This window comes from Punica granatum, unplaced genomic scaffold (assembly GCF_007655135.1).
Source record: "Punica granatum isolate Tunisia-2019 unplaced genomic scaffold, ASM765513v2 Contig00061, whole genome shotgun sequence".
In the NCBI taxonomy this organism is placed as follows: domain Eukaryota; kingdom Viridiplantae; phylum Streptophyta; class Magnoliopsida; order Myrtales; family Lythraceae; genus Punica; species Punica granatum.
In genome coordinates this window covers 50,312-112,641 of record NW_022204065.1, presented here as the reverse complement: position 1 = coordinate 112,641, position 62,330 = coordinate 50,312, and the positions used below count along the sequence as shown (strand labels likewise).

Genomic DNA, 62,330 nt, shown 5'->3' with positions numbered 1-62,330 from the left:
ACCTCTGCCCCGATCTTGAGGGACTTACCCAATTGTTGCACAATCAAAATCTTTATTGCTTCTCAAATGAAGATCAACGGCAAATCTGATTGGAACGGCGTACTGGGTGTACATCCAAAAGAAGATGATATGACACGAGTTAAGTTACAGCATGCTTTCTTATTTGCTTCATCCCAAGTTAGAAATGAAGCAGCTATTTGGAGGGGGGCTACAACATCCCGTGTGATGCCGGGAGCAATGTGTCGACCCCGGCCTTGAGAATCCGCTACGACCAGAGGCGGAGCAGAAAATACTCAAATAAGGATCTCATGAGCAATGATCCTATTACTTCCGATGAGCTCAACCCTAACACCAACACATCCAGTCAAGATCCCGCTCCATCAAGTTTTGCTGGAGTTTCCAATTCTGGTGAAGCAACGCCTCCTACTCCACTACCGCCAACGCGCCGCCACCTCCACCTCCACCTCCACTATTATCACCCCCGCCGGAACCACGAATCGAGGACACATTTTTGGTACGAACTAGTAAATTAATGCATTATGTATATATGTACGAACTAGTAAATTAATACATTATGCGTATCTATGTGCACCTTTATACTTATATATATATATATATATGTTATATATTGAATTAAATAGTAAATTAATTAAATTTATAGATGAAGATAATTTGATACATTTCTATTGGCAAATAGGAGGTTTTCAAGTCCAAGGCCAGCACAAGTCATTGCCCGAAACCATGAAGTCTTGGATTCGATCCTCGTCAGTGGGATTTACGTGCTCCTTTATTTAGCTTTGTTATATCTTTCTTGTACTAGACCATATGCCTCTATTTTAATCCCAAAAAAAAAATCAATTAAATTTGTATATACAAATCACGATATATGACCATACAATGAATCTATTTTAGTCACATTATTTAATTTTTTTCATTTACGAGGGAAGTATATATATTTTTTAATTTTTTTATCAATCTATTAATATTTAGTCGAAAACTTTACCACTCCCTGGCCTAGATCTTGAGTCCCTCCCTAATCCGAACTCTTCTTAACCAGGGGAAATAAAGGGTATGCATCTTAGATTTTTAAGACAAAAGGCTCTTTATTATATATAGATCGTCAATCAATTAATTCTAAACCTATTTTATTGTTGTAATATTACAATCCTATTTTTTATTTATCTTTCTTTGATTTAATGATAAGAACATATTGTAATTGAACATACTGCATCGCACAAAATTGAATTTCTTGGACCAACTTGTTACATCACAAACTAGGCTTATTGTCAACTATGCACTCAAAATTAGACACGCATCAAGCATAAGATCTCGCGTAGCACAATTAATTGGCCAATACCGATAGTCAACTCAACTTATTGGTGATGACACCTTCAAAGACTACAACAATCAATTCTCAAACTTAACTAATTAAATGACTCCCCTCGAGTGGATAATGACATTTTGATTGCAATCACCATACCTTGAGGCCGTTGAATTAATCAATCACTATTGCTAATAGGAACAATTGAACACCAAAAAAAATTATTAGTTTTTGTTGGCCTTCTCCTGATTCATATGTCCAATCATCCTTGCACGAAAAAATAATTGAACGGTCTCCATAGATAAAAGTTTGATGATCAAAAACACCAATTTCATGGTCATCCTAATCAAAATCCAATTTAAACATTCAATCTATGATGAGTATGCGATTCTCCAAAACATGAACAACGTATTTTCTTCACAAGAGGATAGAAACTGGAGTCAGTATTATCAAACTACTCTTAGTCCATCTTCTGTCGAGTGACATCAACAAGATACCGGTCCAAATGCTGACCGAATATCTTCGTAGAGAACGATCCAGTTACATGCTCTTGGGCTTCTAGGCCCATTCTCTCTGCCATTCCAGGATTATCAATGAGTTGGGCCATAGCCCTTGAGAACTCTAATGGAGTCGGGTCGCAGAGAAATCCCGTCACCCCATTCTTGATCGTCTCGACAGGCCCACCACTATTGCAGGCAATGACGGGTTTATATGCAGCCATTGCTTCCAAAGGAACAATGCCGAAATGTTCATCCTGCATTTGTTGGTCACCCCAGGTGATCAGCGTTATGACAAATTCCAAGAAATAAACAGGTAAAAATAAGATCAAAGAAAGATTTATGGCACCGTCGGTGTATATATGACACAGAGGCACTGAGAAAGGAGAGTGTTTCTTTCGGCTGTTGAGCAGGATGTGATGAAGGTGACCCTTCGAGAAACTCCTTCCTTCTCGGCTAAATACTTAAGTTCATCTAAGTACTCAACATTCTCCCGCAATCGGCTATCATATCCACCTGAAACGGTTCAATTCACTCATTCGGGGATGAAAATAGAATATATGCACTCAAGTATTTGGATTGATCTGTGTTCCATGAAAACTCGATAGCTAGAAGACATAATTAATCTACTAATAAAGACTTACCCACAATGGTCAAGGAGGCACTTTCCAAATTACCACCCCGAAGGTCCTCTTTGAGGGTGTAGAGCTTCGCAAAGGCTGAAATTGCTAGCCCTATATTCTTTTTCCTTTCGTACCGATTAATTGAGAGGAAATTCAGCCTGCAATAGTTACACATAACCTGAGTATTGCACGCATTTGTGAGTTTTCAATGAAGAAGTACACGAACATGTAGATTACTTAGATGGGTGTGGCTTATTAAACTGTTCGACATTGACTGCTGGATAGAGAACAGCAGGCCGAATTCTTCGGGCATTGAGATTTTTGAATGTCTTTGCAAATGTTGATGCCGTAAATTTACTGTTAACAAGGATCAGATCCGCCATCCCTACATATATAAGAACCACTCAACATTACACTTCTTTTGGAACTGAGAAGGTATGTATCAGAAAACACAGAAAGGGAATTCATCAAGAACACGAACCAGTGGTCAGTTCTTCCACGAAGTCTATTGGCTTCCTGTACGTTTTCCTAAGAAAGGTTGTGTGTTGAGCAAGCAATAAATCGGGAAAATGGCAATAAAAGACAACCTGTGATCAGAAAACAAAATTTCAAAAGACGAGCAGAGCAGCTCAAAAAAGATCAGAGAAAGCTATCTTGTTAGGAATAGTCAATATACCTTGGTTGACTTCTTACATTTTAGTATTGGAATGACTGCAGAGACCTGATCTGCTAATATAACGTCAAACAAGGGCCACATGAGGAGTACACCAAGAGCAACAAAAATGCACCTCAAGTAGGCACAGACCGCATGAAGATGGTAGAATATGTGCCTCGGAAGGAACGAACCGTAGACGGTGACCGAGAAGGAGCCTGAAAAACAATAAAGTACAGATTTTCGTTATAAAACTCAAATCAATTTGGTTGGAGATATGACCAGAACAGACTTATATCACCTACAAATGGAGAATGAACTCCGAAACTTTACTCAATCATAATCAATTAAGCAAGATAAAGTCTGAATCAAGCAGGCAATAGTTGATGAAGGGAAAAGTAGAGCCTTATCTTGGTCAAATAATGGAAAAATAAAAAGAGAGGAAAAAATTTTTAACACAAGTTGCAAGAGTGCCGAAGGTGTACTAAGGAGTGGAGAAATAGACTTGGTGAACTACCTGAAAGGGTCTCCTCGAAACATCGATTTTTATCGAGGTGTGATGTGAAGACATGAACATGGTGCCCGTGCTTCACCAGTTCCACCGCCGCATCGACTATCAATCTTTCAGCTCCACCTGTAGACCACATGGTTCCCACATCAGTTCTGCAGTTAAGAAAGTATCTGCAACCCAAGAAGATCCCGCTTCCATGCTACACAGGGAGAATCCATTAAGGAAGATGGCAAACACATAAACAAGAGTTCTTTGAACTCAACTCATTCAGTACTGGAAAATTTTCAGGTTTTGCTTCTATCCTTCGCCGCGAAACACAAGCAATTGCAAAACTGCATCAAGATCAGCACTTGAAAACAGTCTTCTTCGACAAGAACATGACAACCGGTTTTATCTTAAATTCGATACAAGACTAAAGGCTGTCCTCAGCAAAAAATTGTGGAGTCCAACATGAATTTCCCATCGCCCAAGGATAGACGAACTATAGCATGTAAAGATAATGAACCCTTCATCCCCATACCATGGTTTATACATCGACCAACAGCCCAAGGAAGCAATAAACCATTGCCGTACTTTCCAGCCCATCATCACAGAGACCCCGACAAAATCGAGCCGACTTGGAGCTCAATCAATGAAAATTCAAGAACACATGCTTGCAGTGGATCTTAAAAAACAGCACCTCTCTTCAGCTAGGAAAGAACTTAGCAGAAATTGCGAGACTTTAATGGCGATTTTGATCGAAAACCGATGAAGAACACAATCGACAGCTCACCTATGCCGAGATCAGGATGAATGATGGCTACTCTGAGTTTCGAGCTCCCATTTGACTCCATTCCCTTCAATCCTTCAGCACCTATGCCGAGATCAGGATGAACTGCCACCCCGAACTCTCGCTCACTGCCTGCCTCTCTTGCTGTACTCTCAAGCTGTCATGCCCCTACCGTCCTCTCGATCCTTCTTCCTTCCACTTCTACGGCAGCCCCAGCCCGAGCTCGCTCTCTAAGTTGATTTTCGCCCAAGCCGAGAATCGCGCACACACAAAGTCCCTGTTCTTCCCCAGATCCCTCCCTCCGTCGCTCCAGCATTCTCTCTCTCGAACGAGACTCTTTGTGAACGGGTTCGGGCTGGACTCGTTTTCGTCGAGTTGGGCTCGCTCTTAGGGCTCAAGGATTTTCAGAGTTCGAGCTCAGTTCGGGCTTGAGATCGTTAGATAAACGAGGCGAGTCGAGCTAAATAGCATTCGGAACTCGTCAGCCTAAATGAAATATTATTATTATTATTATTATTATTATTGATTTAATTTAAGCTATTGATTTTAATCCTTTTATTAACTATTGATTTAAGATATTAATTTTAATCCTTTCATCAATAAAACTCTAATTGTTTTTTCATATTGTCAAATATGTAGTATTTTAATTGAACTCGATGTGATTTAGATTTGAGTATTATTAAGTCGTAATTGATATTTTTTAATTATATTTTGCATGATCTTGTTGTTTAATAATTTAGTTTCTAGTCCTTTTTCTTCGAACCTAAACGAGACCAAACTCAAGCTTAAGTTCGAGCCCAAGTCCGATTTTTCTACTGAACTTGGCCCATTGGCCAAGGCTCACACGAGCCAAGTCCAAGCCTTTGATTTTTCTGACGAGCCGAGCTCAAGCTCGGGCTTTCAGGCTCGATCGAGTTCAAGCCCAAGCTTGAGCCGAGAAAATGTTTGATGAGTCCAAGCTTAGACTTTGTATATTCGAACTCAGCTCCGCTTGTTTATACCCCTAGTCTCAACCCCATCGTAAGCACAAATCTTCTCTTTTATTTTTTATATAAATATATACACACACTATATTCGTGTGTATAAAATTGTTGGGTTGTATAGGTAACTTTACTCTGCTCGATTATACGAGTAAATAGGCAAATTGGTCCGTGACTTTTTATAACTGCATCAATTCCTGATTTATTTTTTGCATCAATTCGTTCTTTGAATTTATCAATTTGCATCAATTTGGTCCTCGTAACATCATTTAGGTCCCTCATTTAGACCCAAAATGATGCAAGTTTTGCAAAGTGAGGGATATATTGATATGAAAAGGACTAAATTGATGTAATCATAAAAATTCAGGGACCAAATTGATATAAAAAATAAGTCAGGTACCAAATTGATGCAATCATGAAATATCAGGGACCGAATTGCCTATTTACTCTTTCCGGCTCGCGATTTGGTGTCTATGCCGCAATAGTGCTTCCGATGATTAACCGATCCAATCAATCTTTGCTGACAATATTGAACAAGACTAGAGATAAATGAAATCGGCATAATAAATTAAAATTGTGGATCCGGATTTTGTACGATAAATAGCCAATTGTACTCGAGATAAATAAAATCCGTCCGAATCAATTACAAAGTCCATGAATATAACTCCCCTCAACTGGAATAAGTGATGGGCTCAACAATGTTTCCAGATTACGCGATGAATCTTCCTTGTAAAATTCCCTCTTGTTTTTTCCGATCCACTATATGACGGGGATAAAACATATATTCAGGATGAAAGATCAATCAATCCAGAATCTTATGATGTTACGAATATAAGAATAAAAATGTCATATATCTCGAGTCATACAATATCCCATGTAAATAATGCACCTTCCAGGTGATTGAGTACCTCGGCTTCAACATGATAACAGCATATTTGCGACCCCTTCTCTGATATTTGCAAGACCTTGTACTATAGCTGCTGATGCCACCAAATATTGCGTGACATCATAACCCGATATGCCGTTATCGTCTTATTTTTCCTCTTTCCTAGTGTTCTCTAACCTTCCCCGTCTAATGCTCCACCGAAAGGAGGATCGAGGGACTTGATGCCTCAGAAAATCTAAAGAAAAAATTCTTGAACCACGAGGTCCATTTATGATATTGATAAATTGATGGTTCTCTCCTCAATGATAGCTTCTATCGTGATGATTCATCTTCCAAGTAAGGCAGTATATACTTCTTCATGTCGCTTATAGAAATCTGCAGATGGTGGCCTGATAGGTTTATGAACTTTACTTTTCCAGCCTCGTTCAAGGTTTTCAGACCGATCCAGTCTTCCTTGTAGAGAGTGGTCTGCAAGAGATGACATACAACTATATCTTAGATATACACACACTGAAGTGAACTATTGTAGTAGCAATACAAGATTTACCTCTTCTGCAGGCAGAATTACGTTGAACAAACCATCAGGATAATATCCAAACAACGAAGTCTCTCTTGGTACCAGCACATTGTCTTGTTCGAACTTATAGCCAATGAAAAGAACCATCAGCATGACCGAATAACATAAATCAATGACATAGATTTCAGTTCCGTAATTGAGAACCTTACCATGATTAGAACTAAATTCTGCAGGCTAGCAAACCGCTCCTTGTATGTGGCATTTCTTTTGCTACTGTTTTCATTGTTTAGCTTCGGGAGAAACTTGCAACCTTCCAAGTAGGCTTTGATGTCCTGGTGATACCAAAAGCACATGAGACCAAGCTCTGAGCATTAAAAGCACAATCGACAATTTTTTTTTTTCCTTTTATTTCTTTTGGATAATATAGATTTATTCAAGCACAAGCAATTTCTGAGCAAGAGATATAATCGAGTAATATACAGGGACTAAATTCTGAAAACCCTAATGAGATTTTAAGTCATTTTATTGAGTTCATTTTCTCTTCATGAAGCAATTTCCAGTAGAATTATTGGTCCTATTGACAACTTAAGCTTGATTGGGGTGAATGTAACACTTTGAAGATATCGCAACTGACTTTAATTAGAAGCACAAGGTATTCGGGATGATTAGCATTAGAAGTGAAAGCTCGTGATCAACCACGAACTGCTTGCTTGCATCTTCATTGCTTTTACCAGAATGTTCATAAAATTCCAAGATGACAAAGATAAAGCAAGAAAATCAATTATTATGCTCAATTTAGAGCTCAACTTACCGTCGGGATCTTTATGTATCCACTTGGCGCCAAGTGCTCCTGTAACCGCATTAAATAGAAAATCAAGCATGACATGATGAACACAATGATAAGCTTCACTGACCCCAAAATAATTGAGATTGAAAGTCATACAGAGTGGAACTCATTTCATATGTTAGGGCTAGAAGCTTCTTGTTATACACAGCTAGACCAGCATAAAGTGCGAGCATCAATGACCTTGTAATAATAAGCTTAAAGGGTGGAAAAATAAGATATGGTCGTAACGAGAAATCGAACCTGTATATAAGTGCTGTAAACCTCTCCCTTTATCATATCGTCCAAGAGAATGCAAAGAATGCCACTCTACAGATAATCATAAAATGATGAGGCGATTATAAACATAGAATCCCATATTTCACAAAAGGGTAATTGAAGTTTACAAGCTGAAGAGCAATATTTCAATGCGTCAAGAAGCCCAAGGGCTTTGTCATTTTAGTTGATTCAGAAAAATTGAACAATTCTCAGTTCCCTAGAGCCCTTCTCCCGATGACATATGTTTGTAGTCGATTCAGGAAAGACGAACAATTCTCATTTCCTTAGAGCTCTTCTCTCCATAACATATGATCCCAGTTTTTTTTTTTTTTTTGGTGTGTAGGGAGCTCAAATAACACCTATGGTACTATAAGATTGCCTTTTCTATATGCTTGACCTTTCTCGATGCTTTTTTCGGGGTGAGGGCCTTCTCTTCAGTTGCAGGGTTTGGTGGCCCAAAATTGATTTGGCTTCGCCTAAAGGCCTCATCTTTCACCCAATTAAAATTCCTTTTATTCGATCTTGTCTAGTAAAAGTGAGCCCTCTATTATAAAAAACCATCCAGTTAAATCCCCCCGATAGTTTGAGCAACCAAGCCAACAGTACCATCATCTGTGATCTAGACTGAAAGTCTTGTACCACTTAACCGAGGCCATGCTTGATCAAGACCACGATGTCGCCTTCAGTGGACACGATTAAGGGACAATGCTACTCGACCTTTTAGAAAATCAGGAAAAGGAAAAGCTTGCACAGAAGGCATACCCCGCAGAATGGTATAGAGGCAATTCCTGCATGTGGACCAGCTAATGAAATAAAATTTTTCACCTACACATACAGAAACAAGGGTTCACTTGATTTACTTTGCTACTATGTAAAGGAAACATTGCACCTTAATAGATTTACAATCAGACATGAAGACTAGAGAGAATCAAGCCGACCATAGAACGGCGGATAATTGAGCTATTCTGTAAACTAGTTACGTGTCCGCATCTTCTATGGTTACCTTCTCACCGACCTAAAAATCATTACACTGGCCTGCGATCTTAAGAGCTTCAAATAATAAACACCACATCACATTTTCATTGACTGTCTGAGAGAAAATAATATGCAATGTTATCAACGAGGTAGATAGCTAAAACCAGGGATCCTTACTAGTAAAGCTAAATATGAAAAGAATAAGCCCCTCCATGTCAGAAGGGCTATTAATTTGGAATATCCATGAAGTTTCTCACTCTAATTCCCTGTTCTAAAGGAAAACATTCTACATTAGGCTTGTTTTAACAATAAAACCTTATTAACATATTATGTAGATTCGGTGCTCACCTGAGGTGCCCCGTCGCAAAATTCAATAACCCCTTGAGCAATCATACTACCCTACACAACAGATGACAGTATGACAGATGATGGCAAACAAGTTATACATATGAAGCTTATCAAATATGTGGAAGAGAAACGTTTCAAAAGATGAAAACGTGTTGGTAGATTGCAGAATTAACATAAACAGCTAAAAGCTCATGAATCAGCAAATACTTATGTTGGGAACACAAAGCAAATTTAAAAACGACAGAACACTTGACTTCATCATGGGCTGGAAATCAGAAATATACAATCTTTCAAAGACTAAATTGCTGTAACGAAACCCAAAAGCATGAAAGAGATGATAACAATACCAAGTAACACAAACCCAAGTCACCAACAAAATAATAATAATAATAATAATAATAATAATAATAATAAAGAAAAATAACTGACTGAACTTTTGGGATTCATAGGTATGATACAATTAAACATTTCTGAACTGAGTTTCAACAACGATAGTTTCTGCTGCTCTGATTAAGCATTTAAGAGAAATGTTCACAAGCCAATGGGTTCACATGTTGAGAAGATTTTCCCATTCAACCACTCAAAAAGCTTAAATATGCGAGTCCTGACAGATCACCCAGTAGGATACTCCATCACTAAAATTTGCTGACCATCAGCTTATATTTATGAGCTTTACCTTGAGGAAAATGTACTGGAAGTATCATATATCTTAAAGAAATCACACAAAACTTGCACCTATCCTTCCCCATGACTTGAATATATTTATAATTGATGTTACATGCGAAGGTAAGTAGTTGTTCCAGCTTAGCTCATCCTTTTATGGGATATAACTTCATGTAATTGGTACAATGCAAATTAACATACAGTTTCACCGACATGGAACCGCTTTAAACTGTTGTCTCCATATATTCCCCAATGATGCTTGACTTCCAAAAACCGATATATAATGTTTCATACTTTTGCATCAAGAAATGCAAAATTTAATGGAACTCATATGAAAGAAATATTAAACATAACTGTCTCATTCATTTTTTCTCCAATGAAGAAGCAGCAGTACCTTCTCTATGCACAGATATATTAATTGGTCAAGTAATACAAGGTGGTTATATAGAGTAGTATATAGAGGGATAAAGCAATCAATATCATGTGTGGAAAACTTGGTAGGAGGCAGTACTTAGGTCAATACCTGAGAGAGCCCGATAAGGTTGTAGCCATTGCTAAGTTCACTCATGCTCTTCACCTGTAAGTTCTAGCTGACTCTGTCAGAGTCAAGTATGTGGACTAGAAGAAAACACACAGAACAAGTACACAAAACCAGATCAAGTCTTCACCTTTGCACAGGCAATTGCAGTCTGCAAAAGGATAATTTTAATCAGTTTTAACCAGTAATTTTCCATATAGCCTGCAAAATTGAGAATCAGCATCACAACCTCACCTGTTCTGTAAGAGGCATGGTCCATGAGTCCCATGCGCCATCCCCAATTTCTCTGCAGATGAGACAAGATATATACTTAAAAAAAGATCAGGATTCTGCTGAAGGACATTCCTAGTCAAAAAACAATGTTTGTATTTTGAAGCAGTTTTTAAGAGGAAAAGTAGGGTCTTGTTCAAACAAAAACCAGAAATGCGGTTTCTAGTCTTTGTTTCTGAAGACACATTTTCTAAAATCAATTTTCCATTGGGAACTTTCCTGAGCAACTTAACAAATTGTCTTTGTTTTGTATAAATTAGAGCTGTTTTTCAACCATTCCTGAATTCCAAACAATTATGCAGTATATTAAGAATCATTTTCTGACGGTCAAACACTCAAAGGTCCTAGAAAGAACATAGTGAAAAATAAATTGACAGGAAAGTCAATAAGCTGTGGAACCATTTACAGAAATATAAGTTTTCAGATAAGGGCAAAATTAAAAATTTAAATGCAATTTATTCCAGGAATATATTTCGAATGACATGAATCATACATGCAATGTCCTTCAGCACTGGACCAGTTGCTTAACAGCTCAGTAAAGCGGGTGACCCCTTTGCTGCTGCATGCATCACTAATGCCTGACATAAGAATGTCATTCAATTAGAGAAAACAGACATTGGGGCTAACTTATTGTGTCAAAATCTTGATTCATTAACACTGCGATTGGATAAATGGAAATAAAGGAAAAGAGAGCACTCCTCTTGTTTGGAATTTATCAAGGGAGAGGGAAGGATATGGAAGGTGACTATTTTCGCTCCATTCTGAATAAACTCCTACCATCCAAGTTGAGGAATCTTAAGTATTAGTTAGTTTCACCTCTCTTTTCTACTCAATTCCCTAAAAAAATTTTTACTGATCTCCTTTCCCTAGCTTACAACTCCTAAAGAAGAAAGATCATTTTTTTATCATTTCCCTCCCTTTCCTTCCCCTCTCTTTCCTCTGCTAAACTCCCAAACATAGTGGAAGTAATTAAAGGATCAGAGTAGATTTGTTCTGTGCAGAAAATATCTGTAACTAAGAAACTGATATTGAATATAGATTAGTACTATGCAGAACATCTCATGAGTGCAAAACCTTATGGAAGAAGCTGATATTGATGAGATATTACACATGAGAAACCAAGAAAAAGGGAAATGATAAGAATACTAATATCTGAAGCCTTTGTCACTTCATTGCTGGTGAAAACGTTTCTTTTTTTTTTTTTTTTTTGCACCCACAGGCACATACCCCCCCACCCCCCCCCCCCCCCCCCCCCCCCCCCCCCTCCCCCCCTTTTTTCTTTCTATTTTTTTGCCCCTCTTTGTGGGCATGGACCTGGAATTGGAGAAATCGAAAATTGTGTAATTGAAGAAAAAGAAAAATTGTGAAACTTCTTTGCAGTAGAACATATCCGAGGCATGGAATGCTCCCCCTATATGGTCGGCATTTCCATGTTATTCTAACAAAGAGTATAATATTCATTAAAGTCTTCCAGGTTACGGGAAAAGATTTAGAATGACATAGAGAAAGAGTAAAATGCTCTCTTCTCTCAAACTAATGGTTAACGCGGAGTAACTCTTTTTAGCATATATGAAATAGAAGAAGATCCAATTTCAGCAAATGAGATATTGACATCGCATATTTAAAACTTTTTAAGGACTATAAGTTGCAGTAAGAGTAAATCCAAAATCTACTATCGGTACATTCCATGAGAGAAAAGTCACTTTCCTTAACACAACTAAGGGAAGCTCTCTTCGTGTCAAATAAGAGGGCTATAATAGTAGCCTTGTCAGGATTCATATTAATGGACAGCACTGGCCCCTTAGAGAGTCTGCCAAAGGGCAATAATTAGTGGAGTATGTATTGTGTGAAAGGGCTTTAGAAAGTTTTTCCAGGTAAAAGCTAAAACATGTGGCAGATGTTCATATATTTAACCAATGCACTCATTGTCAATTAGTTAAAAACCCAAGTTTGAGAGATACTGTCATTGGCGATCAGACAGTCAAGAAACAAATCTTTTACTTAGAAAAAGTGTCTTCTCGAAGTCAAGATTGTTTGAGGACGGGATCCCCACGAAGAGGGGGTTATCAACCACACAGTATTTGCAACAGTCTTTTAAGTGTTACAGAGCTAGACTGATCAAGGATTGGAGCTTTTTTGAAGAGGAGTTACTGACAAAGCTAGTTTCTGAAGCAAGTCGGGCAGCTGTCATATATCTCATCAAGAGGACGTGCAGTCAACACAACCTGGCAATGTAAAGCCGATGACCTGGGAACAGCTTGCTCACACTTAAGAAGATATATAACAATATACCATATGATTGTGGTTCTCAGCGGTATAATGTGCTTTTACTTTAGCAATCACATAAGGATGAATGTTCCATATGACATACAACTGGGAAGGTTGTTTTCAGTAGCTTAACTGATTAGCATTTCCTTAATTCCAGCTAGCAAGCCCATTAATTCTTGTATAGAAGTGCTGCTGATTTCTTCAACTTAATGTCAAGCCCGTTTGCAGAAATTGCTACCGCATAAAGATGAGAAAATGGAATCTCTTCCCATCTCTTGGCTGCCTGACTTTATTCCTTCAATTTCCTCCTTCCATCTTTGCTGCTCCTCACTTTGCCAACTTCCCCCAAACCCTTCATCTTCCTCTTCCACATCCCTTGACCTGGCAAGCCATAATAAGTTGAAGAGCCTTAAGCTGACCAGCCTTGCAGTAAATCTCCTCAGTTTAGATTATCAGGTCTTTGAAGACCTGAGCCCAACCACTGTGAAGCAACTTCTCTGAATAAAGGGTTGTATGATTCTTTGGGTCATGCAAGCCCTTGATTTGAACACGACTTAAAGTAGCATATATGGATCAGCCAAGCTTCTGGGGATCGTTCTACACTGTGAAGCCCATCTTTGAACCACACACAACTCACCATAGCACATGCTGTTGGACTCCAGCAGTTAACTCTAAGATATCTTAGAAATAAATAATCCAGCAGAAGAAATCTTCAGCAGATATTCAGAGTGTCTTAAATATTCTTAACTAAGAGGGAGTTGCCTATCAAATGGGAAAAGACGGGGAATTGCTGAAAAACAAACCCTCATGGGGTTAGAGGGGGAGATTGTTGACCTATTTGACCTCTAAGGGACATTCTCTTAAGGCATCATGATTTGCCAATATAGAGGACACAGATTGTGAGGGTCACCTCCAGCCCATTAGATTATTACAAAGAATAGCCATTTGAACCATCAATAATTGTTGGCATCGATCATTGGCACCAAGCTGTTGGAAAATGCCGTTAACTTACACTAATTGCTTCTCCCATGACTCTATTTAGAGAGGCATGAGAACAATTATTGGCATTGCTACCTTTTGATCTCCAATGGGCTAGAATGCCCCAAACCATGTAACACTCTCTAGTACTCATGTGACATTAGATAAAGGTCAACAATCGCCCCCTCCATCCCCATCAGGAAGAATGTGTTCACAGAATTCTCCCTTTAGTTCTGGTTGTTGAGTTTATTCATCCTGCCAATTGTAACCCTCTGAAATCATGTCAGCAGCATATTCTCTTGGAGAAGACTTCAGTCCCTAACTACAACAGCTACGGTTCTGTAGCTGTCCTGCTGGGTTATTACTATTCCTCCTAACAAAATCTCTAATCCCTGAGCAACTCTGCTTTTACACCATTCCAGGAGTTTCAATGGTGTGGTGAGCTTATGTATGATGCACACTTACACAGATCTATCAGAAGTTCATACAATAGTGGAAGTTAGACATCACAAAACCTTATCACAAGACACACATGCACACCGTGTACTCGACAACGTTTAAACTTTCTTCTCACGTCACTTGAGAGACAAACACTGATCAGACATTGACCTCTTGATGGAGGAATGTTCTCTCACGAAGATGTTCATCAACTGAATCTCTCTTGCCTCCACTGATACAGGCATAAGCAGCTGAAAACTACTCCATTTTCAAGCTCTGAACAGGGGATCGAATTGGAAAGGGTACCTACGTGGCCCTCAAGTAAGCTCTATAGGTAAGCAGGATACCTACCCTAATTTCCATCTATTTACAGTCTAAAAGAAGAACCAAGGAACATCTTCAACATCATTCTACTACCTCACCCAAGAAAAGTAACAGCTCCTCCAATGAAAATCCGCTTGAAAATCCTCCCAGGAGCTACTACTTACAGGACAAATGCCCTTTCAAGCTGTTGAAATCATACCCGTGTCACTACTCACAAGAACTGAAAGTAGATCGACACCACTATGAACACGCCAAGCATTAGTAGGCATACTCTTAGAAGAATATAAAAATGCCCTTCGCCACAATACTAAATCTTGTAGAACAGTTAAATGGCGGTTGCCCATTGAATTAGCTGTAACCATAAGCGGCGAAAATCAAGCTGAAACTAAAACCAAGAAAAAGAGAGCCTTTTTTTTTTTTCTGGAAATGGGATCATTTTATAATGAGAAAACTTCATCCCTCTACTTGTACCTTGCCACCACTTAAGTCCCTCATCAATTTTTGCCATCAATTTCACTTAAACGTTGGGGTTCCGTCAATCAATTTAGTCCCAGCCGTCAATGTCACTAACGGATGTCTGACGTGGTTGCCTAGTTGGACAAAACGGTGTCAAAAAAATAATTTTCTAATCTGACTTTCTAAAACTGTCACAATGATCCTTTTACTTTTCTCAAGCCACCACTTTAGTCCCTCCTCAATTTTTGCCACCAATTTGGCCTAAATGTTGGAGTTTCGTCTATTAATTTCGTTATCCTTGTCAATGTCGCTAACGAATGTCTAATTGTTAGAAAAATGAGGTCAAAAAATTATTTTTAATCAGAGTTTCCAAAACGAGGAGGGACTAAATTGGTGGCTCAAGGAAAGTAAAAGGATGACAGTGATAGGGACTAAATTGGTGGCTCAAGAAAAGTAAAAGGATGACAGTGATAGTTTTGAAAAATCAGATTAAAAAATTATTTTTTTGACACCGTTTTGTCCAACGAGGCAGCCAAGTCAAACATCCGTTAATGACATTGACGGCTGGGACTAAATTGATTAACGAAACCGCAACGTTTAAGCGAAATTGATGGCAAAAATTGATGAGGGACTTAAGTGGTGGCAAGGTACAAGTAGAGGGATGACAGTGATAGTTTTCTCTTTTATAATTTAGCAAACTAACTGCTTATCTTCTCTGCCACATTTTACCGAGCAGAAAGCATTCACTTGCTAACGTTAACAGACTTAATCCTATAATTCCTGCTGCCACGTAAGATAAAAGCGAACAACAACCCAATGGAATCCGAGAAATCGATCAAAATGTAGCTGTAGCAGCAGCAAGTAGAAGAACGCAAGGAAATGGAAATTACCATGGAAGACCACAAAGGGGACCGAACGGGCCGCCGGGGCTGAGAGAGCAAGCGCGAGCACGCAGACGAGGAAGGAGGTGGCAGAAGGGAGCCGCGGAGAGGCCATGGTTTGCTGCCGTGGAATTTTAATGGAAGACTACTGGGAGTGACATCGGAATAAAACAGTGGAAAGAATGTGCCTTTTCCATGCTATTTAAGTGCCAAACATACCGTTAGGGGCAAGACGGGTTGGTAGCGAGTTTTGTCTGTGACGACAGAAGCAGAAAAAGAAGACGACATGGACATGGGACATGGACATGGGACATGGGACATGGATATGGACATGGACAGGGACAAGGAAAGAAAGAGAGAGAGAGAGGAAATTGGAATTGAATGCGCCATTGGCCCATTGCCAACTGCCATTCTCGCTGTCCAAAGTGGACTCTCTGTCTTGATCCTCTTCGTATCCTTTTCGTTGAGACCTAACGGTCAAAGCCAATAGTCATAAAATCTATTGGTTTCCTCTTCTTCTTTTTTTCTTTGTACAAGGGATATGTAATGGATAAGGCTTAAACAGGTGCTAATTTTTTGTCAGAACCTTTTATTTTCATGTGAATGAGGTCAATAGGTTTGAATAAGTCCTTTTGAATCTCGAATTCGAGTATTGTGAATTGAAAAAAAATTCACGCTGAAAGAATTTTATTCCTTAATAGACCACTCCGATTCGAACTAGATTAGTCGAGTCTATTGGATTTTCGGATATCATGGTATACATTGAAACGTGATAAACTTCTTTAATAGTTCGTTTACTATTGTTTTTCAGCAATGATACATTGATAAGTTCTTTAAAATTTTAGTTGAGTAAAATAGAAAAATAAAGTTTTACCTAAAAGAAACAGAAAGCAGTATTGCACATCAATTTTGACTATTCAAATAATAAAGTTATTCATGGGAAAAATAAGGGGTTATTACGTGTATCTCATAATATTACCCATTTCTCAAATATATTCAATAATTTAAAAATTAAATAGAAAGATCGATGGTTTACATTTATAGACGGTACATCTTTTTTGCCACTAGACTCAATGCATTCTTTATTTTTTTCGGTAAAGTTTTTTCCTTTGGGGTAAGGAAACATTCATTATTTTAAGTCTCAGTTTTTATCACGAAGTTAGTAAAGAAAGTACTAGAAAAAGGAAATGGGGGAAGTCCAGGAAAAATAAGACAAAAAGATCAGAAAAATGTAACAACACTTTAATGGCTAGGGAGACGGTTTTTCTACGGAGATTTGGAGGGGGAATGAAAATGGAAATTCATGGAGACAGTGGTACCGGTGGATTTAGCTACTTTCCGGGGTCAACCTAGTATCCGAAAAGTCAATAGGTCTATACTAATTCAATCGAACTGGATCGACCCACTAAAAAATAAAACTTTCACTGCATGAATTTTCTTCATTTATAAAACTCAAACTCGAGAGCTTGTTTAAGAGAAATAAGCGTTGAATCATTTTAACCAACCACGTTGATTGAATTTAGGTACTTTTGAAATTTTACATTTTTAACATTAATTCAGAGTCCATTATTATCTCTTCGCAACGGAAAAATAAATCGTTGTTATCAATGTAATTATTATTTTATATTTTTCATACAGATTTTTTGTGTGACCACGGATTTTTCATACTATTTGTTCAGATTAAACTGGCTTATATATGTGTTATTATTTATTAGTTACATTATTGGTTAGCTTGTATAATGCACATGTATTTGATGGCATGGACACATCCAAAAATTTGTTGGTCTATATGCCAAATTTATTCATTTAAAACTTCAACTCAAATTTTAGCATGATACTGGAATAGCTTATTCCTATTACAAGAAAACTTAAAGTTTATTTCCTTGTTCATCCTTTGATTAATTGGAAATAATATTATGAGTACATATATTAATTATACAAATCCAATTTTCTAGTTAAGATAATATTTGTAAAAATCATAAATTCTCAATTTACAATATGTTTTTAGATTTCATATAAAAATATTATAAGATTATATCCAAGTCAATATTTCTTCCTATGCGTATTTTTTTAATTTACAATTATTTACACTATAAATTCAATTATAAATTATATAGTATCTTCTTACTCAAACGCCTTTCATCATTCCTTTTTTTTTCCAAATAAACAAACAAATAAATAAATAAATTTTGACATGCTTATAATTATAATTATTTAGTTATGTCTATATTTATGTATAATTTTGTTGTCCTCTATTACACTTCATATCATTTTAAAAAATCAAGTTATTTAAGATCATAACACCATATATTTGAATGCATGAGAGAATTTGTCTTGTTATTTTAATATGAAATTGAAATTGTTACGATGTTAGATGTATTTATTAATTGAAAGTTTTGGAAAATTTAGAAAAAATTTACATTTAATTTGTGTAGTTAATTTAAGTATTTTTGTAGAAACCACAACAAATAGAAAAATGAATAAGAAAAATAAAGAAAATAAAGGGGTGACATGTGGCTTCATAATGTGCAAGAATGGAACAATTTTAATTGTTATATTTAAATCCTATGGTATCTTCTTATTCAACTGCCCTTTATCATTCCTATTCTGATACAACTCTGGGTCAAACTGACGAGCATAGGTCGGAAGGACTTCGTGATAAGGATCGTGGGCACGATGATGAGGCTGAAGCACACGAGCTCGGAAGTTGGATTCGTGAAGAGGGAGCTGATGCATAAGATCTTGGAGGCTTGCATGTTCCGAGTGGACCAATCACACGAGCGAAGGCAAGACAAATCCAGCAAGCTGTAGAGAGCTTGTTTGCTGGTTTTTTGGGCCAAGAGGTGACTAATTCGATTGGGTCTCTAAAGGGCCTTACCCAATTAACTTGTCTTGAGATGGTCAATAGCCCATCTAAGATTAGAGTAGACGCATAAGGAAAGCCAAGAGATACTGAAGAATGAATAAAAAGACTGTCAAATATTCTAGGGGGGCTTTTATTTAGTTTCCTCTATTAATTCCGGTTTTAGGAAACTAAAGATATTCCAGTTGCCAAGTTTATTAGTTTTCAGATTCTCCTAGGCTTATATAAAGGAGGCTGAATAGTTGATTAGGAGCACTTTTCAAACTACGCCGGTGAGAATTTTCCTCTAAGTTGTTCTTCGGCAATCTTCCGAAATTGTAAGCTTGGATACTTGTAATTCTTGGCTACTTATAATATTGGTTCTTGATTTTCTATAACCATCGGGTCAATATTCTATTTCTTTATAATATTGGTTCTTGGTTTTCTATAACTATCGGGTCAGTATTCCATCCCTCTTAATCTCTATTGGCGATCCGGGTTCGATTTCCAGTCTTTGTTGTCGGGTCTTGCGACAGGTCTTGTGGGGTTCGCATCATTTGGTATCAGAGCTTTGGCTCCAATCCAGGTTTCACCTATCCTATTTCGTTCTTGTCCTAGGGTTCGACAAATTGTGGAAAGACTTATTGTTGTTCCGAAAAGGTCTGAAAAACATAAAAAACAAAAAAAAAACAAGAAAATTCGTCCAAAAAAATACATAGAAAAAAAGGAGAAAGAAAAAAAAAGGAAAGGGCAACTGTTTGGGAAATCTTTACTTTTGGGGTGATACAAGCTTTCTTAGATATACCTCTGCTAATCAAGTAAAGTAGGGATTTTCAAAAATTTACTGTTATTTTCTTCCATATCTGCCACTATCCCTAAATTACCTTCCTTTATATATTTTTATTTACTTTGATGGACCACTGTCATATAAAGTGCAGTTGAGAAATCTAATATTGTTTTCTTTAAATTGAATATTTTCCTATCATATTTCTTTTTTTTGTCTCTTAGAATCATTCATTCCTTCCATTTCGATACTTTTCATAAATATCTTATTTCCTTATTCCCACAAATCTTCCTTGTACATCTCAGTTATTTTGTTAACTTCATCTATCATATTATTTCTTTTCTCATTTAGGTTTGGATCCTAAATTTGATTCAATTTTTGAAATCAATGATTATAAGTGCTTTGGGCTAATCAATTGATCTTACTCTTGTAATTGAATTGCTTAGTTTCTTATGAACTTTGAGGAGAAAATCTAAAGAGAAAAAAAAGGTAAGAGTGGTGAGTATAACTGAGGGTAAAAGTCTAAAATTAAGTGAAACACGAGTGTTGAGTGACATTAATTTGAGTGCAAACATGTGAGCGAGTGGTTGTGAGGTCCATCTCTATCTTTTAAAGTTTCACTTGCAGATTTCGTAATGCCACAAGAAAGCAGTGGAAATGATCACAATAACAGAGGAACTAATTACAACATGATTATCCGAGATATGCAGCAACAATTTGAGCGCATGAATGTGATGGTTGATTTGATTTACGATCGGTTGGAAAGGCGAGACAAGCGGATTGAACAGTTGCTAGATGGCTATGACGAAACTTTTGGTTCATCCTCTTACAAATTGAAATGGGGTTCTTCAACGAAAAAGGAAGAGAAAATAGCCTTGAAGCTAATAAAAGAGAAACTCACAAACAAGTTTCAACCCAACGGCAAAGAGAATGTTCATATTGCTTCTCAATTCCTGGACAGCGATGGTCGGAGCGCAACGCTATTGCCACTTCCACCTAACCAAATGGAGGAAGAGCAACTTCAAATCAAGCGGCCCATTGGCGAGAAAAGTGAGGAATTCAAGAACGTCTTTCTCGAGCAAATGCCCCCAGAAAAGTCACCAATCAAGTCAGTTGTCATAGATTCGAGTACGAATCTTTTTGAAGAGAGGGGGAATGATATAATCCAGCTAGAGAACCCTTTGCACGAGCTTGAGGAAGAATCCCAGGATGACAGGGTCAGGCATGAAGGCGAGCTTTGGGATAAGCATGTGCCAGCTAGAGCAAGTACAAGAGCACGAGCCAAGCGAATCCAACAAGCCATGCAAAGGCTGTTCTTGCATGTCCATGGAGGAGAAGTCGAGCTCTTAGGCGGGCTGCATGTGGAACAAGAAGCTACGACCGTTCATATCCTAGAAATATATTTAGAAGATGATCCCAGTTCAAAGGGCTGAATTCAGTTGCTTTTCAATTACTTTGGCCTATTTCATTTTGGATTCATTACACTTAGGATTTATTTTAGTCAAGCCCATTAGCTCATTTAGGTTATCAACTAGTATCTCTCTATAAATAGACATGTGGCCTCCCTAGAAAAGACATATAAGTTTTCATTCAATTTTGTGAGAGAGATTTTCTCCGAGCTGTTGCTCAGCAACTTTGCAGATATTGCAAGTGTGATAACTTGTGATGCCCGACATTTATAATATTGGTTTCTAGCTCTTTATAGCTAGCGGGTCAATATTCCGTTTATAATATTGGTTTGTGGCTCTTTATAGTTATCGAGTCAATATTCCCTATCCTTGAAACCTTCATTGGACAATCCCAGGTTTGATCTCATTCTATTGTTGTTAGGTCTCGCGGCAGATTCGTCGAGGTTCGCATCATATTCCCCTTATAATCTTAAATAAATAATCAAACAAATAAATTAATAAATTTTGGTATGCTTATAATCAGTGTTATCAGAACCGGACCGAATGATAAACCGGAAGGGGTACGGGTTCATGGGTTTATGGGTCCGGCTGTTCAAAGCTGCAATTTCGGTTTTCAAGCGAACCGGACCGGACATAGTGTCGGTTTTCGGTCCGACCGGTCGAACCGGCCGGTCCGGTCCGGTTCTGATAACAATGCTTATAATTATAATTAATTAGTTATGTCTATATTTATATATAATTTTGTTGTACTATATTACACTTCATATCATTTTTAAAAAAATCAAGTTATTTAAGATCATAACACCATACATTTGAATGCATGAGAGAATTTGTCTTGTTATTTTAATAAGAAATCGAAATTGTTACAACGTTAGGTGTATTTATTAATAAATTGGAAGTTTTGGAAAATTTTAATAGGTTTAATTCGCGTAGTTAATTTAAGTTTTTTTAAAAACCACAACGAATAGAACAATGAATAAGAAAAATAAAGAAAATAAAGAGGTGACATGTGGCTTCATAATGTGCATGAACGGGACCTACTTTAATTGTTATAAAACCAGTGAGAACACCCGCGCGACCCCGCGGGATGATATATTATTATTGCGAATATTATAACATTTTAAGTTTATTAAATTAGCTACTACGTAAAAAAATGTTATTACATATCATGAAATATATATAATCTTTTTGATATGATACCATTTTTATATTTGATATATATATATATATATATGAAACATTCCATTTGTCACATATATCATACACTATCACTATATCAAGAGAATATAAAAGAGTGTATTGAAACATTATACGTTCTTGAGTTAATTCATCATTTTGCCCCTACTATTTGAGATTCTTCTTTTTTTCTTTTTTAGATATGAAAAGATATTGAGAAGACGGAGTGAATGAAAATAATCGTCAACAACATCAAATTGAAAATAAAAATTGCACATTGTAAATATGGAAATAGAAAATTATATGAGCATCCATCTATTCATTAGAAAGAAAACATAGGAACTCGAATATGTTAGTAAAGTAAATCATATATATCTTTCAATTATCTAAATGCCTAAATTCACATCTGTATCGCGAAATAAATGTTTCATTCTCTAACAGATATCATATGAAAAGATGAGGCAAATAAAATTGGACAATAGTGTTGACCCGGTTTGAATTGGATTAGTGAGAGCCCAATAAACTTTTGGATACTGGGATGGATACACACCGAAAATTGGACAATAGTTACCTGCCCAAAAAAATTGGGCACTAGTTTGAGAATTTCTTGTAAAATTGGCTAAATCGAACAGCCCCAACTAAAGTATTTTACCATCTTAATTTTTTAATTGTTAAAAATTAAATAAAAATAAAAAGTAAATTAAAAAGAAAAAGGGGACAATAACGTGAACGAATGGACTCGAGCATAGCATTATAAGGTAAATAAAAAGGGGTTAATTACATTTAAAAAAATACGATTTTTCTACTTTTTTTTAATATAGTATGACCTTTTGAAAATAGCACACAAAGGCATGACATTCGCATTTTTCTTTTAAATATAGCATGACTTTTACCTAGCATATAAATGCACAATTTTTACACTTTTTCTCAAATATATCACGACCTTTAAAAAATAGCATAGGAGTGCACGACTTTCAGGTTGAGTTGTGATTCTAGTACGACGTCAACTATTCCGTCAAATGTTAAGATAACAGTTGTGGCACAACATAATTAGCTCCATGTTAGCTATTATTGTCCAATTATGTAGGGTCTCTCATCCAATCGTGTTCTGTCACTTGACACCGTTAGCTCTATGTTAGCTGTTATCATTATAATTTGACTGAATAATTTATATTATGATAAATGCGTAACTAAACCTAAAGGTCGTGCTGTATTTAATAAAAATTCAAATGTCGTGCTTTTTATATACTACTTTCTAAAGCTCGTGTTATATTTAGAAAAAAAATGCAAAACTCGTCCATTTTTATATTATTTTTCAAAAGTTGTATTATATATATATATGTATATATATATTTTGCTGAAAAGATATATTATATTTAAGAAATGTAAAAATTGCGTTTTTTCAAGTAAATAAGCCAATAAAAAGGTATATATTTTTAATGAAAAGATGTATTATATTTAGGAAATGCAAAGATCGCACTTTTTTTCAAGTAAGTAAGCCAATAAAAAGGTATCATGCCGCCTAACAATCTCTTCACCTTCGTCTTTATCTCTTCACTTTCCTCTTTAGTGCCCTTTTTTAAATTTGTTTAAGTTAAAGGATAAAATAAAGATGGACATGTGGAACCCGTACATTTACATGAACCTTTAATAGTTGTTTACTGTAACTAGAAACGAAGCCCCGCTTCCCAGTGGGACTTTATAAGCATACTCGAATAATTATTGAAGAAATTAGACAATCTTAAATTGCAGGACATGGGTACTCTTCTTGGGATGAACTATGCAAATATACCCAGCCGAAAGCCGGAATCAGTTCGATAATAATTAAGAAACATTAGAAGCAGGGACAGAATAAAGGGAAGAGGAAGAAGAAGAAACATGAAGATGCTTCTACAACAGCTCTATGAAAGCACAAAAAATTGCAAAAGAACACAAGAAATGAGTGAGTAAACAACAGGTTAATGCGTAATGCCAATAGATATCCTAAACCCTAACCAAATTTGGAGTTTGAGTGAACAAAACCTAACATTATAGATTGCACCAAGAGATGAACATAGACTCAATGAAACAAAATGTCAATCGGATTGATAGAGAGCAGGAGAACAGACCTTGTGGCACGGATTCAACTGCTGAATTGAGGACAAAAAGCCCCACGATAATCTATTTGTATGTGCTAGTTTCTATTCGTCCGATACAAAGCCGATTATGACTTTGACGGGCCTGCAGTTATAGCCATTAAAAATGAAGTCATTTTCTCGTTACTTTCACACTGAAATTCTCAGAAATAATATCAGTAAACTAACTACGTGTCCAATAAGGTTCATCTCAAACAGTGAAGAATATATATAATCAACAAATCTGAAATATAACACAAGTAGTACTATATATATTCCTATACCATTTCTTATTGAAATTATTTATATTTTGAAACACAAATTGTCTAATTAAAAATAATAAAAGTTTTCAATTATTAATTATAATTTCAAATATTTATCTTAACATTTTGTTGTTAAAAATTATAGTAAGTTAATTATTTTTGCCACATAGCAAAAAATTATCGTAATAATATTTTGAAACTACTTATTTCAATTTATTGCATCATTATATTTTTGTTAATTATCAATATAGATTGACATATATCAAGTTTAATAAATAGAATAAAACTTCATTCCACTTGTTTTTTAAAATAATATTTATGAGATTCTTATTTTTAAAATTTATTTTTTATTTTGTCTATGAGTTTAAGTTCATGATGCTATATCATAATAATTTTCATTTATAAAATCATAACTTTTTAAATTATATTTTTATATATGAGCTTGAACATTTATATATCATTTTTGTAACAAATATACTGAATTTTGGAAAATATATTGGCTTCTTAACACAATACAATATTTTTAATAATTAATTTCAAATTTCATACAATAACTAAATATTAGACTAGTTTTGCATGATTCAATATATATTTTGCAACAAACAATCCTAATTTGTAAGCATTACATTATATATTTATTTAATAGCAAGTATATTTGAGAGATTTTTGTTGTAGATGACATCCTTATGATAAGTTCATATATATTTCCTTCATGATCCATTTTTAAAATATGCAAATTTAGTGACATCCTTATTTAATTTTTTATATGATCATAAGTTCATAAATAATAATAACAATTTTAATTTATAATAGAAATGAGGTTAACATCCTATTAAATAAATGAAATTCACTTGATTAAACCATCTTCCTTAAACTTTTTAGAATTTCATTAACTAATGAGAGATCATTTATTAGTGTAGGAGTGAATTTTAATTATATGACCATAAGTTTGTAGAATTAAATGATTTGTTATTATTTTTTGGGAAATTTTTATATAAAAAAGATAATCTTTTTTGGTGTCCTTTCTTTCTATTATATGTGGTTTCATCTTTTCATGCATTTATTTTAATTATGTAATAATTATATATATTTCAAAAATAATTTGCTTCTTAAGAATCATAAAAATATCAAAAAATTATTTAAAATTACACACAATAATCTTGGAATAATAATCTTTGATGAACTTGGCCTAATTAACTTATTTAGTTTTTTTTAAAATTTCTCTTAAAATTTTATTTTTACATTTTTATACTCAATTTCTCATATATTTAAATTTAGTCCTATATATGATCAATTAATTGATTTTCAATATATGTTATATAATAATATTCAATAAAATATTTTATTGTTACATAATTATAAATTTATCATTTTTTCGGTAGGATATGAACTTATCATTTTAACCCCACTAACTATAACCTTATTCAATGCAAAGTGCAGTCAATTTTACTTTATATATATATATATATATATATATATGTGTGTGTGTGTGTGTGGATGGATTGGAAGGAGAATATTTTACCCCATTTTCCACCTTTTCCCTTTTTGTAATATAGATTAGATATAGATTGGATGTAGATGTAGATAAATCAAAAAGGCAAGGTTCCACTATCCGACAATCTGATGGACCGGCCCAGTTCAGTTCCAATTTGTAAATATACGGGCCAGGATCGGGCCAGCAGTCAAAGCCCAAGTGGGGCCCGTCAATCTCGGCCCACGATTCAGTCTGGCTTGTTCAGCAGGCAAAGTCAGTCACTGTTTTCTTCTTCTTCTTCTTCTTCTTCCCCGGACTCGTCTCCTTCTGTCAGCTCGTCCGATCGCTCAGACTATTGCCTTGTAATTTCAAACAGATGGATCATCAAGAGCAGCGCGATGGCAAGCTACCGAGCTCCGAAGATGATTCAGAGAGAACCCTGTACGGAATCTCTATGATCCTGCATTTTTGTATTTACTTCCTCACTCCAGCTCCCCCCGATATTGCCCCGTCCGTATAGCTTTTAGGGTTTAGTTTTTATCGAATTGGGCTGGCGGCCGCAAACTAACACACCCCTTTGTGTTGCTGTCTAGGTATCCGTACGTTACCGGGACCTCGGTGTTGGCAATCAAGTACAAAGATGGGATTTTGATGGTCGCTGATATGGGAGGTTAGTTTCTCGTCTTGCATAGCCCTTTCCCTATCGGGAACGACGCCGGAGATTCGATAGTCTGTTCTCGCTTTTCCTTTGTTTTGTGATCGTGTTTGAAATCGTACTCGTGATTTAGTAATTGTGTACCGGAATTTCCGAGCGCTAGGAATTCGGGTGACAATGAGTAACAAAACGAAACTTCTTTAAACTGTGAACGAGTTTCAACATCGGATTAAAACAGCAAGAGTTTAAAAATTAAAATAGCTTAGTACGTAACTAAGATAGCGGAAGAGCCGCGGTTATGATGTTGCCTAGTTGGTGCCAGTAGTTGCCCCCTGGTACGGTTCCATGATCGAGCAACCTATGCTTCCATAGAACTGCACTAGTCGACCTGCTAATTCAAACCTTAGAACTTGCAAAAGAGACCTGGAGAATGCCTCTTGTCTAAAGTTATAGCTCTACGGATTAAAACATCTTTCTTAGCCATTTACCGGAGAAAGGCTTGAGGCCGATTTGGTGTCGTAGCTTCTCAAGCGGTACATTTGTGTTACTGTATGAACAGCTTGCACTTTTTCATTTGGAACTTTACTTCATTCTGCTATCTTTTCTGTAGTTTGTTTCACCAAGCCTCCGGTTTCCATCACTCAACGCAACCTCTGAAGATTTCGTGTTCATTGCTTGTCTCCTCCTCCTCTGAGTCACGAGAATGTTTTCTTCACTGACAGGTTCATATGGATCCACCTTGCGGTACAAGAGTGTGGAACGGATCAAGCCCATAGGAAAACATTCTCTTCTGGGTGCAAGTGGAGAACTAAGCGACTTTCAGGAAATTCTACGTTATCTAGATGAACTCATGTAAGTAACTCATGGCTACATTTATTGGCCGAGATAGGATAGGATTTGCGAGTTGAATAAGAGATGATTTGAGACCAGGGGACAGGTAATGACCTGGTTTGGTGTCTAGAGAGCAGTCAGGCCACCAAGCTATACTGTTGCGGGTAGATCCAAATGACCATACTAATCATGCAGTTAACTATTAAACATTAAAAATTATTTATTTGTTTATTTGAATTAAGAAAAGAAGGCATGATTCCCAAGAAAGGAAAAATGGCGCCCAGCCTATATTACTCTGGCAAGCCCTTATGCTAGTCTATTCAGCCCCAGTAACGGGGCTCAGCTGGAATGCTTGGGCAAGAGCTCATCATTGTTTACTTATCGTTGCTAACAGGATTTCTTATTCCTCTACATCTTCTTCCATAAGTCAAAAGGATTCATCTGGTACAGGCCATTGAAATCTTGTGATAGGTCAAATAATTTATCCTGTGTTGGTTCTTGTCCCTGCTATTAAATGAAGCATATATAACCTTGAATGCAATTGGATTACGATGTGTTTTCAATGCTCCCCTATTTAATTTTTAGCTAGAAGCTGCTTATACTTCCATCTAACTTGGTTTGTTTTGGTTTGCTGGTTAAATGCAGCCTTTATGACAACATGTGGGATGATGGGAACTCCTTGGGGCCTAAAGAGGTGTTTAACTATCTGACAAGGGTGATGTATAACAGGCGCAATAAGTTCAACCCCTTATGGAACTCACTGGTCCTTGGTGGAGTGAAAAATGGACAAAAATACCTTGGCATGGTAAGTAGGCTTGACATACTCCTAAGCCACCCCGAACAGGAATGCAACACAAATCTATACCCTAGAGGCGGGTCAACCTTAGTATCAGGCTGCAGCTTGACTCCAGTTACAAAACTCAAATTGAAACTTCGAGCTTGGTTGAATATTATTTTTCTCTAAGCTCGAGCCATGGCTTGAATTGATTTTTGGTAAGCTAGTGCTTGATTTGCCATGACTTGGTTTTTCCATCAGAAACAATGAAAAGATTCGTAACTTATACTTTATAAAAGCTCATGATAGATTTGCTGCAGCTTGGGCCTGAGTTAAGCTTGGGACTAAAATAACCTTGGAAATGGGTATATATGGGATTTAATTATCTTACCTCCGTTTGGATCGCAAAATGAGAGAAAGGGAGGGGAAGGAAGGGCGAATTTTCTATGGGATTCTTCATAATGAACACCGCTTCCCCTGCATTTCCTTTCCTTCCATTTCCCTTGATCCAAACAAAGAAGCTCTATTAGGCTCGTGAGCATCTCAACCTGAGTATTACTCTCCTGTCGGCTCAGTCAATTGAAAAGCTTGGCTTGCTGTCTACTTAAGATCGAAAAGTATTTGAGTTTGGGTGTGCATCAGACTTAAGCCAAGTCAAATGATCAATTCACTTGCTACTTGTATGTAACCTCATCTATCTGTCTCACATTTTACATAGGTTAGCATGATTGGTGTTCATTTTGAGGACAATCATGTAGCCACTGGGTTTGGCAACCACCTCGCACGGCCTATTTTTCGTGAGGAGTGGCATGAAAACATGAGCTTCGAAGATGGTGTCAAGTTACTGGAGAAATGCATGAAAGTGCTGCTCTATCGTGACAGATCTGCAGTCAACAAGCTTCAGGTGGGCTCCATCTCTTCTGGCACATAATTCGATTGTATTGTTTTTTCACATTGCATGTGTGAAGGTGGACAATTTGTGACTGAAGCACATAATATGCATAAATCTTTAACCGCAGATGGCAAAAATTACTGAAGAAGGTGTGACTACATATAAGCCCTACTCCTTGAGGACTCACTGGGGATATTCAGCTTTCGAGAACCCGACAGTCGGTGCTGAAGGTTCATGGTAAAGACCATCCCTCTAGAAATGCGGGTTTGCTATTGTAGGATCTTAATGCATGCCCTAGCAAAGAACTGCGAACATTCTGTTGCCTGTTTTATATAGAACCTCTGACCTTTCTTCTTGTGTTGGTGTTATTTTCTGAGGAAGATCTATTGGAACTGGAATTGGAGTTGTTAATGTTCGACGGGTGCTTTCCTTTTTGTTGGAATCTCCTTAAATTTGTTTTGATTACAACTCCAGTGCTGTGCATATACTTTGGCCTAGTAAAGACAGGGTTGAAACTATGCAAAAGCTTTCTCAGCGATTAGTTTCACACTCGACTGATCGAAGTCTGGAATGTACACAGCTCTTTTTGGGGATGCCTCTCTCTCTGGTCTCCCTCTAATCTTCCCTGGGCAGAACTCGGTGTGCTCATCTCTTGTCAGTTGGGCTCCAGCCCGTCATACCCATGAAATTAGGTCGCCATAACTAGCTCCTGTATGCTTGCAGCTACGTCCCACCATTTTAAAGAAATTCTGTCGTGTTCATAGTCATATGTTATAGAGGTGCATAACATTCGTAAAATCATGTATGACCATTAGTGCATTGAGAAATGAAAGATGTTTCTTAAAGAATAAGTTTGTAGGGAAGAACGAACAATTGCCGAGTCAGTTGCGAGACTACTAAAGCAAAATCTGTTGCGTGACATCGGGGTAACAAGTCAAAATCTGTCCTGCTTATTTGGGGTGTTGACGAGTACCGGATATACCTAGAATCGGTAAGAATATGCCCATTAGAGTAGAGGTCCAGGTGGATCTAACTAATAATAGGGTAGAATTCGGATAATAATTTAAGGACCCTGTACTTGGACTGTGTTTCTTTTTTGTTTTATATTTTACTCATATTCGATAAATATAATAAAGATTGAATAAAAAAGAAAAAGAAAAATTCAATTCCAATGTCTAAATCACGAATCTCTAATCTTTGGTCTTCCCCCACTCGTTGAGACCAGTTTTATTGTCAACGTTCAGTTTTATTATGTTATTATTTTGGACAATGTGAGTAAGATCTTTTTCGATTTTATTTATTTTAATTATTGTACATAATGAAAAAATAAAATATAGGTTCCTCTAAAATATCCGAAAGGTTTGGTATCATATAGGGTCCGGTTCCAAGTCCTAGAATGGTAAGGTTTGATTCTAAAATTTTGGAACCGCTTACCTACAGATAGAGATCGAAAAAAAATAAATGAAGAAATTTATTATTAAAAAATTAATTGTAATAATGATTAGGAAAAAGTATATAAGGTAATTTATTATTAAATAAGAGATATATATATATATATATATATATATATATATGTGAGGTCATATGGCCTCAGAACACTAGTGTATTTGATTTTAGAGTTGAGTTGAGTTGAGTTTTGATTTTAATTGGGTTATAATGATTGTGTTGTTGAATTATGAGAAAAAGTGAAAAAATAATGAATAGTTGAAAGAATTTAGTATTAAAAATTGAATTGAGTATAATAGAGTTGTATGTGAATTTATGTATGGTGCCCACCTTTTTGACTTTGAAGAGTTGATTTTTATTGTATAGTGAGTAGAGTTAAAGTTAGAGTTAAAATCTTAAAATTTGATTGCGAAACCAAACAGAGTTGTTTCTGAATAAAATTTTCTCGATTTATTTTATTTTATTTATATTTTTTAATTTAATTATTTTATGTAATAAAATTATTAACAAAATCTTCCGAAATTTAAAAAAATCTTCCGAAATTAAACAAAATCTTCCGAAATTAATTATTTTAAGTTATAAAATTATCAACGAAATATTCTGAAATTATTTATCCAAAATATCTTTTGAAAATTAGAATCTTACGAAATTTTAAAGAAAATCAAATTACATTTTTTTTTATAGAATCTTGCGGAATCGGCCTTGCTACCCAGCCGTGACCCTCCTGTACATATTGTAAATGCCCAACCCCACACAATGAAAGAAGCGCTCGTGCTGGTGCTGCGGGGTGTGTGTGTGTGTGTGTATTATTTTAACAATTATACTTAAATAATATAATATATGCCGGAATTAGTTAGCGTAACGTATTATTCTAAAGATGGAAAACTCTATCATGTACATAATTGAAAGTAAAAGGATGGAGAAAATATCGTATTAAAATATAAAGATTAGTTAACAAAATAAGGAGTTAATTTCTTATATATAGTGACGGGGATAGAGCGCTACAAATAAAAACTTTTGAAGATATATATAAAGTTGTTTTATCATTCTTGCAATAGTGCGGCCAAAGTAGTGTCTTCGTTTAAGATCAAGCGCTCCCCCTGATGCAAAACCTACAAGAAAATCATAGGTACGCATTTTCAACTTGCAACTATACAATCTCTTATGTACGAGAATCATATTTTGGGTTGAATTCTTTTAGAAATATTATTGTTCCATGTTGAGCTCCAAAATTCTGTGATATATGCTATTGAGTTTGTGGTTGTAATCTTACTTGCAAGCTAGAATTGTTCCATCACCTTAGGGTAGTACAGCATATGATGAGATTTAAATTTTGTTAGCAACAATGAAAAGGCATCATTAAATCTTTTTTTATTTAAAAAAAATTAGTGTAAATTTTGATTTTTACACATAGAGGGTTTTGTTTTTTTTTTAATCACATGATTCGATGAGGCACCGTATGCTAACTATCCTTTTATTATTAGCAACTGGGTATAGCTTCATGGTTTATTTGATTGAAATGAAGTCAAATTAAGACGCTGAAACATGAAAGGATATGTCTTGCTCTGGTAGGGTCTTCAGTGGGCAGAGGATTGTTGAGTTGGTGTAAATTTTGATTTTTACATGGAGTTTTCAGCAGTAGATTTGAATTTACATAGGCTTTCTGAACAAATTATCTCCGCATTGTCACATCTGGTAGTCCCCCACCCTTACCCTTCCATCATCAATCAACTCTCTTTTGATATTATATGTTGGGCTCGGTTTATAGTGTTTCCCCTGCCTGGGAATGTTATTAAGCAAGTTGTTTTTACTTGATATATGCCATTGAGTTTGTGATTGTAATCTTACTTAGAAGCTAGAATTGTTCCATCAACTTCGTGTAGTACAGTATATGATGAGATTTAAATTTTGTTATCAACAATGAAAAAACATCCTTAAACCTTTTTTATTTTAATTTGAAACTTTTATATTTAATTTTTATTTTTTTTTTTATTTTTATTTTTTATTTTTCAGGATGTCTTATAATTTATTGAAAGAGCTAGCACCCAAGAAAGATTCATGGAAAATAAAAGTCAGAGTGATAAAATTATGGGAAGATATGAACGCAAATAGTAACGATTTAATTAGCATGGATATGATTCTTCTAGACGAAGAAGTGAAGTTTCTTATTAATTGTTATATTTATAATGAATGAGGAAAAGTAAATTGTATTTTTAATTTTTGGTTTTGATAGAATAACTCAATTCATGCAACTGTGCGAAAATATCAAGTGGATAAACTTAAAAGCCAATTAGATAAAGGATCTGTATATGCTATTGAGAATTTCGAAGTACCAACAGCTTCTGCTCAATATCACCCAGTTATGGTTTATTTGAATTTGAAGATCACATTTTTTGTAATGACATATGTACATAAATTCATACTTTTTTTTATTATTAATTGCAATATTTTTTTTATGGAACTATCCCATGCTCCATGACTTATATAAAAAAAATAATGATTATATTGTTGAATTGAGAGAAGAATAGACTGGACTGGACTGGAGGGTAATGGAGTTGGAGTAGAATCTATACATATATATATGTAATAATAAAGTCCCAAATGAAATTTTCACACTATCACATCATAAAAAATATAAAATAGAGCTTCGCCGCTTTGCCACATCATTGTTTATATACAAGGAAATACTAATATTTTTATTAAAGAAATATGTACGACTTCCATATCAGCAATCTGATATTTCTTTTATGATTGCCCTCTCGAAACAGTGTGCTTAGCTATATAAGGAGAACCTCTCCTTGATGTCACGCGTCCTTCGCCCTTACAATTAAAAATATAAAAATATATTAACTATTTCAGATATTGACTAATTGGACCGAACTTGACCATGTCAGGACTGGGCCTTATTGTTGGATGGACTTGACATGGAAGTTCAATAGGAAATTCAATATACAGCGGATATTGAAAGCATTTTGAAAGAAGATACACATGAAAGGGTACAACACTTTCGACAGTTCTGCATTTCAAAGTACAGCATGACATCTATATCATCGCATGTAAGAAGTAGAAAATATATAAGTATAAATGTAGAGTCAATTTATTTATATATATAAATATGTCGTTTCAATATATAAGAAAGTATAACGTTTGCACGTAAAGAGTAGAATATCTAAATACAAAGGTAGTTGAATATTTAATGAATAGATATGAAATTTGCTTATTTATTTATTAATGAAATAATTTTTATGACCTTTCCGAGAATGATATATATATATATATATATATATATATATATATATATATCTATAGTTATGTACTATGTGCATATTTATGCAGCACCAACACAATACCCTATATCAGTTTGGTTGTTTCACGAGGATTCATCAGGTTTTCCCTTTACTACTACCAAATTTATTCATAGGGCCGTTCCATAGAATTAGAATTTGAATATTTTTCTATGCTATTGCGATCGCCTTAACTGCTATGAGTTGACAATGCTAATTATTAACATTTAAATAGTTGCTTTGCTCCCATTTTATTGTTGGTTTGGAAAATTTTTATTCTTCAGAAGAGTTGTGATCATATGTTTTGATTTTTAAAAAATTAAACGGGTTTTCTCCTAGTTTAACTCCGGAATCAAACGGAGTCTAGTATTCCTCACTCTCCTCATAATCAGTAGTAATTGTATAACTTTACATTATCAGAAAATATAAATAATTAATAATAAAAAAATAGAAATAAATATCTGCTGTAATTTTTTAAGAATACGAACAACATATGTAGGTCCCCTTTGGTTCAGAGTATGCAAATAGAAATGGATTGAGGTGGGATGGGATAGAATCGAAAATGGAATTATAAGTTTTCATTTATGTCATGTTTAATAAGGAATCAATATGCAATTCCATATGTTTCTATTTGGTTCATTTGCCTACGGAATCGAAATCAAATTTCAATATATGTAATTATTCGTAGTATTTCAAGTGAATAATTAATAATTATTTATATAACGTATCTTGAAATTGTTGAGTGTGTTTGTGCAATTGCTGATCGACGAGATACCCCCACCAATTAATATGTTGACCATATTTGTTGATCTTGAGAACCAATAGTCTTTCTATCGATTGTTGTGCATGGACCATTTACAAAATTTCTTTTCATTTTCTAATCGAACTTTCAGCCCAAAATTAAATTAGAAAAAATAGAGTAAATTAATTTTGATTCCCCCTTCCTTATTCCCAGGGGGACCTCAGGGAATGAGTGATTCCCCAATATGGGGAAATCGATTCCCTTGTACAACCAAATACCTTTAATCGGAATATAGTAGATATATCATGAAAAGACATCATGCAAGAGTAGTGGTCTATAAAAAGCTGAAGCAAATAAAAGATATATGTAAATTGAATTTTCAATTCCACTATTCATACCAATATGAATTAGTTCAAACGGTTCGACGCTTATTTCCCTTAAGTAAGGTTCCGAATTAGAGTCTTATGAATGGAAAAAAAATGCATGTTAGGAGAATATATTCTTTAATGGGCTAACCCAGCTCGATTAGTCATGGGTCCATTGGGTTTTTAGATATCATAGTGGACATCGAAAAAATTCTACTATTTATAAGATTTTCAATGTATTGAATTAGAAAAAGCATATCGTATTTCGATGAGTTTTTAAATAATTGAGAAGATTTTTAAATTTTTCAAAAGGTTCAAAATTATATATCATTATGTACAGATAATAAGGACGCATGATCAGAGTTCATTGCATATGATACGTTTGTAAAATTTTATTGGACTTATAAGCGATTGAACCAATCTCTAACTCAAAAACTCGAGCTGATAGGCAGTGAAACCCAATCGCTTATAAAGCCATACTTTTCTATTTGATTTTTCCGTGTGGAATTAACTCTTAACACCATCCTCACATGGCAACATGTGCTTTTGCCGTTTTACCCACATGTGCCACATGGATCTGAAGAACCCGTCCTCAAGAACTGACTATGGTCGCACTTCTGGTTGCCCACACAAAGAGATATTAAACTTGGTGTGGTGTGAGCCCATACGAGCGTGCAAAAGTATTACTTGCTCTAATACCATGCAAAAAACCCATTAGGCCTATATATGATCACGCCCATTTTCAATCCAAAAGTTCGAGCTGTTAAATGATGAAATCTAAACCACACATAAACCCTTAGTTTGCTAATTGATTTTCCAACGTGGGATTTTTTTTTCTAACTCCTCAACATATACTCTTACATGCAGCCCGTGGCTTTTTCTTTTTCACTTGCCTATATGTTGTCATGTGCCCCTTAACACTCGCTCTCAATAACTGGCTTCAAGACGGGCTTTTTTTGTGCTCAAGCAACTAACATGAGGCGCTCTTTTAGTTACTTTTGAAATACTAGGCTTGGTGTGGTGCGAGCATGCACAAACATGTAGAATTGTAGTTCTAATACCATATTAAAATTCTATTGGGCTCATATGAATTTTGGCCCATATTCAATTAAAATTTTAAGACGTTAATTAGTGGTTTAACTGAAAATTTGAAAAGATAAATACACAATTCTCCCTATTCGACATAGTCCAAAGAATGATTAACCACGAGCTGAAAGAGTTTTAAAATTGCAGCCTTTCATAAGCGCTTGCTGGCTTTTCCATATTATAATAGATGTACTCCTATACAGTCCAAACTCTCTCTCAAGTATTATGCATCAAAATTTGGATATTTTCAGAAGAGGAATAAGAATACTTTCGTTGTCTTTACAGATATTCATTGAAAAATAAAATTAAAAAAAAGCAATAAACTCTTTTCTTTCAGCCTTTTTCTCTTTAAAGAATGAAATGATCTCCCAACCGTATATCTCATGTACATACTGAATTATCATTTATGTGCATTGTGGTTTTCATATATTTACGTTAAACAATCTATATATAGATAATTAAAACAGACTACCCGAACTTGTGTGATGAGGTACCATTGTTCACGCAATGTGAACCGGCCACGTAGGCTTTTTAGTCAATTTGGCATCGTGTGATTGATTCACTCTTTGAATTCCTACATATTTTTACTTATATCTCCTGTTTGAAGTGAAGGATCGAAATTAATACGATCTCCTAATTTATTCTCCCCTTTCCCTCTCCCCAGCCACCTCTCTCTCCCTCTACAGACTCTTGAGAATTTCGGATCAAGTACTTGGGAGTCTTCACTAATCAAGTGTAGGCTGCAGTAAGTATTGACAGGAACATTTCTCTAGATTCTCATTTCTTGAGCTTTAAGTCAAACCTAAGTTGTCTAAAGCATCGTGGACCATCATTTATAACAACGTACTCCAAAAGGGGCCCGCATGATGTCGCGAATCCCTATAAAAGTTCTCTGTCAACAATATTTTCATATGATAGAAGGACGAGAAATGATATAAGTAATATTGAAAAGTATAAAATATTAACAAATTATTATCGTGTGACTTATTATCAAAATTGATATAACACTTTAAATTGATAATTGTCTTAGTTTAATAAACATATAGACGTAGGAAAAAAATGAGAAGTTTAATTAGATGATATGATAAGAAAAGTATAAAAAAGTAAAAGTTTGTATGAAATATTAAATATAGTGATTAAATAATATCTACATAGAAAGGAGAAAATTATATGTAAAAGATATAATTAATTTTGTGAAGATTAAAATATTAATTCATGCTTTATAGATATAATTATATCATATCTATTATCTCATACTTTTTTATATGTTATTATTATAACTTGTCTTTACTGCAATATATTTCATTTGATCCCCATATCTTTTTGACACACAATATTAGGCTAGGATGCGCTAGAATATTATGAGGATTCTTTTATTTAGAAATAAAAAGCAAAAAATTTATAGGATTCATTATAGTGTTGAAAAGATGCACCATATTATAAAAGTACAACAAACCTATAAATATAAAATATTATCATTATTGTAATTTTTATTAAGTATAAATTTAAATGAAAATTATAATATTAATTTATCTCGAAAAGCATACATGAATACGGGAGGAAAGATCCAAATCCATCTTAAAAGTATATGTAATGAATATAAAAAAGGACACGAATGCAGAAATAAATAAAAGTTTAATTGGAAGAAATTCTCATTTGAATTAGCTTAAAAAATCATTGAGAACACCTTTAATTTTAAGTGATCTTCAAAATCAATTAAAACATCTTGACCATGACCAACTCAAGCGAGAATTGTAGACATGCTTGAGTAACCTTGCATTTCATAAAAAAGAAGTTCGAATGATAAAAACTACGTAAATTGGTGGCGACTTGAAATAAAATTTTTCTATATAGGTAAATAAAATAATTAGAATATAAAAATTTAAAATATATATAGATTAATAAAAAACTTATAAACTATTACTAATATATATATATATATATATATATGGATTGATCAAGAAAATAACTCTATCAAAAAATATAATATATATATATATTAGTCTTAATGAGATTATAAACTAGTACGAAGAAATCAAGATAAAAAAAATGTAAAAATTGATAGCTTGACATATATCCATGTGAAACAAGAGTTTTAGTTTGATTTACTAGCAAAGGGTTCGTGTCATGCCGCCGATCTCCAAAAAAGATCTCAATCACTAATATTTTCATATGATAGAAGTGAGAAAAATGATATTAGTAACATTGGAAAGTACAAAATATTAATAAATTAACATTGCTTTTCTTATTTTAAAATTGATATAAGACTCTAGATTCGAAATTATCTTAATTTAATAAACATATAGACGAGAAGAAAAAATGAGAAACTTAATTACATAACATGATAAGAAAGTACGAAATTGAAAAGTTTATATGAATATTAAATATAGAGATATAATTAATTTTATAAAAATTTAAATATTAATTCATGGTTTGTAGATATACCTATAACATATCTATTTGTATTACACATAAAATTGCCACTATATTTTTTAGCATACAATTCTACTTAATTCCTCTGCATTAAGTGTCTCATATTTTTTCATATGTTACTATTGTAGCTTGTCTTACTACAATATGTTTCATTTGGCCCTGATATCTTTTTGATTTTATTCCCAATTCTTTTAAGTGGTAGATGTTTCATGCTTTCTTATAGATAACCCGTACATATATTTCAAAAGCTATTATTGTACAGGTTCCAAGCTTAACATTAGGCTACTTCGTGGAAAAACTTATGATTTTTCATCGTTCTTAAGATCCCATAGAAGTCAGTTAGAGCAGATTTAACTTATCAACTGAGCGTACAGTTAAAAGACAGAACCCGCGGAAGGCAAATGAAGTTATTCAAGTCAAATGATGCCATATCTCCAAAAGAGATGAGTATAACAAAAATTGCATTTTCCATGATCAAAGATGGTATATTAATTGTTCGCATGACAGTACGGTGAATACCTGTTGCTGAAATTACAAAGATGGAAATAGAAGATGAGATGTATCCAATGAAATAAGAAGCGTTACAAACGAACTAGTAGAATTTATGCTTCTTTTCTTCGCTTTCTTGCCTAGTTGGACATATCCAATCAGATTTTCAGAAGGGAACTACGTTCTTTGAGAAAGCCAAGAGAGTAGAAAAATTCATGTCATCCTGAGCTAGACCTACATATCTCAGAATATGTTTTGTGCTTTATCGAGCCCTGAAGTTCTGACTCAAGTACTCTCTTGCTAGTTGCCTGATGTTCTAAACTCTGACTCTCACGGTCACATAAGTAATTTATTGAGGCTTAAGTTAGACATCAGTTTCTATTGACATTATCGTACATGATTAATAATAATAGATAAACTCATCCAGCAATTTTTTTTTTTAAAAAAAAGAAGATAAACTTGACATACTAGTTACCGAGCTGTATCCTTCTTGGATCAGACGCAACATATGAAATCCAAATCGAACCGAATGGCATAACATATTCGATTAAAAGAAAGGGGTAACAGAACAAAATCCGAGAATAAAAGGGCCTAGCTCATGGTGCCATCCTCATTCTGTTCTCATTGTGTCAATACTAGTGCAGCTTCTCCCTGATCAGGTGCGGCTTCAAACAGAGCCCCAGCCATATATTTTTCTCCTTGTCGGGCGATAAGGCCTGTGCTAAATGGTTTTTCTATATCGAAATTGAGCTACCAAATCACGGATAGAGTCATCCTGCAGTTGTAAACTACGTTTTTCCCCTTCTTTTTATGCACTTTCTTCTAGCTAGCTTATTATCTCTTGGACAATTACTTTCCGAGAATTCATTTTCTGTGGATTTTATTTTCATTGAATCAAACGGAGGCTTAATGTGTTGCCACATGCTTTATGGAACGAACACACAAAAATGGCGATTAGTTCCTGGTTTGGTAATACAATGAGCCAGGAGAATGCCTTTTCCTACTTCATTTGCTTGTTAAGAGTTTAGTTTCCGAAACTGATTTTCCTTTTGCAGTAAAGTTCTCTTATACTGTTTTATGATATTGAAAGGCCATGCCATCGACCGATTCGCTCACAATTGCATGTAAAATTTTCAACGTTACCATCTACTGGATTACCAGTACAAGATTAGGCGATTGAACTGATGAGGTCGACTAATCAGAATGAAAGGCAGAACCCTCTTCAAATTGTAAAAAAAAAAATACTGAAGGCTTACGGTAAAGAGAATTGCAGTAGAACTTGGATGCAGAATATACAAGGAGATATGACTAAAACACCTATCGGATTTACAAGAAATAGCATTCTTTTCAGACATCTGATATTCCGGAAATTAAAAGATCAACATAAGTGTCGAGCATGGAAGTTATCCCAATGGAGATGCGACCCGAACAGAAGACCGGAACATCTCCACTGCATAGGAGCTTCTAATCCAAACAGCACCGAACAGAACCTGAACAGAGCCATACCCTCAGTGTTGTCTGTGAATGGCTTCCGGCTCCCAATCAGCTTGAAAAATGTTTGAAGGGTGAGGAGGCTGTCGGACCCAGCCTGATGGCTCTTACCAGCGATTCGATCAACATTGAGGGACTTCGCGACCCGCTCTAGGCCCCCGTAAAGGCCGTCACAAGATTTGATCATGTGCTTCACGTCGTAAATGCAGAACCCGAAGAAGCGTTTCAACAATCTCAGAAAATCGAGCATGTGGGTCGGAAGGGGTTGCCGGGTCAGCATCTTGATCATGAACCCGAAGTCGTAGGACCCGTGAAAAGTGACCCAACTAATGGGACGGCCACCACCGATGAGGCCAGAGAGGAATAGCTGCCTCACGAAGTCGCGGGACGAGATACCCATCTCCCTGTTCTTCGAGAAATCAATGCCCTGGGATTTCAACAGGTTGATCGACTCCTCATTATATGCATTGGTCTCGATGTCAAAATCCTGGAAATTGAACTGCCACACATAGGAAAACGGAGTGCCGAAGTGGGGAAGCCGGCCGCAGGAGTCGGAGAGGGCGAGGCCGACTTGAATGATCTCGAGGGCGTCAATGTTCGACTTCATCAGCTCGTAGGTCTCCGCAGGAGGGAGGTGGGCGATCAGGTGGCCGTCGACTTGGGACTTGAAGATGTGACCTGGGAACTCTGTGTCGATAGCAGCGATTCTGCAACCGGGGAGGGCCACACGTATCAAGGCGAACTCTTTCTCCAGGTTATGCGCCCAGACCTCTCGGACAATCACAGGTCTCGCAATCTCCATGGCGATGGATCGATAATCGGAAAGAGAAAAGGGGGAGTAATCGGAGAATGAAAACAGAGCGCGGTGAGTGATCGGAGAATGAAACAGAACGCGGTGAGGTGAGCGAGTGAGTGACTTGACTCTTGAGATATTTCCTAATTCAGAAGAAGTAGAGTCCGCGTTCGTTTCTTAATTTGAGAAATAGCTGTAATTATAATTTCCTAATCCGAATTAAAAAAAAACGGCTAGTTTTCCTTTTTTACCTTGGGGTTAAGCTAAAATATCATCAGAGGTACGGTATATCTTTGGGAATCTAGAATTTGATAGCTCACCTCTATATCGATCCCGCAAGCCCTTGAATCTAATCAAATGTCAGTAACTCTTACCCCACAATACTCTTCGGATAGTCGCTTAATGTCGTGAACTATGATTCCGATCGACCTGTATGTATAAATACTAAAGATTAAGTTAGATTTAAATATTTATCATCACGTGGTCAATAAATAAAATTACAGATACTCCTTATACAAATATATATTTAATTTCAATGCTATTTTTTTCCTGGATTATTTATCAAACTAAATTCTTTTTCAAACTCAGTGCATCTTGGTCTCCAAAAAAATGAATCAATGATGAATATAGTTTCTTGTTATTAACCATTGAATTCCACAATTTGAATGATATATATATATATATATGTTCGCATGTAACAATACAAAATTTAATTGCGATTTGAAATATCAATATAAGCGAAATATTCTTTTTGGTTGGGATAAATTGAACATAAAAGAAGATTGCGAAAGTATATTATTTTAAAAATAAAATAACGTAAATGTCTGAGCGCGAATCATATGGCTAGTAAGTTGTCATTTAACACACTATACAATCCGAAAATTTGGCATAATTTTGCTAATTTTACTGGTCAGTGAGCGGTGGTGGAAGTATGGAACTTTAACGGTTTTTGGCGTTTTGATACATGATATGACAAAAGACTAATGCACATTTGAAATCAAAGAGGGTATTGCGCAATGGCTCATGTTTTCACGTGGTAACTAAGAGATTCTAAGTTCAATATTCGATATAATTACTCATACTTCTTATTAGCGATTATGATTTATATTTTATTGTACTAAGGCATGATTCTCTCTTGTGAAAAAAAAGAAAGAAAAAGACTAGTGCCACATTTGGCTTTTTTTTTTTCGGTGTGAACTCAAGTATCTGGAAGTCCAATTAAATCCCGATTAATCCAGTCGAGTTGAGTCGATAAGGGATAAAGTTCTCCCCGCCTGGATATTCTGCATTTATAAGAACTCCAACTCGTGCAAACACGTTGGTTACACTCATGAAGTCCACCATCTCAGTGCTTTTATTTCATACAACCACGAAACATTATTCTGCAAATAGAAAACATCTCTTATTATGAGCGTAGCTGAATATTCAGTCGCTAAATCGAAAAAAATTTCATTTTAAAACATTATATATATATATATATATATATATTTTGAAAGAATATGTCTCTACCTCTCGATTTATGTAATTATTATATTAAATTATTCTTACAACTTATAGAAACATGACTTGATTTTTAAGTTATTAATAACTAACGAGCCCGGATGCAGTAGTGGGGAACTAATTATTTGATTATGATCAAACAAAGATGTACTGAGAAGATGGAAGAAAAATGCGCACTCCTGGATAAACGCCGCCTCGGGGCGGCATCCAATCTCACCACACCAACGTCCACCAACCAGACCAGCGATAACGAGGTTAAGAAGTTCACTATGTACAGCGGGTTAATTGGCAAGCTCTCTGCAGAACGAGAACAGAGTATTGCTATTCGAGTTCGCAGAGCAAATTGTCAATTGAGAATAACTGTCAATTAAGACGAATATAATTCTTCTAACGTACATCAAGAAAACTGTGCCATGGAAAATATGAGCAAGGCAAGGATGCTTCTGCAGATTAAGAAGTTTCTTGGAAAATTTCCACTAACGGAAATGGGAAAACGTCCGTTTCTGTTTTTGATCGGGTCCTTGTTAAGTAACATTAGTTGTGCAAACATATGCAGGAGTAATGTCGGACAATAAAAATGGAGAGGGAAAAGAGTCGATTAGAATTTTCTTCCGGCAAGTTTATACAATGCAGCAGTCAATAGTACAGTAGCATCCAGAAATGAATGGACTAACGATGGTCGGAACAGTAAATTCTCAGACTAGCACCAGCGACTCAAGCCTACTGCTGCCTAGAGTGTCCTGATTCTTGAACTTGTCAATTGATCCCCAAGCAGCAGCTTCATCTCTTTGCCAGTTAATATAATTCGTCCCACGTTCTGATATTTGGTCGAGAAAAAGAGGCAGTCTAAAGCTAGAAGTCACTGAGCTCTTCTTTTGGCATCCTCAATATGGAACATGAGCTACAAAAAAGTTGGGGGTAAGTACTCTAATTCTCTCGTGCATTTTGCCTTGGAAGAATTAAAGGTCAGTTGTTTTACCTTTGTCCCAACATAGAACGTCACAAACAAGCCAAGGAGGACAGGGAGTCCTGCAAGATTAGAATACCGTTGGGAATTCGTACTTGGTTCTGAAACTGATCTGAGCTTTCAATGGAATAAAAATCGACCTAAGTTTTGAAAATGACAAGATTTAGGCTTAGTAAGTTGCTTAAGACCATTGCAAAGAGTCTTCAAAACCGGCCATGTCTTGTGTAGGAGCCCAACAAACACCCATCATATGACAGCGAAGCAAATAATTAGATTAAACCATGATCTGAGCTACTCAGAATCAACTTGCTGATACTCGGGCTCGTCTAATTTTTCGAGCTCTTTAGAAGACTGAGCTTAAGCTACTTGAGTTAGCTGCAGCTTGAAAAATAACACTCGATTTCTCTAAACTCCAGTTTTGTGAGTCAAGTCAAGCTACAGCTTGTCCATACATGGACTGATCCCATCTCCAGACCTAACAAGTCTGGATAATCATCGGAAGAAAAATATGTCCTCAAAAATTTCTCACATATAAAGAAGACGCGGAAAAGAAAAGAGCTGACTAATTTTTTCTACGGGCTGTCGAGAGAATAGATGGGCATTGAAAAAGAAAAAGTGAAAGCTGCATCACTTCTAGGCGTACCTTCTCTGCCGAGGAATCGAGAAATCAACCAATTGATGCCAGATGGTCCAATAACAAAGCCAACAAGATTCGCAACCTGAACAGTGTTGATGCTGAATATTTAATCAATATAATATAAAGAGCTTTTTTAATGTACAAAAGTAGGAATAAAAGATGTGCAACACATGAGAAGAAAATAACAGACCATGAGACAAGTGATTGTGACTGAACCGGCAAGTGCACTGACTTCACGGAAAAATAACTCCCCAAGAGCACTTTCGACCTAGATTAAGATAAACAAGAGAATACAGCCATTATTATGTTCTTGAATACGCATATAACTTGGAAATGAACAAGAATATAGTATATCACTCTACCAAATTAGTGATGGTATTAGTCGAAACTGATCCACTAAACTGATAAAGATATACTGGTACAGATTTTACAACTAACTCAATAATGAAAGATGTTTGCAATACAGGTACATATTTTACAACTAACTCAACTTAGAGTGGTTTGGAAGAATAGAACTAAAGAAAGCTAACCATTAGACACTTGGATCGCACAATTGTTGTTGTTTGAGACGTTAAATTTTATTACCTAAACAAACTGTATTACAAAGGAAAAGACAAAATGCACTGAAAACAGTCATTACCTTGAAAGCATTTGCTGCTGACTTCAATAACAATTCGGGGACAAAGAACAAGCAAGTCAACCATGCCCATGAAAGAAGCTTCCTATTTTTAAAACCAATATATCACAAGACAAATAATGAGCTAACCAATAATTTTCAAAAACGACAATGAGGAAACACGAAAAAAGAGCTGAAATTACCACTCTAGGTCATGCCACAATGCAACAAAGGTGAATACCACCCAAACGTTGAGCAGCTTTCTTCGAGAACCTCCTAGGGGAATGTACATGTACCTAAACAGTGAAATTTTAAAAAAAAATTCAAAGTCATACTTCTGAGAGGAACAGAGGAGAAACATGAAGAGGAAGAAAATTTGCACCTTACAAGCCATTTATTGAAAGAGGCGTGCCAATTTTTCCAAAAACTTTCCAAGTTGTAGCAATTATTGATGCACTTTGGCATGTTCTCAGGTGCCTCAATGCCACATATCTATAAGACAAATAGTAATCGAAGGGAATAATCATAAGCAACCAAGGAAAAGGCAAAGACCCCAAAAAGTTGACCATATTAAATCAAATATATACCAGTGACCAGAGCCGAAAATAGCGCCAGATCAGGAAGAACTTTAACCACATAAAGTTTAAGACCTATAACAGCAGCATCAACATTATGATAGAAAAGCATAATTTAGTGCTTTTTCTGAATTTTTTTGAGAAATGAGATGAATCAAGGTACTTCTAATTGATTCCCAGAACAATTGTGTAAACACTCTTACCCCATACCCGATGATGAATACGTCCATGGGTGATAACTGTCTCCATATGCCACTGGTCCTCGCAGAATCAAATGTGATTAGTAGATAAGCAGCTGGAAGAATATATATTATGTAACCTTTTCTCATGTTTTGATTTAAGGAACGTGAAGGGAATGAAAAAGAATTGGCATAGAAACCCACCAACTTCACTTTTCCACTACAGTACCCAATTTGTCCATTCCTTTGTATCAAAAGCACAGTTTGAGTATTGAGAAACTAACCTGATGGCAAAAGCATTATAGTGGAGCAGGTGCGTCATCAGTTCCATCAAGAAAAGACTATATAGCCACCTTATCCCATATAAAGCCATGTCTTTGACCGAGTAATTTCTCTGTGGTGCCTCCAGCTGCACATAAGCCAAATCAATTCCATTAGTAGCATTGTCTCCATTTGTATTCTTAATAAGCATAACAAAAGAAAGTAAGTTCCTACGAAATTGAAACTAGCAAATGACCCTCTGTGGGCGATACCACAAACAACAAAAAATAGATCAAAGATGCAAATCTTAGCAAGTATATTCCCAACCTGTGAAGCAAATGCATTAAAGCTAATAATCGGTCCAGCAATATAGAGGGGCGCATACACCAAATAGCAGAGGTATATGCTGAGGGAAAACTTGTCACTCGTCACACTTTTTCCCTGTACAGAAAATATAAAAATTTTGTAGGTGAAGAATAAGATCAATTAAGTATAGTCTACATATTGATGAATAAAACGGCAGTTAACCTGTAGAAATTGGTAGCATGCTTTTCCTGATTTACAAATGTAGCAATGTTCAACATGTTTCTGTGCTCAGCAAAAGCACTAACATTAGCAACGGGTACTCTTTGACAAACAGTGGGATAAGGTATTAAGATGATTAGAACAGGAAGTGGTCAAAACTTTTAAACAATGACGACACCTCGTGGTCGAAATGAGAACCAAGAATTGACCACCGGTAATCATAGCCAAAGCTCACCATGCGCAAAATAACTGCCAACCAGATGAGAAATGAATCATAGAAAAGTACTAGTGAGAACAAGAGTGTCGGCCGAGTTCAGCGAACAAGAAGCAGGAAAAATGAATGAAAGAGAAACCAAAACAAGAAATAGTCAAATAGTGGACGGACATTGGCACTCAACTGAAAATCTTAGTTTATAGTTTCCAATTTGCAAATGCTCATAAAACATCATGTCCCTGTAAATTGGTAGTCATTTCACTTCATGGCAATTAATTTATTAGCATCGACAAAATTTGGAAGTCAATGAAACACAATATATGTGATATCCTGCGTGGTCTTATAGAAATTTCTGACGAAGAAAAACTGAAAAGGAGAAGTGCAGATACATGAAATTTTAAAGAAAATCCACATAAAACATAATAACACAAACACAGAGAGGAGGTAAAGAAAGTACCAAAGTTAAAGCAAATTTGCCACCGAAAAGTACCCCGGAAATTGTCCAAGTACTGCCAATGGGCCCTATGCACAACATAAAATGTTTATTATCATGATAGCCATTAGCAATTGGACGAAGCAAATCAATAAAATGGCTGACTGAACTAACCCAAACATGGAGAATGAATATCCATCATAAACACGATTACATATCAGAAAGAATATGTTGAAGATCCATAATAGTGGTAGGAAGTATTTTGTCCTGGCAAATATCTGCAGAAACATACACACGGAAGTTTCACAAATTCAAAAGATCTTTCCTCTTTATATATATCTCTCTGCTACTCTTAGCTCCAGTTTTATTGTTTGACAACTTCCCAATTGACCAATTCATCCAACGTAAATTGAAATCTTACTTTTTGTCTCCAAATGCTTGTTCACTTATTCAAGTCAAATACAGTCATAAAAAGCTGCCAATCCTGGTCTACATTCTCGAATAAATGAGGACCAACGACTTTATATTTTTCCAAAAAGGAAGAGAGAGAGGACGTGGATATCTATTTTCATTATAATGCTGCCAACTTTTCCTTCATAAGCTCTTTTGTGTTGTAAATTGTCTTTATAAGCACTAATCATACTGCCATTCTATCAAATAGAACTGAATATTCATTGAAAAGATTGCAATTTTTACATAAATGACCAGATGATAATTAATAAAACCAATATATTGAGGCATGGCTCTTACCTTGACGAGAAGATAATTCAGGGAAGCAATTGCCATGACAAATATAATGCTACAACAAACAGAGAAGAGAATCTGTTAGAGAAATCCTGAGGAACCAGCAAGAAATTCGAATTGTTAGTAGATTACAATGAAATAAGTTGTATGCGCCACTTACCAAGCTCCATGCAGGTATACCAGGTAAGCTGAAGAAAGAAAAAGCCAAATGTACGACATTCCCCTCGCTTTCAGTCCAAAACATGCTCTCATAATATTAGCAGTCAATGCAAAAATTCCAAAAACAAAAGTAAGAATGGGCAAGTTCCCACGGAAGTTTCTCCATTGTGCATCTGAGACATCCTGAATAAGGTATATAAAGTAGGAAGACGTTGCTAAGTATGGTAAACTTAACAAAGTGCACTAACAATTCAAAGCTATGATGATCCACAAATGCTTAACCAACTGAGCTTAGACTACAATTATTGAATCTCAACTGGAGATCGATCACTTAATCTAATTCAACATATAACTGAAATGACATCCATGCACAATAACTTGAAGTCCTGAATTACTCGATTGGTAGTAGTTCACACAGACAAGCAGCACCTATCTCACCCATAATTCCTTATTCACATTTACAACTTTATCAAGATTAGTATACTAATATAGAAAGAAAGTATATAATGAACTAAAATTTAAATACATCGTACTTTAAATTAGCTATCATGATTCATTAAAATTTACCACCACAAGTCAGATGCAAGGATACTCGTATTCATCAATTAAAAAATTACAATGAAGTTGGTTTAAGGGGATAATAACATTAGTCTCGAGTCTTGATAGATCTTGATTGTCTCCTTTTACTCTAGTACCCACTAGATACAGCAGGATATGAATCTCATAAAGAGTTGCCCACGAAGCAGCTACAGCACAGGGATAAGCAACCTCAAAAACTTCTCTTATAAGAAATAAATCTCCATCCTTGCACAAAACCCAAACTTATCCAGCAGTTTCTTATGCTCGAATCTATTTCCAGCTATAAACTATGAGAAATGAGAAGCATACATTGAGTTGATTGGCAAGAAAACCCGGTCGCAACCCGTAGAGTTTGGAGTAATGATCTGTTACAAGAAGATAGACCCGATGCAGGAAAAGTTCAGGAGGCAAAGACAAAGGGTTTTAAAAGAAAATCCAATAGCAAGTGACTGAAGCTAGTGATGTACATCATTACCATGAGAGAGTTGCAGAGATCTACGAATGATGATCACGTAAAAAGCAATCGCATAGAGAACCAAAAATGGAAGTTCTCTCCTCTTCCATGACACAACATTCTTGTTATTACTCCGGATAGCCATTTTTCTCTTTGCAGCTAATCTTGCATCACACGAGCATTGAGACTTCTTGTCCCTGCTGATGATCCATTTGCCCAGAAAGCACCAACCTCTACAAACACCAAACCACAGAAAAAAATCATCAGGGAGATCTTCCCCGTTGTTTACATTCCCTGAGCCGAGACCCAAAAAAAAAAAGGGACCCAGTGAAAATCGGAAAGAGGCAAAATTGCGGAAATCAAATAGAATGACCAACAGAATAGAAGAAACAAAAAGCAGAACCGAAAGAGGAGAGACCAAAGAAGACGAAAGAAATAATAATGAGCTCACCTTGTGTTGCTAATGAGAACACTGTTATGCAATTTGATTCACTTCTTCCTAACCATACAGCAAGTCACAGCCGCACAGCTTTGTTCGACGAACAAGCAGGATGCAAGCAGAAAGCGTACAGTATAACTGCTCGAGCAGACAAAACCTCTTGACAGAGGGGAAGGTTTCAGCTAAAACCGCATTTCCAGTCGCATCAAAGAAGAAGAAAGTCAAAGACACGGAACAGAAGGAGAGGAATTGACAGCTTCGAGACGACAAATTCACGATGAATTGCAAAGGGTTCAATGCGCTCTGATGGAGAAGCAAGACGAAAGGAATCTGCGAGATGACTGTGAACGGGGAGGAAAGGAAAGAGCTTTTGGTGACTGTGCCTGTAACTCTCCGATCGGGTTGATGATTATCGCTCGGCTCTCTGACGATCTCATGGATTGAAGCTCTGGCACGGCCGTCGGAATCCTGTCCCCGTCGGAGTTGTAAAAAGCGAGGGCGCCGGCCGGGAAAGGGAGTGCTTCGACTATGGGCCGGGCCGAATATTAGTGGTAAAAGAATATCTTCTATCTAATTGGGCTAAGGTCCCTTTTTTGTGTTGAATTGGGCTAACTTCAGAGTTTTTTTGTTTTTTTTTTTTTAAAAAGGAAAAGATTGCATTTCCAAAAATCGATACAATTAAACTCGTCCAACTAATCCTCATAGCCCATCGATATATACTAGATGTTAACTCTTGCTGTACACAGTAATCAAATCTAAGCAAGAAAATTATAAATTAAAAAATGATAATTAGTACCATAACATATACTAGATGTTAAACCCGTGTGCGGACTATAATTATTAAGAAAATAAAATAATCGATAATCTATAGTTAAACTGACAATTACTGCCATAATATTTTTTAACTTCAAGTCACAAAGTAGGAGACCAATCTATTGGCGGGAGAGTTTATTCTTTTGTTCTTCTCATGAGGTGTGAGGATATATACCTTCGTTAGAGTGCATTTATTTAATTTACTCTTGATACTGGAGCATGTGTAGAATGATTGAGTATTTTTTTTTGAGACTACAAATAGAACTTTTCGATTTTTACAACTGAGTTGAGTTGTGGAAGTATATTATAAAACAGTTAACTCAAGAAATATAACATATCTAATACTTTTATATAATAGAAAGTACTGCCATAGCCCCAATCTAGGATATATGAAATTCTTTTCATAATCACGAAGAGTCTCCACTATGCCAAAGTAGAATTCTGGTGCTATGATTTTTCCGGTTGTGTAAAGTAAACATTGGAAGTTTTAAACGTAAAGTTTGATATACATTGGAAGCAAATATTGTGGTTTCGCACCCACCATAGTCTCCTTTCAATAGAATAATAACAATAATTACATTTAATCTTTATATAATATATATTTGTGAAATGAAAAGGGAGGATTAACGTCGTCGCTTGAATTTTCAAACCCTCAGCTCATTGTTAAGTGGCTTTTGACTTGTGAGATTGATTAAATGACTATAATGAAAAGATGAATCCAATTAATTAATTTTATGAAATTCGGGAAGAGTGCATAAAAAATCTAAAAAGACTTACAATTTTCATGTTTGCAATAATCTTCACCGAGATAGGCAAACACAATTACATGCTTATGTACTAAAAACAAAATCATAACTGCTCATTTCATTTATAACTCCTTATATGCTTGAAAATTATTATTATAGAAGTTCATATTAAATAATCAAACATCCATACTTCTATAAAAGGGAGAAGAAAACTAGCTTAGTCTAATTTCCTATTTCCTAACATGCAATTGAAGATATACAATGAATAATTAAGATCCAATGGATGAGAGGAAGTTTAAGAAAAAATAACTACCCGTTCCAGATTCCCCCACAATCCTATCCTCCCTCCTGTTTCAATAAAAACAGTCCATTGTTGCATTCAAAATCGTTTCTCACATTCCATATTTTATTTTATTAGCTTTAATTATTTTGAATTATTTATATAAAGTTCATCCTCCTTTTGTAAATAACAAAAAAATGAGTTTTCTTTGAAATTAAAATGACTCCTAACATGCAACTATTCGGTAGATATTTCATGTGATTATAAAATGATAATATTTCAGAGTTTTGAGACGAAATAAGTTTGTCTTAGTTTTGCAAAGGAAATTTTAAATTGAGACGGAAAATTCTGTATATCATCAAAGAGACGGAAAATAAGACGTAGAACTCTGTCTTGTTTTTTTAGACGGATCAAGAGACGGAAAATTTCGTTTCTTAATAATGAGACGAAAATATTTGTCTCAAATTCCCATCTCTATCCACATAAGACGAAAATTTCTATCTCAAATCTCTGACTCTATGGATCCAGATACTTCTTATATTTCAAATATAATTTCTTCTTTTTTCTCTTTTTTCATTCCGACTCTTCTTCTTCACCTTTTGTAAAACTTGAAAGTCCTCTAGGGTTTCACACTTTGAAAATTAAATAATTTGATCACTCGCATATTAAATGCATCAAATAAGTTATTAATTGATCACATTAGTTTTGATATTGAGTGTAAATGAGATAAGAAATAGTTCGGTATATGAATATAAATTATAAAGAAAGTCAATATAAAAGTTTTAAAAAATATTAAAATAATAGGGATGAATAATGATTGTACATTAAAATTTTCGTAGATAAAATAATAAATAAGTTACATACAAAATATTAATAGTATGAGGAAAGATGTACAAATTACAATAAGAGTACAAGCATTTAACAAATAAGTAATAGAAAAGTAAATATTAGTTTTTAAATGAAAATTTCTAAATAGATAATAATAAATCTAATGAAATATTAAAAAGTAACAATAAATGGGAGTAGCCTAGATAGTAATACACAGGCGCACTAGGGTGAAGACCTTGGTTCGAGTCTTCGCGAATGAAAGCCCACACAATTAAAGAGACAGAGGTGCATTGCACCCTTTGTATATGCGGTTGGCGCACACAAGCTCGTGCTCCCTGTAGGCTTGGCCAAAATAATTATTTTCTTTTCTTTTTATATTTTTCGATGGGTTTTAGGTCTCAAGGATTGAGACAAAGAGAAAGACGAAATTTTCCCTCTCTAATGGATATATGGAAAGCTCTGTCTCTCTTTCTGTCTCTAAGGTAGAGACAACAAATTATGTCCCTTTTTTGTCTCAATTAGTGACGGGTTTATTCATCTATGAAGTTGAGATGAATTTTTCTATCTCAAAATTCCCTCTCATTTTTTACTGAGACGGAAATTTTCATCTCTTTAGTTTGGGACGAGACTTTTTGAGACGGATTCGTTAAGATGGACTTTTCCATCTCTATATCATGCAGAGTCAGAGTTTTTCATCTCAATTGTTGTCCCTGGAAGGTTGAGTTCCTGTACTGATAAAGACGATATTGCATGATGTAAATGCATCACATAGAGTACTACCACACAATAAAATTATTTGGTTCTGATTTCCCTCAGTATCTTATAACTCCTTACTATAATTATATTTATAATTTACATTTATACGAAAAAATTAAAAATATATATGATTCCGTGCGTAGCATGGGTACAACATTTAGTTATTATAAATATAAATTTCTACCTTTTAATAAGTGTTGGTCCTTTCAACTTCTATAAGTTACGTGGCAGCATGATATCGTGTCACATGCCATATCACTATTAGTGGAGAAATGAAAGGTCATGTAATAAAAATCTTGTTCTACGTGAAAAATGCAAACTCATTGTTTTAAATATTATAATAGCATAAAGATTATTTTCACTAAGGGTGTTTTAGGCAAATGAAAGTGAGACGGAGGGTTTCCTTCGGGCTTTACGCGTGGTGTCACATAAATATTTTCTATGATAAGTAAAATCTTTCTTTTTTAAAAAGAACTAGACATTAGACCCCCGTTAAATGGAAAAGACAAAATGGATGTGTGGAGAATGTTCGAGAGACAAGGGGGGGAGAGTCTCCAGGAGGAGAATGACAATAGGGGGGAAATCTTTCTCTGATCTAAGGCTCTTTAATATTTATAGGCAAGTGGGACCATGGGGAGCCCTTTTTTGCTTTAGACATGTGTTTCAAAATAAATATTTCTCTCATCGAAAATATTTCGGCTGAGAGTAACAGGAGAAATTCGCAAAAGTTTTTTAATCTTTACCTATTACCTGCTTCCGCGAGCTTATTGCAAGTTCTTTGTTAATGAAAAAAATCAGGACTTTCTGGATATGAATAGTAGTGATTTCAATGACAAATACGGACATGAAAAAAGCAAGATTTTTTTTATTATGGTGACGAGTTAATTCTACCAGTTTTATTTGGTAAAATCCATGTAATGTTTTGTATATTATTAGTAAGTCTTACCATTCATATTAAAACGGTAAGTTATATTTCAAATTTCACAAAATATTTTATTATTAAATAATATACCAATTTTACCAAATTGAATGAGTAAAACTCGTGTAATATTTTATTAATATGGTGTTGTAATTTTACCAATTTGAATTTGTAAAATCGATGTAATTATTTTTATTTAAATGATAGATTTCAACAGTATAATTCTATATAGATTATAAATACATCTTTTTTACTTAATAGGTGTAGTATTAAAAAATAATATTTTTTATTATTTATTTTTTCTTTTTGAAACAATAATTATGTAATAAGAAACATAACATGACGAAACGTGGTGAAAATCACATGGAAACTTGCATATGTGATGACACATGGTGAGAGCTAAAAAGGCCAAAGATCACACGTGTCGTCACCTGATTAAGTGTTTCATGCATTATATATTATATAATGACTCGAATTGGTAAAATCCATGTAATTATTTTTATTTAAATTATAGGTTTTACTAACACAACGATATAATTATATATAGATTATCAATACATCTTTTTTATTCAATTGGTGTAGTATTAAAAATAACATTTTTATGATTAATTATTTTCTTTTTGAAACAGTAATTATGTAATTAACAAACATTACATGGCGACACGCGTCAGAAATACTTGCATATGCGACTGTTGTTTCCCCGCAAGTGCACGGGGCGTGCAAGTAATAGAGAGGCGAGAAAAAGTATCGTTCCACAGAGAGTTGTGCTAATGGTATCGCCAAGCATCGATATTATGACACTCGGATAACAGTCAAGCCAATCGATAATTTTAAGATGTAAAGTAGAGAACATACTAAACTAGCAACATATTAACTAGTTCGATTAACGACAATCAATGATAAGGAAACCTAGGACCCCGACTTCCCTTGGTGTTCGTTAACCCCTTACACTCTCTCTCTCGGTTTACTAAATGGATGATTGCACTACTCTGGTATTCAAGTGCTCTTTCCTAAGTATCGTTTGAGTTGCTTGGGAAAATATATCTAATCTAACCAATATCCTATATTTCTATGACTATTGCGATTAGATAAGATTCATTAAGCTTCTATCCCGACTCTTGGGTGCCTAGGGCATGCAAGTATATTCCTATCTCTACACTTGAATCGACTTGACCAAACAATTAATCGAAGTCAAACAAAAGCTATTTTACACCGTTTCTAAACCTTCACTCACTCCGTCGAGTTCGTTTGGGTCACAACATCGGTATTATGGATGATCAATCAACAACACGCATTAAACTCGGAAATAAAATAATCACATCATATCATTCCATAAACCGATCAATAGAGTACTCGGAATCAAAATACACCAAGTTTCATCGGAATCCTAGAAGTCAAGCTTAGCTCATGGCTATGGTGGTCATCATAATAACATAAATAAACATTATACAAGAGAAAGAGAAGAGAAAGGTGAAGAGAAAACTCGGTAGGTCGATGTCTCGACTTGTCGCCCGACTTCCCGTCTTCACCACAAGCCTTATCTCTCTTTTCAACCCAAAATGCTTCAGCTCTGTTCTTCTCCCTTTCTCCTCCCTTCTTTACGTTCAACTCTCTTCCTCTGTTTTCCTCTGTTCCGGTCTGCCTCCTTGTAGCCTTCCCTTCCTCTTTTTAAAGGCCACTGCCGCTCCTCTTTTTGTCCACGAGAAGATAGCAGCTATCCTTGCTTTCCTTCCCTAAGTTGCAGCCTTGTCGGAGGATAAAAAGTTGGATTGATGTCTTCTTTTTCTCCCAAGTCGCTCTTGCACTTATTACAGGCTTCTTTCTTTGTTTCTTCCTCTTAAATGAAGATTGAACATGGATAAGATGAGCCCACTTGTACTTTAATAGGGTCCCACACTTAATGATCTTCGAGCTCAAAATCGGTTCTTGAGAGGGAAGATGACAAACAGAGGAAGTTGCAGCTGCTGGCTCCAAAGTTGCAACCTCAGTCCGCTTCTCCCCTTTTGCCATCCCAGCAGGAGTTGCAGCTTCCAAATGGGGAGTTGCCATTTTGGCACGGGCTGCTCGCGGGTCTATCTACCCGTTGCTCCTAATAAGCATGAAAACGCATCACCATGAGTACCAAAAACTATAAAAACACTAACTTAAGATTAATAACTTCCTATGACTCTTAACCTAAAACCATTAGAAACATCAACACATCGAGGACATGGCAACGAATTCAAGCACAATGTGGAATAAAATAACTCTAATCCTAAAGAGCTATCAATGACGACCCATGGCGAAAACTAAAGAGGTCAAAGATCACATGTGACGTCACCTGATTAAGTGTTACATGTATTATATATTATATATTTATTTGAGGTAAAATCCTTGTAATTATTTTTATTTAAATTATAGATTTTTACTAACACAATGATATAATTCTATATAGATTATCAATACATATGTTTTTATATAATTGGTGTAGTATTAAAAAATAATATATTTTTATTATTAATTTTTTTTCCTTTTGAAACGGTAATTATGTCATTAAGAAACATTACATGGTGACACATGGCGGAAATCACATGGGAACTTGCATATGCGATGACACATGGCAAAAGTTAAAGAGGCGAAAGATCACACGTGTCATCACCTAACTAAATCTTCGAGGCATTATATATTATATATTGGTTCTTAATATATCATTTTCATGTGAACCCTGGTACGAAAGCCCAATGGACTCCAACTAATCCAGTTGAGCTGGGTGATCCATTAAGCAGTAAATCTCTCCCAACGTGAATTTTTTTCTTAGTACATGTTTTTTTTATTAATACGAAGTCGTAATTCTACGAATTAGGATTGGTAAAATTCGTGTAATTATTTTATTTAAATTATAGAATTTCAATAACACAACAATATAATTCTATTTAGATAATTAATACATATTTTTTTATTTAATTGGAGTAGTATTAAAAAATAATATGTTCTTTATTATTAATTTTTTTCTTTTTGAAATAGTAATTATGTAATCAAGAAGCATTACATGGGGACATTATGGCGGAAATCACATGGGAACTTGCATATGTGACGACACATGGTGGAAGCTAAAGAGGCCAAAGATCACACGTGTCGTCACGTGGTTAAGTGTTATAGATCGAATTGGTAAAATTCATGTGATTATTTTTATTTGAATGATAGATTTTCACTAACACAACGATATAATTCTATATAAATAATTAATAAGTCTTTTTTTATTTAATTGGTGTAGTATTAAAAAATAATATGTTTTTATTGTTAATTTTTTTCTTTTTGAAACAGTAATTATGTAATTAAGAAACATTAAATTGTAACACGTGGCAAAAGTTGCTTTAGAACTTGCATATGTCGTGATACAGGCACAAGATAAATAGGTCAAAGGTCACACATGTCATCACCTGGTTAGGTGTTCTAAGCATTATACATTATATATTGATTTTGTTTTTGAATTTTTCATTAGACATCTTTTATGACTTAAAATATTTAATTATATTTCAATTAAGAATATCAATCATTAATCATCATTAATAAATGAAATGAATGAAAAATGAGAATGAAATGGAGATGGAAAGTGTCTAAGGGAGAGAGAAACTGGATGAGAGACGGAAAAGAGGGAGAGAGAATAAATGAAGTAAGTTGACGGTTGAAGAAAGAATTTGAAATTACCAATTTTTCCTTCGATCTAACGTTTATTAATTTTCCACCTATAACTGCAATGGGCATATTTGGAAGAGGAAAGTTACACCACTAACTCGTTTTCCAGATTCTAATAATGTCAGATTTTGGATAGGCATGGGTGGACAGAAAATGTTGACCACGTCAGCTTTTTTTTTTTGGATAAATGATGAAACTTCATTGATAACAGATGAATTTACATCAGAAACCAATACCATTTTCCTCTATACGGAGTAAAATAAAAAATACCCAAGAGCTACTCCCAAGTCAACTAGTTGCAGTATCAAAATGGTGAAACATATGCCTCGCAATGATAGAGTGTGCAATTTTGCATGAGAATCGAGGGAGAACAGACAACTTTGCTTTGACATCCGAGAAGATCCTTCGTATTATAATTGTTGGAGGCGAGACTTGATTCCGGTAGAGCCTGGCGTTCCTCTCCCTCCAGATGCAGTAAATGTAGTGAGTCCAGAGAAGTTTAAGACAAATAATATCCAGCTTCTTTCCACGGAGAGAGGAGACCCAGCAAAGTTCCGTATTCCAGTCGACATTGTGTTTGTTCATTCCAACACGGTCTAATAAACTTCTCCAAATCCCTTGGGTGATAGGGCATTCAAAAAAGAGGTGATTTCGGGTCTCCAATTCCAAACTACAGAATTCGCATTCGGGTGCAGTAATCGAGATTCTCCAACTCATAAGCCTATCTTTTGTACTCAATCTATTATGAATACAAAGCCAGCTAATGAAAGAGGATCGAGGAAACTGCCCCTCAAACCAGATTGCGTTCCTCCATTCCATCTTCTGGCTTCTGGGACTAAAGCATTTCCACGCACTAGCAACAGAAAATGTCTCGGATTTGTGAGCCGTCCATGTGACCCTATCACGATCAGAGAGTTGAATTGCATTAGCGAGATCACGGAGCAGGCCAGCTTGCAGATCCGAGCTTCTAGGCCAATGCCAGCATCCATCAACCAGAATCGAACTAACTGTTGCGTGCTCCCTAATCGACGGAAAGCACTGGAGCCCCCTGGTGCAATAGTTTATTAAAGAACCGACCGGTAACCACTTGTCATACCAGAAAGATACATTCGTACCAGGGCCAACACAATAGCGGATATAGGGAGACATCAAAGTCCTCAGCTGCAAAAGTTTTCTCCAGTTCCAAGAACAATCACCAGGTATCCTTAAAGACCAAATACTTCGGTCTTTGATTAAATATTTAGCAACCCAGGCCACCCAAAGAGACCCTGAACGCACGAGGAGAGACCAAAGGTTTTTGAGTACGCATACCTTATTCCACAGGGTTAGGTCCTTGATACCGAGTCCTCCATCAGACTTTGGAAGACATAGAGTTTCCCAGCCGAGCTTTCCTCCTCCTATATGCTGCTCAAGGCCTTTCCAGAGGAAGGATCTGCACTTCTGCTGCACCAACTTTATGACTTTCTTGGGAAGAATGAAGTGGATACACCAGTAGCTGGCCATGCTGAAAAGTACTGAATTGATCAACTGTACTCGTCCCGCGTAAGACAAGTGTTTCACAGACCAACTCCTTATACGCTTTAGGATTCTCTCAGTAAGAGCCTCGCAGTTCTTCGTGGAAAGCTTGCCCGAGACAAGAGGGAGCCCCAAGTATCTCACAGGAAGAGTACCTTTCTTAAAACCCGAGCTATTCACCAATATAGAGATGCCTTCCTCAGTGATGCCTCCCGAGAAATTAATGACGTACAATGTGGTGAACATTTTTTAAGTTATTGTGCAATCTAGTAGAAGTGCGACGATATGTGCTATGTGATGAAAAGTTTTAAAATATCGTGCTATATAGTAAAATATTCAATTTTCTTATTCATTATCTATGCAATTAGTTGGCAATATTAGGAAATTACGATATACTCCAATTTGACAGCTTTTGTCCCTAGCTGTATACTATATATATTTCTTGTATTATTCTTCGGTGAATGAGATTGAATTTTTCTAGTATATTGATTGATATGATATCAGAGTCTTACTGCGTATTTGGTTTGGCTCTTTAGAATTGGAAATCCGGCCCGATTTGCAATTCCCTAGTTTGGTAACATTTTGGAGCCCAGAATCTGGCCCAAATTCGGATGTATGGCGATTCACCAACCCGAGCTCTCACCTCAAATTTCCAGAATTTTGATGAGCCAAACATGGGGACTGTCTTTGTCACCCTTTTCTCCAAATTTCAACATAGCGCTTTTGGATCCAACGCTACTTACGGTTATAAAGATCCAGCTCTAGATCATTGGAGCTCTCCAAGTTCAAGACACGGTAGTGGCCACCCTTCATTATCAGATGGCCTACCGAGCCCAGAACCATGTTTTGGATCTAACTCTACCAAAGTCTGAAGAGACCCTTATGATATTGGTGGATTCTATAAATGCACCTACGTGCATCCATGTCCCCTGACATATCTCCAGATAGGACCAAGTGAAGCTCCTATTAAACAACTGGCTAACTAACTATGAGTGTCTTCACCAGAACGCTCAACCTATCCAGTTCACAGAGTCCAAGTTCAGTTGCAAGCCTGATGGAAAGGTTGTGATCACTTTTGATCACAAACCAATCCAGAACCTAGAACCATTTGCCTCTCCAATGTTCCAAATGATTATGAGGATGCAGTCAGAAAAGGAAGGACTGCGTGATAATTCGAAGGCCCAGCAGCAGATAACCCCGATCTACTCTTTTAGTGGAAACGGGAACCTAGTGTATTTCTTCCACCAACTAGGAGGAAAACACTGCTATTGGGATATCTGTGACCATGGTGACTGTGATGTCTGCAACAAGAAAAAAAGATAGTCGCCTTGCTCTGAGGAGGCTACAAAGAACACAGATGTAACCCTCCTGAATTTGATGCGGATTCGAGTTTATCGATCCCAAAGAAAAAGAAGAAGAAGGTCTTACCCTACTACAAGCCCATCCTCAAGTGGACCAAAAAGTAGAGATGGGAGAACCCTGAAGATGTTCGGGAGTATCTCAAGGACATGGTGTCACCCTTGCTGGCAGAGAAAGTTATCAAGCGGCTCTTGCCTCTATGGTCCACCCGACTTTACAATCCTATGACAACGAGTTCCTCCTGTTGGGACAATTCATCGATGGTGAAGGTAGGCATACTCATGCCTTCAAAGTCTTCGAACCCAACCAGTCGTGATGAAAGGGGGAATCCCCAAAAGATCACTATCGAGGAAGCTATTCTTAACTGGCAGACAAAAAACGCGGCAACTCAAAATCGCGTTCTCTCGACTATCGGATCCGAGTAGACTCCCTCGCCACACAAGTCAACCACCTTGACAACAAGGTTGATCGCCACCATCAAGAGACCCAATCACTCCTCCGAGTACTTCAAAGAGAATCAAGGAGATCCAGGAAGTTTCTCATGTCTCCTATTTCCCAATCAATCTGGAAAGGAAAGAGGAAGAGATCTGCAAAATGAGAAACCATATCGCGACTCTCTCTGGAGTCCCTATACTAGTACCATCGTCATCGACCTCCAGTCTTTTTCAGTTTTCTGAAAAGACCTTCCTTTGAGAGGTCCTCAACATTTTTACCCTCAAAGGAAGAACATAGGTCCCCTAAAGCCAGCCTAGTCGATCTAAGGGATCGAATCAGACAGGCTAAAAGGGCAAAACGAAAGAAGAAGAAGAAAAGGAAGGAGGTGTGAGAAACTCCTCCTACTGAAGTCCTTTCTACCTCAACACCCAATCCTGAAGCTGAAGAAAAAGAAGAAGCTAAGGAAGCCTTCAATGGTTTTCTCCAAATAGAACCCTATCAGTTCTTTCCTAAAAAAGAGCTGCCAGACTGACCAGATGATTGTCTCTAGTAACAGGCACAGAGACGAAGAACTAACTGATTTAGCTCTAGAAGAAGAGACTGAGCCCTCATAAGCTGTCCTAGAGGATTCGTCATGGGAAATGGAAGAATCAGAAGACTCCTATCCGCCCTTAAAGATGATGGGAAGAGGGCTAGGAGTGGAAGAACCAGACGAAGATGTCAGGTAAGAGGTTTCAAATCGATAGTATATAGCAATAGCACCACCACCAGTAAAAGGAAATAATGTCTTCACATTAGGTAATATCCCTCATTCCAAGTGGCTAGATACACTCCACGAGTTCCTGACTACCTTTCCCAGAGAGCACTAGCCACCCAAAACAACCATGATATTCTGGCTGATTTTGTGGCTCGGTTTATTGGAATACTCCGGAATTGGTGGACCATTATGGGGGAAGCATACTAGGTTTATTTCTTCTGTCAAAATCTCACCGAAGCCATTAGGCTTATGCATGTAGCTTTTATTGAGAGCCCTGATGATCTCAAGGAGCTAAAAAGATGAGAGCTTTTTGAGAGAAAATGTTGCTCATGCAAAAGGAAGCACCTAGACCTCCATTTCAATTATATGGTTCGCCTGTTCTATGAGCTCAGCGCATATATCTCCCTGAAGCAAGTCTTCTTCTCCTCAATCCTAGCTCTTCTAGTAGGGGCTACCGAACGAGCTTTATAAGCTAGGAGAAGAAGAGTCATCGACAGCACCGTCGGTGAAATATAACAAGAGGTTCACTTAGCTCTCGATGACATCTGCAAAAAGCAGGTGATAAGAGAGTATGTGAAAGGAGATAAAGCTATAGATCGAGCATGTGGAAAATCGGAGTTATAC

General features: G+C 35.8%; 5 protein-coding genes across 8 annotated transcripts; 1 reads left to right on the top strand and 4 right to left on the bottom strand.

Moving 5' to 3' along the window:
• Nucleotides 1-1,602: 1,602 nt before the first annotated feature.
• LOC116190001 (alpha-1,3/1,6-mannosyltransferase ALG2-like) lies at nucleotides 1,603-4,776 on the bottom strand. The gene is made up of 8 exons (XM_031519672.1): nucleotides 4,377-4,776; nucleotides 3,611-3,727; nucleotides 3,118-3,311; nucleotides 2,923-3,028; nucleotides 2,679-2,826; nucleotides 2,463-2,599; nucleotides 2,168-2,334; nucleotides 1,603-2,075 (listed from the first exon to the last, which is right to left on the bottom strand). The coding sequence occupies exons 1-8, from the start codon at nucleotides 4,435-4,437 to the stop codon at nucleotides 1,782-1,784; spliced, it is 1,224 nt and encodes a 407-aa protein (XP_031375532.1). The 5' UTR covers nucleotides 4,438-4,776; the 3' UTR covers nucleotides 1,603-1,781.
• A 1,379-nt stretch (nucleotides 4,777-6,155) lies between these two features.
• On the bottom strand, nucleotides 6,156-16,214 carry LOC116189997 (palmitoyl-protein thioesterase 1-like). Its single transcript, XM_031519665.1, has 12 exons — nucleotides 16,007-16,214; nucleotides 11,146-11,230; nucleotides 10,617-10,668; nucleotides 10,513-10,533; nucleotides 10,368-10,430; nucleotides 9,182-9,232; nucleotides 8,621-8,683; nucleotides 7,844-7,909; nucleotides 7,568-7,606; nucleotides 6,966-7,088; nucleotides 6,787-6,879; nucleotides 6,156-6,707 (listed from the first exon to the last, which is right to left on the bottom strand). The coding sequence occupies exons 1-12, from the start codon at nucleotides 16,110-16,112 to the stop codon at nucleotides 6,552-6,554; spliced, it is 918 nt and encodes a 305-aa protein (XP_031375525.1). The 5' UTR covers nucleotides 16,113-16,214; the 3' UTR covers nucleotides 6,156-6,551.
• Nucleotides 16,215-26,342: 10,128 nt separating this feature from the next.
• Nucleotides 26,343-29,677, top strand: LOC116190000 (proteasome subunit beta type-4-like). Its single transcript, XM_031519671.1, has 6 exons — nucleotides 26,343-26,500; nucleotides 26,653-26,729; nucleotides 27,437-27,566; nucleotides 28,191-28,350; nucleotides 29,039-29,224; nucleotides 29,340-29,677. The coding sequence occupies exons 1-6, from the start codon at nucleotides 26,436-26,438 to the stop codon at nucleotides 29,451-29,453; spliced, it is 732 nt and encodes a 243-aa protein (XP_031375531.1). The 5' UTR covers nucleotides 26,343-26,435; the 3' UTR covers nucleotides 29,454-29,677.
• Nucleotides 29,678-40,309: 10,632 nt separating this feature from the next.
• Nucleotides 40,310-41,475, bottom strand: LOC116189996 (probable CCR4-associated factor 1 homolog 11). The gene has a single exon (XM_031519664.1). It carries the CDS (start codon nucleotides 41,348-41,350, stop codon nucleotides 40,436-40,438), a length of 915 nt encoding a protein of 304 aa, XP_031375524.1. The 5' UTR covers nucleotides 41,351-41,475; the 3' UTR covers nucleotides 40,310-40,435.
• Nucleotides 41,476-43,419: 1,944 nt separating this feature from the next.
• LOC116189999 (putative membrane-bound O-acyltransferase C24H6.01c) lies at nucleotides 43,420-50,113 on the bottom strand. Of its 4 annotated transcripts, none has more exons than XM_031519667.1 (20): nucleotides 49,636-50,112; nucleotides 49,206-49,478; nucleotides 49,040-49,095; nucleotides 48,153-48,334; nucleotides 47,999-48,047; nucleotides 47,423-47,526; nucleotides 47,273-47,337; nucleotides 46,780-46,850; nucleotides 46,605-46,664; nucleotides 46,404-46,517; nucleotides 46,100-46,224; nucleotides 45,840-45,891; nucleotides 45,649-45,711; nucleotides 45,444-45,553; nucleotides 45,265-45,357; nucleotides 45,086-45,167; nucleotides 44,636-44,713; nucleotides 44,452-44,527; nucleotides 43,821-43,870; nucleotides 43,420-43,742 (listed from the first exon to the last, which is right to left on the bottom strand). In XM_031519667.1, exons 2-20 carry the CDS (start codon nucleotides 49,327-49,329, stop codon nucleotides 43,701-43,703), a joined length of 1,596 nt encoding a protein of 531 aa, XP_031375527.1. In that variant the 5' UTR covers nucleotides 49,330-49,478; nucleotides 49,636-50,112; the 3' UTR covers nucleotides 43,420-43,700. The 4 variants fall into 4 exon arrangements, with proteins under 4 accessions (XP_031375527.1, XP_031375526.1, XP_031375529.1 ...); XM_031519666.1 differs by having other exon boundaries at nucleotides 49,206-49,417; XM_031519668.1 differs by lacking the exon at nucleotides 43,420-43,742 and having other exon boundaries at nucleotides 43,821-43,948; nucleotides 49,206-49,417; nucleotides 49,636-50,113.
• Between the last annotated feature and the right edge of the window lie 12,217 nt (nucleotides 50,114-62,330).

Bases quoted from the DNA above. Each gene is read 5' to 3' on its own strand.
- LOC116190001 (XM_031519672.1), bottom strand. From the start codon at position 4,437: ATGGAGTCAAATGGGAGCTCGAAACTCAGAGTAGCCATCATTCATCCT. The intron at 3,728-4,376 runs GTGAGCTGTCGA...TGTGGTCTACAG, and splicing joins TCATCCTGATCTCGGCATAG to GTGGAGCTGAAAGATTGATA. The intron at 2,076-2,167 runs GTGCCATAAATC...CAACAAATGCAG, and splicing joins GTGTCATATATACACCGACG to GATGAACATTTCGGCATTGT.
- LOC116189997 (XM_031519665.1), bottom strand. From the start codon at position 16,112: ATGGCCTCTCCGCGGCTCCCTTCTGCCACCTCCTTCCTCGTCTGCGTG. The intron at 10,431-10,512 runs GTGAAGACTTGA...AGAGTCAGCTAG, and splicing joins CTGCAATTGCCTGTGCAAAG to AACTTACAGGTGAAGAGCAT. The intron at 9,233-10,367 runs GTATTGACCTAA...TCTGTTGTGTAG, and splicing joins ACCTTATCGGGCTCTCTCAG to GGTAGTATGATTGCTCAAGG.
- LOC116190000 (XM_031519671.1), top strand. From the start codon at position 26,436: ATGGATCATCAAGAGCAGCGCGATGGCAAGCTACCGAGCTCCGAAGAT. The intron at 26,730-27,436 runs GTTAGTTTCTCG...CTTCACTGACAG, and splicing joins GATGGTCGCTGATATGGGAG to GTTCATATGGATCCACCTTG. The intron at 27,567-28,190 runs GTAAGTAACTCA...GGTTAAATGCAG, and splicing joins CGTTATCTAGATGAACTCAT to CCTTTATGACAACATGTGGG.
- LOC116189996 (XM_031519664.1), bottom strand. From the start codon at position 41,350: ATGGAGATTGCGAGACCTGTGATTGTCCGAGAGGTCTGGGCGCATAAC.
- LOC116189999 (XM_031519667.1), bottom strand. From the start codon at position 49,329: ATGGCTATCCGGAGTAATAACAAGAATGTTGTGTCATGGAAGAGGAGA. The intron at 45,168-45,264 runs GTAATTTCAGCT...TTTTAAAAATAG, and splicing joins TTGTGGCATGACCTAGAGTG to GAAGCTTCTTTCATGGGCAT. The intron at 44,714-45,085 runs GTAATGACTGTT...ATCTTAATCTAG, and splicing joins CAGCAGCAAATGCTTTCAAG to GTCGAAAGTGCTCTTGGGGA.